At 43.2% G+C, this 71343-nt stretch overlaps 2 protein-coding genes and 1 long non-coding RNA gene across 3 annotated transcripts; 1 reads left to right on the top strand and 2 right to left on the bottom strand.

Annotated features, from left to right (window-relative positions):
* Positions 1-5820: 5820 nt before the first annotated feature.
* On the bottom strand, positions 5821-12331 carry LOC116781183 (heat shock factor protein 5-like). The gene is made up of 5 exons (XM_032676838.1): positions 11778-12331; positions 10473-10775; positions 9409-9596; positions 7113-7233; positions 5821-6046 (listed from the first exon to the last, which is right to left on the bottom strand). Exons 1-5 carry the CDS (start codon positions 12268-12270, stop codon positions 5976-5978), a joined length of 1176 nt encoding a protein of 391 aa, XP_032532729.1. The 5' UTR covers positions 12271-12331; the 3' UTR covers positions 5821-5975.
* Positions 12332-50984: 38653 nt separating this feature from the next.
* Positions 50985-52133, bottom strand: LOC116780138. The gene is made up of 3 exons (XR_004354349.1): positions 52026-52133; positions 51777-51815; positions 50985-51025 (listed from the first exon to the last, which is right to left on the bottom strand). It is a non-coding gene; the product is annotated as an uncharacterized LOC116780138 (long non-coding RNA).
* Positions 52134-56454: 4321 nt separating this feature from the next.
* Positions 56455-62311, top strand: LOC116781210 (maestro heat-like repeat family member 5). The gene is made up of 16 exons (XM_032676888.1): positions 56455-56575; positions 56666-56952; positions 57192-57256; positions 57368-57517; positions 57698-57852; positions 58193-58340; positions 58555-58739; positions 58829-58966; positions 59423-59537; positions 59950-60087; positions 60357-60533; positions 60667-60822; positions 60962-61063; positions 61232-61334; positions 61610-61666; positions 61979-62311. Exons 2-16 carry the CDS (start codon positions 56712-56714, stop codon positions 62125-62127), a joined length of 2079 nt encoding a protein of 692 aa, XP_032532779.1. The 5' UTR covers positions 56455-56575; positions 56666-56711; the 3' UTR covers positions 62128-62311.
* The last annotated feature ends 9032 nt before the right edge of the window (positions 62312-71343 follow it).

Here is a 71343-nt window from a genome sequence, read left to right as displayed (position 1 = left end):
ATGACCTGGAGGTCCCTTCAAGAGGATCAGACGTATCATCATTCCTGTACCGTCTGGAGTCTTGCCCACGAGAGACTGGAGCAACATTTACCCTTGAAGAGTTCCTTGTGGCACTTGTTCCTCTTTTCAGTTCACGTACCCGGGCTGCTAAGGAAGAGGTGGGTTTCCCATCCCACTTCCTCATATCTTCTCCGTGCTCACGGAGGTAAAACCATAGATTCCCACGTGGAGTGTGTTCTCTCTCCTTAGCTGGGGGACGCTGGCTCCTAATAGCAGAGACTCTTGTTTGTCCTGGCGCGATATGGAAGATCCCTTCCTTAATTTCTTCTCTTAGCTTCTGGTGTCCCTCTTCAATCTTCTCTTCCAGGCTTCGGACATGTTCGGCCAGTTTGGTTTCCACACATGAGACATGGGCTCGCAGTGGAGCGGTGACAGTGTCTTCATAAATCCTGAGTTTACTGACCAACGCGCCCACCTTGTCCTCTCCTTCCCTCCATTGCAGCGTTGCTAAGTAGCGGGAATACATTTCTGGCCCGAGTCGTGCAAACTTTAACCACATCTGGGATGTGCACTGTACAGCATCTGGACTTTTAGGGAATCTTTCATCCTCTGAAAAGATTATCTCCAGTACAGCTAATTCTCTTAAACACCGGATACCTTGTTCCATCGTGTTCCACTGTCCTTGCTGTACGTGGAGGTCCTCCTTACAAAGGTATCTCTCCCTCACACTGGACAACAGTCGCCGCCAGAGGCTGAGAGTTTCCTGCCTCCTTCCAATCCCCTGGTCAATGACTACATCTCGAGACAGGGATCCCAGCTGTCTGGCTTCACTCCCATCTAGGATTGTATCGTTAGCTGCGGCATCCCAGATTCGGAGCAGCCAGGTCAGAATGGACTCATTCGCCTGTCGTGTGAACTCTCTCCGGAGCTCACGTAGCTCACCCAGGGATAGGGACCGAGTGATTATTTCTGGCTCTGTCTCCTCCGGTGGATGTGAAGGTCCTGCCTCTTCATCATCATTTGCTATACGAACTGATTTAGTCTTTGATTTCCTTTTCTGGACAGGGGCGACTGCTATTGGTTTGGGTTGTTCTTCTGGCTCCTCGATGGTTTGTGTGGACACGGTGCCGGTTGATTCATTTCTTTCTCCCTCTGACTCAGCTGTGGTTTGGGTGGACGTGGTACCTGTGGATCTGCTTCTTCTCTCCTCCCCCTGACAGCACTGTACCATGTCAAGTAGTGTCCGGTAGGCAGTGGCCAGGGCCCAGCAGGTTGCTGTGAGCTGACCATCTCTGGAGCTACCAGAGCATTTTCCCTTCACCAGTCTTATCATGCTAACAGGATCTTGCAGTTGTTCAGGGGTGAATTTCCAGATCATTGGAGGAGAAAACTTCTCCAAATACTGGCCAATGTCCTCCCACTTCCCGTGCCACTCAGCATTATCTGCTCCCAGGGTAGGTGTCCAAACAACCTCCCTAGAAGGCCCTGTTCTGACCCTAAACATGGTGTAGACAGTACAGAGCAGACAAAACAACACTAACAATAACATTATGCTGTCCTTAACATCAAAAGGGAACTCAATATTTCCAAAAACTGTTGTAGCAGGTCTGAAGGGGAAGAAGGAGGTGAGAGGCTGGAAACAACCATTCCCCCCTGTTTCCCCAAAGGGCTGGGTGCGATTTTTAATGAGGCCCCAGAGGTAGCAACCCAAACCAGGACAGGCAAACAGGACTGAATACACATTTACAATGAAACTCATTGCTTCTGATGTTATGATGACATAAATATAGTAAACTAATAAAGCAATTTGGATCCCTCTCCCTGGTTTTAAAGAGAGCATCAAAACAGGCAAATAGTTCCCCATTTGTGGAAATATGAACATGCTCAGATACAACATCCACGTGAATGCATCAAACAACATGGTAATCAGGGAGTTTCTATATCTAAATAGACAAATGCTTAAAATGAAATTGTGATTCTGACTTCTCTCTCTCTGCCCCACGTTGGGCGCCAAAAATTGTGCTGGTTTGAAAGTTAACCAGCAGAGGAAACCGAGTCAACTCAAAGAGAGATTACAAGTCAGAATAACAATTTAATAAAATAATACAATAAGTACGACCACACAGACAAGCAACAGGCAATAACCCACAAAACCCAAATGTACAACCCAGCACCCCGGGGCACAAACGAAGCGGTGCTACCTGGGCCCCCCCTTGAGTCCAAAACAAAGGGAGAGGGGAAAAACCCTGCTGGTGGGAGAGCTGCTGCAGTCCAACCAAAGTGGTAATTGTAGTCCGGCCAAGGGTGGTGAAGAGCTGCAGGTTGAGAGCGATGAGCTGCGGTCCTCCTCCTCTGGATCCCACGAGTGGTCCCAAAGGTTCCGAAACTCCAGGTTTATATACTCTCCAGTTCAGGTGGGAATGTTCAGTCCTCCCCTCAGAGCGGGGAATTCCATAAAAGGGTATGAGGGTGCTCATTCCATAAAAGGATATGAGGGTGCTCAGGAACATTCCCCCCCCCACCCCCCCTCGCAGGCCTCTACTGACAACAGTTTCTGGGAAATGGCATGGAGGGCTATAGAATACACAGTTTGGGCTATACCCATTCAGTGATGAATCGGTCCCAGCTGTTCTAACCAGGACACACTGTCTATCCAAAATCTATGGTTTCATTTCCCAGCTTTACTGGAACAGGGGGATCTGCTGTGCATGTCTTGATATTTTCCCCCAGTCTGCTCCTCTCATTGCCAAAATCTTCAAAATTCTGCTAATGCTTCAAAAAACATAAATCAACATTTATTTCAGTTTAAAAATTAAATTCATTGCACATTTCTACACCCACACTACTGATACATAAACATACAAAAATAAATTTCAGTTAAAAAAATAAAATTTATTACAAATTGCTACACCTGTGCTGATTTATAAATACACAAATATCGATTTAAGTTTAAAAAATTAAATTTATTCCAAAATACTGCACCCATGCTGCTGATATATAAATATACAAATATAGATTTAAGTTTAAAAAAATTTATTAGATTGCTAAAACTATGTTATGTAAAAATATACAAATATCAACTGCAGTTAAAAAAGTTAATTTATTGCAGAGTACTACAACTGTACAGGCTATAAACTAATACAAAAATATCAATATACCTATCCAAATAACCCTGTACCTATAAGTAAATAAATATAATAATAAAACTATACAACTCTGTACCTACATAAATGTAACTACATACACATAACCATAACAATATAGACATAAATATAATTACATATTAAATATAAATAAATATAAAATTCATATATAAATATATACATAATGAACCTATATATAAATATACAAATATCAATATACCAATCTAAATATCCAAATACCTATAACTACACCAATATAACTATACAGCTATACAACTCTATACATATTTAAATATAATGACAAATATAACAATATGTATACATATACAAATATCAATATACCAATCTAAATATCCAAATACCTATAACTACATCAATATAACTATACAGCTATACAACTCTATACATATTTAAATATAATGACAAATATAACAATATGTATACATAACTAGATACATACATAAATATAACTAGATACACATGTCAATATATGCATCTAAAAATCCATGTACGTGTAACTTGATCAATATAACTATATAGCTATACAACTGCATACATATGTAAATATAACTAAATACAGATAGAAATATAACATACATATATAAATACAACAGATACATATATAACTAGACACATATACAAATATATCTATACAAATATCAATCTACATACGTAAATATCTATACACCTATAACTACCTAGGTATAACTATAACTATACACATCTCTAAATATAAGTATATACAGAGGGATCCCAGCCGCCCCATCTTCACAGGCTCTTCCTCGTTCTCTCCCTCCCATGCAGAGCAGCCCTCCTGGAGAGGTACAGATGGACATCTGGGAAGCAAAGGGGATATTGAGTCAACATTGGTCCTCGTGTACATTTCCCTTGGCAGCAATTGTACTTCTATCAGGGACTACAAAATCTTAGATCCTAACAGGGAGGGTTAGAAAGAAAAAATCCCATGTTCTGAGGATTTTCAACAACAAATACCTCGTTTATTTAGGTACCCTCCTCATTCAATCCTCTTGGAAAACTGTCTAGCTTTGACAGGAGACAACTGACAGAAACCTTCCTGCCAGGTCTTCCTCCCCTCTGCACAAAACTCACAGGATACTCCCGCCAGCTGTCCCTGCACAGGACCGACCCATCGTGTCCCACGGACTCCCAGAGAGCTCCTTAAGCCTCCCCAGAGCTGGGCAGGGAGCAGGGACATCCCTGGGCAGGGCTGGGCCAGCTCGCCAGCGAGGAGCGAGGGTGTTCCCAGCTCAGCCCAGCCGAGACTGTCCTGCTGCAGCCCACGGGTAGAGCGGGACACACGGGAACAGCTCCCGGGCTGTGCCAGCAGATCTGCCTTCCCCAAGGACAATCCTGTCTGGCCCTGGGTGAGCTGAGCCAAGCTGAGCTGCCCCAGCAAGGGCAGGGAGCCCTCCTGACTCGGGGCAGTGCCCATTTCCAACCCCAAACTACCCTCACACCCATCCCATCTCACCGGCCCCAGTGGCCTCACCAAGGGTCTCAGGCAGCAGCAGCAGGTCCCTGTTCAAGATGTGGCTAGTGGTCGTCAGCTTCTCTCTCTTGGCCCTCATCAGTCTCTTGCTGCTCACAAGGAGTTCAGGGCAGTCCTGGCAAAAGTGGAGAGTCTGGAACCGGTGCTGTGGCCCAGCAGGCTTGGACAGATTTGGACCCCACTGTGCTCCCGGTTGGTCCCCCACTATCCCCTCGGCCCCACCATGCCCTCGGCAAACCCAGAGCCCCTCCAGTCTCCTCAGTCCCTTCAGACTCTCATTTCCCTCAGTTTCCCAGCCCACTTAGCCCCAACACCTGCCTCAGCCTGTGCCTCTTGCCAGTTCCTTCAGTCCCACGCTTCCCCACAGCTCCTTCAGGCCCCTCCATTCCTGCCATTCTGCTCAGGTTCCTCAGACCCTTTAGTCCCCACGGTCCCCTACAGCTCCCCCAGCCCCCTCAGCCCACTGTCCCCTCAGTGCCACCATCACCTCAGCATCACCGTCCCTTCAGCATCACCGTCTCCTCCGTCCCTCCAGCCCCCTCAGCCTCACCATTCTCCAGCAGCTCCTTGGGGAGTGGTGCCTGGTGCCACCAGAAGCTCCCCCCAGTCCCATGGGGGCTCCCCCGGCCCGGCCACCAGCCCAGAGGTGGCACAGGGAGCGGAGACAGAGGTGGCACAGCGGGAAGAGTGAGGGATGGAAAAGGCAGCAGAGTGAGACAAGAGGTGAGAAAGCAGCCTATACCTCTACAAATATCAATATACGTACCTAAACATCCATCTACATCTAACTATGTAACTAAATACACCTATAAATATAACTAGATGTAAAATTCTATGTAGACTGTGCATATATATATTAATAAATATAATATATAAAAATATAACTATATAAAGATGCAAAGATACGTATATATAAATATAAATATGTACATCTATAAATAAAATAAATATAAATAATAATATATATATATTTTTAAATAAATTAAAAAATTAAATTATAAACAATATTAAATAATTCTAATAATATAAAATATTGTAATAATATAGTACTAACTATAAAACATATTAATAACAACGATATATAATTATATTATTATATGATAATATAATAAAATTACCTAATTATATCATTATTAATATATTGATATTAGTAATAATTACAATACTAATAATATTAAATGTTATATTAAAATAATAATAGATATTAATATATTATTTCATCTCTATACATCTATAAATATAAATATGCAACTATATCTAGAAATGTAACTCTACCCATCTTTAAATATAACTATATACAGAGGGATTCCAGCTGCCCTGTTTCACAGGCTCTCCCTCAGTCTCTTCCTCCCACGCAAAGCAGCTCTCCTGGCGAGGTACAGCTCATGGACCTCTGGGAAGCAAAGGGAACAGAGTCACTGTGGGGCCTTGTGTACATTTTCCTCAGCAGCACATCGAGCAGTTGAACTCCCTGTACTCAGGGACTGTAAAAGATGGCCTCAAAGGCAGGCTCTCACTTGGGAATTTGAGGCCTGCTGTTTAAAGAATAGGAATTCTTCCAAGTTTTCAATACTTTAAAGTTTTGAAGTACCCAATAAAGTCCCAGCACTCACCCTGCAAATGGCACAAGAGCTTTAAACAGAGACAGTCACATCTCACAAAGACAACTCCAGCCTTGCTCTTTCTCTGTGCCGCCAAAGGCCTCAGTCCTTACTTACATGGCTGAAACTCATGGGCAATGTGAGCTGAGTTATTAACCAGCATCGTTATCCGGGATCTAGAAACTGCCCTCTGAAGTGAGCAACAGTTCCTCCAACTCTCCCATCGGCTCTTGGATGAACAGCTGGGAGGGAAAAGGCCTCCCTACAAGGTCAGCAGCCTGCACCACCTTTGCCCTAGAATAGATCTAAAGTGCTCTCTTTCTCCTCTTGGGTCTTGCTGATTTGGGGACATTCAGGTTTTTCCTTTAGTTACTGGATTTGTGAATTGCTTGGCCTCGGATGTTCTGCCTCTTGTTTTTCTCATGTGTCTCAGCATAGGTATCAGCACAGATTGGTATAAAATGTAGGTAGTGATTTGAGACAAAAAGCCTGGACTTCTACGCTGACATCACCAGTTTGCTGGGTTTTCTCCCTGTTGCTTTAATAGTCACCTCATTACTCAGCACTGCCTCTGTAGCACATCTGGGTTGGTGGCACAACTCCCAGAACGTCAGGTTTTGTTCACTCATCTAATTCACACCCTTTTGCACAGAAGCAGCCCAGGTCTGAGCACATCTAGAGAAGTGTGTTGGTGAGTACTCTGTGAGGTTGTACGAGCACAATATTTTCACTGAAGGCACAAGGAAGCACTAACACTGCAGACAATAACTCAACTGTTCTGATCTCCCCTTCCTGTAACACTCAGCCTTAGAGCAGCTGTCTCGGTCATCTCTAAAAGAACGTAGACTCTCTTCTTACCAGGCTCATTTGGCTCCAGGGAACTGTTCCTGCTGCTCGCATTGCCAGGCAAAGCTTTCTCCGCTGCAGCCTTGTTCCCAGGCTCCTCCCCTGAAGACTCAGAGGGAACACTAATATTCCCCTTAAAAGAAAAACAAATAGAAATAAACCCAAGGATCACTCGATATTTTCTTGGAATCACTTTAGGGACACAGTAAAAACTGTTCTACGCTCCAGAAGGTTGTGTAACACGAAGTGAACACTGCTCAGATGGTTTACAGGACAAGTGCTCTAAACTCAGAATTAAGGTTGCCAAAGTGAAAGCTCTTGTCCTATTAAGCAAAGCATGAAATCAGAAAACCAGAATACACTAAGTGAGGCTGTGTGTCCTCACAGTCAGAACTTTGCCCTCACTTATCACAGGAGCTGCAAGAAACCAGTCAACAGAAATCCAGGTGCCCTCCTTGCTACCCACACGTGTGTCAGGTTGCTCAAACCACTGCACAGGGCTGTGTGGTGCAAAACTACACATGAGCCACACATTTCTGGCTGGGAATCCCCCCTCCCCCGCCCATCCTCCTTCTAAGACAATAAATTACAAGGTGTTGCTTGCTTTTTGGAGCCTTCTGCTGCTGCCCAACACGTACTTTGCAGCCAGCCATTTACTGAACTGGTGTATTTCCACGATCATGTGACAAAAATCTGCAGGGTAAAAAGCCCCCCAAAACCAGACAACCAACTCATGTTTCTGCTCCGCTGAGGAAGTAAAGACCCAAGGTTAAGCACCTGGAAATTACCTTTAGACACAAAGATATTCTCACTATGACCAGTTCTAGGATATTCATCTCTTCTGCCACAGCCTATCCATCAGAATCCTAGAGATGAATGACTGCTCAGAGCCTGCAACATTTCCTTCTATTAAGCAATCAAACGCTTTTGAAAACTGGTATGTGTGATGTTACAGTAGACAAAAGGGCATCACACTTGGAAGAAGATACCGGTAACGCCAAAAAATCACACTCCCCACCTTGACTCTGCCCTTACTCAATGTTAAATATACAAAAGGCAACAGGTCCGTACATTAATAGAAATAGAGACATTCTTTGGCAAAGTTGTGTAACAATAAGCAAAAAGGCCTGTGCCAATACAGGAACTGAACACTCCAGAGAAGTCTGGGAAGAGCAAGAGTTAGAGAAAGGGGATTCCTAATCAAAAGAGGCAACTTGTCCAACAAAAAGTCTAATAGTCCATGAATTGCTCTTCAACACAGAATAAGCCTTTGACCACTTCAATAAGTCCTTGACCATTTCACATCCAGGACCAACACTGTCCTTCACACCAATTACACAAGTCATGGGGCCTCAAAACCCAAACGCCTGCCCCCCATCAACTCCATGGCTCACACACTTAATCCCTCCTTGCTAACAAGGAAGTCTGGGCCCCAAAGGCCTTAAAAATGGAGATTTACTTCACAAACACAGTTCAAAAGCTGTCAAAGCTGACAATGTTTAACGTGCAGGTGACACTCAATACACTGAGAGAGCTCTAAGGAAAGAGTCCTGCCAGCTCCGTGTGTGCTGGTGCAAGGACGTGCTCTTCCCTGCACTGCACTGAGCACAACAGTCCCATCGAGGCTGGAGCTTTGCAGGGACCTTAGATTAGAATACATATCCCTTTCTAGAAAGAGGGATACCCAAGAGGAAGATGACTAAGCTATGGAACATGGAGAGCAGTAGTGGCAAGTTTGCTCCAGTTGAGGATTTCCAAGCCAGAAACTTTACTGGAGACCTCAAACCACAAAGAGGACAATAAACTGCTGCAGCTCCAGCACATGCACACCACAGCACTTGGAGCCACGGGCAGCAGCACCAGGTGCAGTCCAGCTCTTGGCTTTCTTTGGGGTTCAAAAGAAAAAGAGCTAGAGCCCACATCTGGTGCTGCAACAGAGGGACCTCTCACATGCCCCTCACTGCGCGTGAGACTTTGCCTTCAGTGGCAATGCTCAAAATACTCTTCTCTTATTTAGGATCCAAGACATCATGTTATAACCTACAAAGCTTCCACTTCATCACTGTGAATGCAACTGCAGGAGGTATTTTTCCCAAGAAAATGAGTGGCCAACACAAGCTAACCCACCTCATGCTCATGAATGTGGGATACTTTTTCAGTCCCTCTTCTTCTTTCAATCTTACTTTACCAGTGAAACTCTTTGCTGTCCATTAGAAGCTGAATTAAAGAAGCCTTTACTTTCTCAGGCGGGCAACTACATCAAAAACATGTCAGTCCAGCCCCCAGCATTGCTATTGAACGGAGTTACCTGAAGAAAGGGAAACATTTCAGGCAGGTTTGATGCAAGCACCTCCTCGAGCATCTGAAACACAACTTCCAGACCTACTCCTGCCCACTCGTCTGCAGCAGAGGGATTACAGGCCCAGCTGGAGGTCGTTGATGCTGCAGAACCAGCACTGCCAGTCAGAGAACCGAAGGCTGAACTCCCCAGTGTGGCTGCAAGAATCCAAACACGGTCATCAGGCTTCCAGAATTTGGGTTTGGTTTGCAGAGCTCTATTGCTCCCTTTGATCAAACTTTTCAGGAATCACACAGTAAAATCAATTCCAGAAATGTATTTGTGCTCTCCGGGTCATCTGAAGACCAATTACCGATTTATTAATCTTAAAAAAAAGTATTCTAGTTGATGTGTATATTGAAATTATACATAAATTATATATATTATATAAAATCTTAAAATATGGATTGTAAAGTCTATACACACACATAAAAGCTTCATAATTGCAGACTCCTGTATCTTCCCATCAGCTTTTTGATTTGGCTGTTTTAGTTTCTCATCACAACATACCACTGAAAGTGGATTCACCTAAGACGAGATTACATCTTCAGACGCACACACCAAAACTGAACTGTGATTTTATTCTAAAAAGCAGCATTGTGGAACAGTGTTCTCCAGGTACGACTGTTTGGGTGACACACCGAGGTCATCTAAAAGTAATGCCATTATTTGCAGGACAGATAATCTTAAAAATCTGCACTATCCTATCATTGTCCGAGTTTTGCTTAATTAAAAGAAAGATGAAAGTCAACCTAACACCGACTAGTTGTGGGCAAATGCTTTTCTCCTTGCCCTTTCACCTCAACAGAGAGGCTGTGTGCAAAACCCCCAGAGGATGCTCTAAATCTGGAGGAAGGATAGGAAAACCAGACAGTGAATCTTTTTGCTTTCAAGATCTCTCTTCCTTTTAGGCCTTGCGCTTTCTATCTGATTCTCACTTGAGATAAACAGGTGACAGAGCATTGTGGAAAGATACTTAAACCTATCACTTTTTAGTATGTTTTGAAAAGCAAGTGCAGAAGCTGTTTCCATACCTGCAGGATTGTAGGCTGGTGAGTTCTGCTCTGAAGCTGTGCAGCTGCTGTGCTCTGGAAGGGCCACGGCAGCAGTTTGAGGCCCTTGGTGAAGCAGTGGAAGGAAGAACACAGGCTGCACTGTGGATGTGGACGTGACCGGGACCTCCCTTGAAAACCTGAGAAGTCCTGGAGTGACAACCACTTTACTGCGAGGTGCTGGAGAAGCCTCACGGCCTTGAACACCTTGAGTTGTCCTGGAAGGGACTGGAGGCACATCTAAACCTCTGGCTGGTAAAGTAAAGACGTTCTGGCCCAAGCTCACTGAGTAGGAGTAATGGAAGAAGAAAGGAAGAAAGGAGATAGAGAGTCAATATTGGTCCTCCTGTACTCCTCCCTTGGCAGCAATTGTACTTCTACCAGGCAATATAAAATCTCAGATACTCCCAAGCAGGGTTAGAAAGAAAAAATCCCATGTTCTGGGGATTTTCAACAACAAATAACTTGTCTATTTAGCTCTCACCTACTCATCCAATAACACATGGAAGGACAACTCTAAACCCGGGCAGATGGAGCTCATTCAGCCCTGTAAGGCCATCCATCTAAGAGAAGGTCACTCTTAACAAACCTACGTCCTGAGGACCTTGCTGCCACTGTCCAAGCTCGCTCGGCCCCAGCAGATGAACCTTAAGATTAAAGGGTGGGCTCAGTTCAGCACACACCATGTCTCACCTAAAAAATCCACTGCGCAGGCTCGAAGGCCTTACCCGCATTTGCAAAGCCCTGTATCACCAGCGCGCTTGTAACAAATGTGGGTAGAGACCTTTCCCAAATCTTCGTTCGCGAAGACTGGCCACGATGATGACTCATTCAATCCTCGTGGAATACCGTCTAGCTTTGGCAGGAGACTTCCTCCCCTCTGCACAAAACTCACAGGATACTCCCGCCAGCTGTCCCTGCACAGGACCGACCCATCGTGTCCCACGGACTCCCAGAGAGCTCCTTAAGCCTCCCCAGAGCTGGGCAGGGAGCAGGGACATCCCTGGGCAGGGCTGGGCCAGCTCGCCAGCGAGGAGCGAGGGTGTTCCCAGCGCAGCCCAGCCGAGACTGTCCTGCTGCAGCCCACGGGCAGAGCGGGACACACGGGAACAGCTCCCGGGCTGTGCCAGCAGATCTGCCTTCCCCAAGGACAACCCTGTCTGGCCCCGGGTGAGCCGAGCTGAGCTGAGCTGAGCCGCCCCAGCAAGGGCAGGGAGCCCTCCTGACTCGGGGCAGTGCCCATTTCCATTTCCACCCCCTCGCCCCCGCGTGTCCCAGCCGTCTCACCGGCCCCGGGCGGCAGCAGCCGGTCCCTGTGGAGCGGCTGGAAGCGGCTGGGCTGCCGGCTGCGCACCTCCAGCCCGGCCGCCAGCCGCTCCCTGTTGGCCCTGGTCAGGCGCTTGATGTGCACCAGGAGCTCGGGGCGGTCGCGCCGAAAGTAGGGGCTGCAGAAGCGGAGCAGAGGCCCGGCAGAGCCCGGCAGGGCCGCGGCACCGCCCCCCGCCAGCACCGGCGTCTTGTGGAAGCCGTACAGGTTGAGCTGGCGCACGAAGCTGCCGAAGTTGGTGGCTTTGAAGGCGCCCGGGGCCGCCGCCGCCGCATCGCCGCCCGCGCCGCCCGCGCTCAGCAGCTCCCGCTCGAAGAGCGCCTGGTCGACGAGCAGCCCCTGGGCGCGGGGGTCCCAGCGCACGGAGCGGACGCGTGGGCTGTTCACCAGCTGCCACAGCTTGGCGGGGAAGGTGCTGGGGCTGACGCCGGCGGGCAGCGGCAGCTCCTCCATCGCGCCGGTCGCCGACGGACGGACTGTCGCGACACGCGGCGCCGCGAGGACACAACGCCCGGAGCGCAACGGCCGCGGCTGCGACGGCGCCGCGCGGCCCGAGGGGGGCGCTGGAGAGCCCGCGGGGCAGAGCCCGGAGCGCGCCCGGGAGGGGCCGTGAGGGGAGCGGGGACGCGAATGGGGGGGAGCGGGAACCGGAGTGACGGGCAGAGCTCGGCGGCAGCTCGTGAAACTGGAATCAAAGCGAGTTTAGAAGTGGAGTGTCATGATCTCTCCTTGTGCTTCATCCTGTCCCCGGCACCATCAGTGACATAAAGGACATTGCTCTGTCTTGGGTGCCATCAGAGCAGGAAAGCACTGAGATTTCATGGCCTTAGCTGCATCATCTTCTTGTCATTAGATTTACTAGCGAGATGGCACAAACTCAAACCCTTTATTTGACTGAAACCATCCTTTTTGCTTTGGTTTGCGCACATCACCAAACCATCAAAATAAATGCAGTGAGTTTCACAGGGGTCAAAATTGAATAAAATGGTGGGACACTGTTCCTATTTGTAAACTGAAAGCAAAATCACTCTGTCTTCTGCATAGCTGAAGGGAGGAACAGGGCACTAGACTGAGTAGCTTCAGTATTTTGTCTGGGGTTGCTAACGGAGTTCTCCACTTAAAAAACAGACAGATAACACAGGACAAGGAAAAAGACAGAAGACATTATTTTAGCCTCTTTTGCATCAGACTGGCCTAGTTATTTCTTGCAGTCTCTGCCCATCTTTGGCAGATTTTGCACATTTATCGTTTTTCGGAGTCAGCAGCAACAAAAGAAGGAGCAGAATTTTTGTCAGCATTGTCATCAAAGCTGCACCGTAGAAGGATGTTGCTTTACCCAAGCCCTTAATGGCCTACAGTTCTAGTGAACTCATGCTGCTGTCTTCGCAAGAGGCTTTGCATTTTTATTTCCTTAGTAATAATTTATTTTCTTCTTTTTTTCTCCCAGTCTTGAGGGAGTTACAATGCAAAATCCCTTTGCAGCCAACTCCTTTCAATGTAGACTAGCAAAGCAGATCTTGCAGTGTATAGATCTGTGCTTAGTGTCACTTGTTATTTTAATTTTAAATTGTCTCTTGAACTGGGAACACTTTTCCATTAATTGTAGGAAAAAATAGGCCTATTTTCTCCCCTCTCTTCTCATTTATGCCTTTTTTTATTTATTTCCATCATTTGACCTTGATGCCCCATGTGACATGTTTGGTTTTATGATGTGAGCTCATCTGCACACACAGGGAGGAGCTGAGAGAGACAATGTGGAGAGACAGGGGACCCCAAATAACACCCAGTCCCGACTACAGGGACTGAAAGTTGTTGCAACCTTATGTGACATGTCTGATTTCTGCAGTGGGTTTGAGCTTAAAAAAAGAGTCAGTGCATGCAGAACAGGTAATTGAAATATAACTGTAATAACAGGAGTGGTCACATTCACAGCTCAGGAATAGCTTTGTTCTCCATCAGGAACATGCCTGCTCCACATCTGTATTGCAAGTCTTTACCTTCCAGTGACAACAGGAGCCTCCTGTCTGCCACTGACTGGTTCTTTTCTCTGAAGTCTCCTCTTCCTCTCCCTTCCCCCTCCCTCTCCCCTCTTCTTCCCTTCCCTCCCACCCCTTAAGGAAATTGTAAGGTTTAAATAATTAGATTTACATGTAAAAAAAGAGTTATGGTTTATGATTGGACTTGAGCTTAAGAACCTTTTCCAGCCTAAATGGTTCTATTAATCTATATTGCGATATCCTGGGGCAAGGAACATCAAGTTCTTCATTAGTAGTTCTTGCCTTTGTACCCTGTTCCAAAGACTGCACTCAAAAGTCCAGCCTGACTAGTGAATACATCACAATTCTGCACATTATTTTAGCACCTGTTTAACAGCAAACATTTCTGTTGACAGTAAACATTCTGTGATTCTATGATTTGAACACACGCTCCATTGATTTTTCCCCTGTAGGCTGCAGCTTCTTTAGCTCACTTCATAATTAAATGTGTTGGGAGATGGGCATTTGATTTAACGGGCTTTCTTGTGTTTGTACCATGAAGAACATCCACAGCTGGTAGCACTGGGCCAGTATCTGCTGTTTGGACATTCATATGTAAGAAAAATGGGCACACCAGGAGAGCTTGTGTTGCATGTGAAATTGCACATGATTCAGAAATTAGGAGTCATTTACTAATTATCAAAGAGCAAAGTAATACTTCACTAAGCACAGCTAGAACAGCCTCGGAGAAGACAACCAAGGCACATTTATTTATCTGTTTTTTTAATTCTGTAATACTCTGTATAACTTATTATACAAGAGAGAAGGATGGTACCAGCAAGTAAGACTAGTAATACAGAAAAACATTCCTTTTAATTTTTTATTTCAGATGAACTAGTTGTCAGCCATTTTCTCAGGGAACATCCTACAGACATTCTGCAGTGCGTGATGTTGGATTATGGCTTACTTCTAGGGAATAAAGAAATCTGTTCTGGCAATCCTAGATAGAGCTGGGTCAGATCTGTTTGCTTGGTAGGGCTTACAGATATTCCTCCCCTCCAATATTGTTGATATGCTTTCTCTTCCTTACATTGCTAAACAAATAACAAGACGTCATTTAAATTAGGTCTTCTAGCAATTTCTGACAAAATATATATATACTGAGGATTTGAAAGCCCAGGGGGCAGATTACATGTATTCTGCTAGTTTGCTGGGGCGAGAGCCTTCTGGTATCTTAGTCTGTTTGTGTTAACCACTTCCAACATGTTGATTGCCAACAGCAGCAAGTCCATTTGTGTCAAGGAACAGATACTAAAAGGCTCAAAGGGGAACTGCCAATAATTTGTTACCATGACCAGAGATTCTGCCATCCTTTACAATCACTGAAGGTTGGCCTCTTCTCCCAGGGAGTAGTGACAGGAGAAGAGGAAATGGTCTCAAGCTGCACCAGGGGATGTTCAGGTTGGACATCAGGAAGAATTTCTTCACTGAAAGCATGGTCAGGCATTGGAAGGGGCTGTCCAGGGAGGTGGTGGAGTTACCATCTCTGGAAGTGTTCAAGAAACAACTGGATGTGGCACTTTGTACTACTATAGTTTAGTTGACAAGATGGTGTTTGGTGAAAGGTTGAGCTCAGTGATCTTGAAGGTCTTTTCCACCCTTAATCATTCTCTGATTCTATTACCCGATCACTAAAAAAGGTCTGCCTGTGTTTGTACAAGAAGCATCTCATTCATAGAATCACTTGCAGTTACAGCATTATCACTTGCTTGGACAAGTTCCCTGTGCTTGTGGGGGTATGTGCACAAAAACTCCAAGAAAACATTCGCCTCTCACTTGCTTTGAGCAAGGTATTTGTTTCCATTCCTTATATGTTCCCACAAAGCCATGAAATTCAAACCATGTTTGAGCCCTTTTTGATTCCAACAATCCATTTTATACTCTGAACTTGCTAAATCATTGTTTCAGTACACCTTCTCTGTCACATGCTATTGGCTTTACTGCTCCCAGTGCTGCTCTCTCAAGTGACAAATCTTTTTTCACAGACCAGGAAGTCAAAAATCAATTCCAGAGCCCCAAATAAGGAATTAATTTGTCATGACTTCAGTAAGCACTCTTAGTTGTATGTGGCATTAGTTCTCTTCACTGGATCAAAGCAGTGAGCAGTGGTGCCTTAGGATGCCCTTATGAAGTACAAAGGAGAAGTCACAAGGAATATTTCCTTTGTAATACACTGCAGCTGTATCTTTACATATTTATGTTTGCTTGTATTCATGGGCAATGCTGGCAAAACAAATCTTTGGGAATTTGTTCACACTGGTTCTACTTTCAACTATCTGCTTGTCTTGGCCTGTCAGACTTGAAACTTACAGACATAATGTCATGTCTTAATTTAAATGCTAAGTTGAAGTATTTTACTTTTTCTTTTTATTTTAGTTCACCTTTTCAGTAGAATTAAAATATTACTGATTAACCAATACAGTTCGAGGAGCACAAAAAGATCTGCAAAAGGAATCTGAGATCAGTTAAAGAAAACATATTAGAAAACTAGCTGACTCAATAAACAAAATTAAATCAGAAACAATTTTGAGTTTTGTCTTGAGTTGGTTCTAAGTGGCAGGTTCAGAGAGCAGTTGAATTTCCTGCAGAGTTCAGTTGAACTCCATTGCTTCAGTGATTTCAGGATGATGAATTTTGGAGAGGGTATGGACAAGAACATATGAGCTGGGAAAACAAAGTAGATAAAATATTTAAATACTGTGGACCTCTACCATCTGTAAATTTTTCCTGCAGTGCATCTACATATGAACACAAATGCTTATTTGCCCAAGTTTAATGCCTACTTTACTACTTTCCTGTAATAATTCTTATTTCCTGAAATACTTTTGCTTCCTGTTAGTGTGCAACTGAGATGTTACTGTACGACTTTTATGTCTTAATCCTTTTAGATCTAGGCATTGGATCTCTGTCTTGATTATATATACAACTACCATATGTATTTCTTTTATTTCATTTTCCATTGGACAAGAGCTAGTATAAAAATGTATTAAATTTGTGTGTAACATTTTTTTAAAGATAAGGAACAGCAGCTTTTATGTTTGCATGTCTATCCATTTATTGACACAACTATCCATGTTTTTGAGAACAGATTTTGCAGTAAATTTTTCCTTTTGTGCTGCTTCAGATATGAAACCAAGCAAGCATTTACTGAAAAACACCTGTCTGGCACCAATTTTTACTGCCCACCTGACCTGGTTGAATTGATAGCTGAAGCAACTCCTGCAGGCTGAAAAGGGAGAAGATTGAAACAGAGCAGGAGACTTGTTTTCTTGTGGTGTTTGGTTTATCAAAAAAGGTAAGTTTTATATTTGATTTTTTTTTTAAATCTCTATTTTGAAAGAAAGTGGGAGAAAAGGAAGTGGAAGAACAAAATCCACAGTCTCATCCTTCTAATGTGAGAATGACTGTAGAAGGGTTTGGCGAAAGCCTCTGTGGATAGAACCAGGATGTGGATCTGACTCTCTTAAACTCCAGCTGAACATCTGTTCCTCCAGGTTGTTATTTTCTTGGTGTTTGCCCTGGTCTTCCCTCTCCAAAGAATTCCATTGCTCCCAGATTGTACATTGTTTCACAACTTTTCCTAGGAATCCTAAATTTGGTCAAGAGTCTTTCAAATTCTTTCCACAGTGGATCCTAATGAACTCAGTGAAAGCTCAGCCGTTTGGCAGCTGCTTTAGGAACCAAAGGCATTTTCTTCTGAAATCCAGGTGACTTGTCATTTCATTTTAGTCTGGCTTATGACTCTTCAGTCTGAGCCCTGAGCCCTCAAGACCTGCTAAGCTTTTGATTGATCAAACCGCTGTAATCACTTTGTTGAGGATTTTATTTTACAAGACTCAGGAAGTAAAGAAGGAACACTGTGGAGCTGAAAAAGGGCAGCTGGGCTAGAGACAAATAACATGGATGTGCTTCAGCAGATGACCTGTAGTGATTCCTGAGCATTTTATGGTAGAAAGGTAAAAGAGAAAAGTACTAATGCCCTGAACAGGCTAAAAAGCAACAGGGAGAGCAGTGTGTCTGGGCTGAAACTCTGCAGAAGCAGAGAGGTCATTGGAAGAAATGTCAAATACCATTTCCTTCTGTGTCTTTCCAGATCACCATAGAAAGTCAGTTGAAGCAATTGCTGTATTTATTAACTACAGGCTAAAACAGAGAGAGGAGCTTCAAAGCTGTACTATCAAAATATGCTGACTGTTCTCTAAAATCGAAGTGTGGAGTGTGTGATGGAGAGGCTACAAAAATAAGGGTGAAAATATAAAGTGGTTTGTAATTGATTTCTTCTTGAAGAGCTGATTTTACAATTTTGCAAAGATGATAAGAGACCATCTGTCATTTGAACCTGAGGCAGTAAAGGTGAAGTGAAAGGGGAAGAACTGATCTTTGACAAGGCATCTGAAATTTGGTAAAAAGGAGTCAGTTATCAGGAGCATTGTATTGCGACAGTGTAGTTCTGACTGAGAAATCTGAAAATTAAAAGTAAAAAAAATGAATAGGCAGAAGTCAGAATCAACCCAATCAAGCATAATATAAAGAAACACATTCATAACAACAAAAAACTGATAGTAAGCACAAGGCCCTGCATTCAGGATGAGATTGTGTAGTATTTATGAGGACTGGGAATTAATGGAGGAAAGGGATTTAATCAGAAAGAGCTGATGGGGTCTTTAACAGAAATCATTCTTTCAGAAAGCTGATCTTTATGACAAACTTGTCCACACTTTATCTTTTATTTCTGCAGTTAATTAGATATTGTAGCACGTTGGGATGTGGTGGACACTGACTGGGTAGAAGGCACTGAGAAAAAATTCAAAATGCATTAGCATGTGAAAGATTTTTTTAAAAGAAGGCTTTTTTTTTTTTTTTCTAATGAAGTTACATCAGCTTTTTAGCATTTTACAGTAACGGAGTTATGTTCTGGTCCATCAACATTTAGCTCACATTTACTCACTTCACTGAATCTTGGGGGTTATAGTTACCAGCTGGTCATAGATACTGCACTGAGAATTAGATTTGGGTTCTTTCTCTCAGTTTCTGAATACCTGTAATAACAATAAGAATGTTCTCCAGCTGCTGTGAGTTTGGTTTTTTTCTTTTTCCATGCAGCCTTTCTATCACTGAATTCAACATAAAACATAAATAATTCAACAGGAAGCAGGAAGGCCTTCATTGTAGTGAATGTGGATGCAGATTTCAAATACTTGATCACTTTATGAAGTGAATGTGACATTGATTGATTTGGGTTAGGGGAGTAGATAAATACAACAGGGAGGACAGTCTTTAGAAACCGAAATACAATGCATGAGAAATTATGAAAGAGATCACTATTGATGAAGTTCATGGACTAAAAAAAATGTGACCTAGTGCTATTGACCCCTCTGACATGATGAGTGTAAAACTATAATGAGATTCCAGTAGGAAGACTGCATGAAATCTCATCTTTGCTTGAATGTCCTTCAAGCAAAGGCAAAGAAAACAAGAGAGAAAGGGAAAAAGAAGCAAAAGAATAAGGTTAGTAATCCTTTTACTAGGGCCTGTAATGACACCACATTTAGAATAAAAAGTTCTAAACCAAAAGTGGGTAGATTTAGATGGGATGCAGGGAAGAAAATTTTTACGATGAGGCTGGTGAGGCCCTGGCACAGGCTGCCTGGAGGAGCTGTGGCTGCTCCATCCCTGGGATTGTCCAAGGCCAGGTTGGACAAGGCTTGGAGCAGCGTGGGATAGTGGAAGGTGTCCCTGCCCGTGACAGGGGGTTAGAACTGATCTTTGAGGTCCCTGCCAACTCAAACCGTTCTGAGATTCTGTGTTTCTGAACAGACAGTGTGATCTGGAGAGTCGTATCCTGAAAAAGGAAGTCAATAAAATTGCCAGAGAAGGATAAAAGTGTTTGCTCTGGCTCTTCTTTGTTTGGAAGGCAACACACTGACCAAAATTCAGTGATTTGTATTTGCTACTCTGAATTTCTTCTCTAGATGGACCAGATGCCATCATACTCAATCTGTTGCTCTCAGGACAAGTTATTTGGAATTGGTATTCTCATACTCATATATCTCTTATATTCAAAATAGCTTACATTTTAAATTGAGTTGTTTACAAATGAGCACTGTGATGCACTTAAAAAAAAATTACTTTGTGCTCAAAATCCAATATTACATGCTAATTGTGCCAATGTGCTGCTAATTAACCTTTGTTCTGCTACTCTCTAAGAGATGATGGGTCTATCCGTGGACTGATGGAATGACTGAAACTTGCAGCAGTCTTGCAGAGAGTTTTTAAGTGATGCACATTGCATCCTTTTTCTTCTTTTTCCTGAGGAATGACAAAGGCTGGTAACAGGAAGAGAGACAACGACTGGAAAATGGAAGTGAACGAGATATTCCTATGGGTATGAGTTTAGAAAATCCGACTTTCAGAAGAAATAATTTATTATTGTTTTCTTAATGACTGCACTGCAGAGTCTGAAGTCTAATAGACAAGTCTCTAAAGCTACAAGTGTCTTAAACATCCAGTGGGGTGGTTGAAGTCCAGAAAAAACATTTCATCTTGGATGTTTCCTTTTCTTTCATTTTCTAGAAATACAGCAAATAAGAAGATTATGAAAATAAGGCATCTGAACTCATACTGTAACCAAATTATAGTTTTATTCTGAGCTTACTTTCAAAATCTTTTTATTAACATCATGAATTTAGTTTACATGGCACAGTTTTTGGGGTGGGAGGGGCTGCAAGGGTGGCTTCTGCGAGAAGTCATCAGGAGCTTCCCCTGTATTGGGCAGAGCCAAAGCCACCAGCTCCAGGACAGATCTGTCACTGGCCAAGGCTCAGCCCAGCAATGATGGTGGTAATGCCTCTGGGATAACGGATTTAAGGAAGAAAATCACTGTGCAGCAGCTGGGAGAGAGGAGTGAGAATATGTGAGAGGAACAAGCACCACGGTCAAAGAAGAGCAAAGTCTCTGTTCTAGGTGCTGGAGCAGATCCCCCTGCAGCCTGTGATGAAGACCACAGCTGTCCTCTGCAGCCTGTGGAGGTCTGTGATAGAGCGGTGGAGAAGTGCCCTTAGGGAATCTGCAGCCCATGGACAGCCTGTGCTTTAGCGGGATCCTGGCAGGAGATGAGGTCCATGGAAAGGAGCCCATGTGGGAGCAGATTTTCTGGCAGGACTTGTGACCCCATGGAAAGGATCAACGCTGGAGCAGCTAGTGGAGAACGGCAGCCTGTGGGAAGGACCCACACTGGAGAGGTCATGAAGGACTGTGTTCCATGTTTGGGACCCCACAATGGAGGAGGGAAGAGTGTGAGGAAGAAGGACCAGCAGAGACAGACATGTGGTCAGTGATGAACTGACCACACCTCCCATTCACTATCCCCCTGTGCTGCTTGCAGAGAGGAGGAGGGAAAGCTGGGAGCAAAGTTGAGCCTGTGAAGAAAGAAGGGAAGAGAAGGTTAACTCAAAAGCAGCTCCCTCGTCCCCAGAGAAAGCACCATCTTAGTCTAATGCAAGAAATTGTAATGTGTTTTCTATATTGTCTATAGCAATGTGTTCTTCTGATCATAGTTTCTGCTCATTCTGAAAATTGTTTCTGGAGCATAGAAGTGACAGGCAGTCATGTGCCCATGACTTCATGAAGTGACATAGTAAAGAGTGGCAAAAGGATATGAAGTACTTTCTCTTGAATAAGTGAGTATTTGGTCTTATGAGAAAAAATCATCTGCATTAATATTAAAATAAGGTAAATAAGACCACTGTGAAGTCATCATGGCTAGGCTTCACGAACGAAGATTTGGGAAGGCACTATCCACATTTGCTGCAGGCACGCTGGTGGCTTATGAGGCCAATACGTGACAGACATGTCCGATTGCAAAAGGCGCAGCAGAAAGACTCCTTAGATGGTGTAATCTGCAAGATACGGTTCTTTCTGCGTTGCCTTTTTTCCTCGAGAGGGATCCTGCGTGAGTTCTCAAAGGAGACAGCTGCGTTATAGATGGCGTGTCTCCAGGCCTCCCGATTTGAGGCCAGAGTAGACCAGTTACGGTGATCAATATGGCCAAGGCTGAGATGTTGTTTCAGGGAGTCCTTGAATCTTTTCTTCGGGGCTCCTCTCATGCGGCAGCCAGTGGCAAGTTCACCATAGAGCAGGATCTTAGGGAGGCGGTGGTCCTTCATCCTTGAGACGTGCCCTGCCCATTGCAGCTGCATTCTCAGTAACATGGCCTCAATACTAGTGACAGCTGCTTGCTCTAGTACAGATGTATTGGTCACAAAATCTGACCAGTGGATGTTAAGGATTGTACGGAGGCAGCGCTGATGGAAGCGTTCTAGGAGACGCAGGTGGTGGCGGTAGATGACCCATGATTCGGAGCCGTATAGGAGAGTAGACAAGACTATGGCTTTGTAAACACTGATCTTGGTGCTTTTCTTTAAGTGTTTATTACGCCATACTCTCTTGTGGAGTTTTCCAAAAGCATTATATGCCTTAGCTAACCTGTTGTCTATCTCTCCGTCGATCTTACCATCTGAGGAGATGAGGCTACCAAGGTAATTAAACTGTTGGACTGATTTGAGCTCTGATTGGCCAATGGTGATGTGGGGATGATGGAAGACTTCCTGAGGTGCAGGTTGATGGAGGACCTCTGTCTTCTTTAAGCTGACTTCCAGCCCAAAGAGCTCAGCAGCATCTGCAAAGCAGGATGTTAAACGCTGCAGAGCTGCTTCTGTGTGGGCAACAAGGGCAGCATCATCAGCATAAAGCAGCTCCCGGACAAGATGGTTTAAGGTCTTGGTGTGGGCCTTCAGTCGCCTTAGATTGAATAGACTTCCATCACTGTGAAGTACTGTGGGATAAAAAGCACAGCATTCCTGAGCTGCAGGAGAGATATGCAGAGACCACCAAAGGTTGATATTAAAGGCCTTTTAAGTTGGGATTCTTCATGGACACAGGGATCTGCCGACTATTTTCCCAGTTGTTCTGCATCCCTGTTGAGTTCAGTGTTCACAAGACAAAATAAAGTGACATCTGGTTTCTGATGAAGTAGGCCACTGTGTAACTTCCAGGATAAGCAAATTACTACAGGCTTAGTGCCTTCAGCCACAGCATTGGAGTCTGAATTCTGACCCTGGGCATCTCCCTTCAGAGCTTACTCCTTCTCTGCCTGTAGGTAATTCTGTGGGTGGAGAGACAGAAATTTCTGCTTTACATTCTCTGATCCAGACTATCTTCAATATGACTAGATTTCTCCAAACTTTAGAGCAGTATCTCAGGAATGGTGACAAAAACAAGTGTAGGGGAAGGAGAGAGTGGCACTTGGTTATTTCTGAGCAAAAGGAAGATTTAGAGGTGCTTAAACAGAGATCCTGTTATATCTTTTTTCTAGTCTCATTTCATTGTAATAGCGAGGTCCAATTATTTGGTCTGGCATAAACAGAAGGTCAGCTCAGAAGAAAAAAACCTACAATGCTTGATCCTGATTTCAGAGTAGGAAGGCCAAGTGATGCCATTTTTAATTTTTAGACCAAAATCAGTTTGAGGCTTGGTTCCAGCAGAGCTCAGCATTGCACTCACATATATCTCCAGATATTACAGCAAGAACTGCTCCAGGAAACACATCTGGAGAGCCCAGCACCAAATGATACCCTAATTCTTCTGTCAGGTTTGTTCTAGTTTGTACGATTACAGTGGGGCTAAAACAGGTAGCACCGGGACTAAATCCTGTTTTGTAAGGAACAAGATGTTGGTAAAGCTGGACTCTCTGTTGTTGCTGCTTATTAGCAGAACTAAAAGCACTTTCTTTTGGCTTACAAGCTACCACTGACTAAAACTGTAAATCTGAATTATTCTCAGTGTTTAATAATGAGACAGCTATTGCTTAGCAACCAGAACTTTTCCTTTAGACGGTGAGAAAATAGTTAGTCAAATACATAACTCACATCCAGGTCAATTCAGCAAAGAAAGGGAAAAGTTGCTCCTGGAGCAGGAAAATGGAGATACCTTTGATGGGGAAGAAATGTGGTTAGTTAAAAGGGTGTGTGCACACTAGTAAAGGCTGAAAAGCAGAGTAAAGAGGCAAACCAACCTTAGAAGGAGTTTGTGAGGACACTGGCAGCGATGTGCATGGATTGTGGTGGACTTCAGTAAATTACATGTGAGTGAAACAGCACTGGAGACAGGAAGAGCTGAAGCAAAAAGCCATCACTGGAGCACATGCTGGGGGCCATCTCGCTGAGACAGCCAAACACAGACTGAGGCCAGCAGGCAGCAAAGGGGTGTGTGCTGAATGAGGATGAGTGTGCCAGAAAACAGATTATCCACAACAGCCAGTCCAGCAGCAACAAACACGCACTGCTGATGGAAGATAATGTAGGCAGAGCGTGATACTGGTGGGTCTAAGAGAAAAAATCAAGAGAAGAAAGGAAAAAATGGTGGTAAACAGAGAGGGAACTGCAGTCAAACAGAATGCTTTTCTTTGCAAGTGAGTGTTGGCAGGCAGTCCTTGGAAAATGAGCTGAACCAAGGCCAGTGGGGAGAAAATGTAAGTTGGTATAAGTAGTGCCTGGATGTTAATGTGTAGCTAATTGACACTTTCCAGTTAGGCATATTCACACTTTGTGAAATAGAGATGGATCACATACATGTTCTTTGACCTGGACAGGTCCCTCTTAGTTAGATCTAATGTTGGCATGGATTCCCTCCGTGTGTTTTGCTGTGTGCAAAATGCTGAGCAAGATGACTTTTCCAGCATAAATCAAGAAAAAACCAGTTGAAATAGAACTCTGTTACAGATTCCAAGGAAAACACTTTGTCTCTGCATCAGGGAACGTATTAGCCCCCACAAAAATGGTAGGTGAATCAAACAGTCAGAACCTGTGTCTTTGTCTTTTGGCCTGACCTAACTTTAGCCTTTGAATCCAGCTGATGAGCTCTTAGTGACTCTTTTTATCCTCCCTTTGTGACTGAAACAGAAGGAAACAGAATGGCTTCTTGAAAGAGGTTCCTTGCAATTGGTAGTGTCATGTAACCCTCATGATCACTTGCGATGGGAACTTCTATTTCTTTTGCCTTTCTTGCTGCTGCTGTTGCCTATGGAAAGGAGATTTCAGAAGCAGAGTTGTCAACTGAGACCCATTGATTTCTTTCTGTGTCATGACATGGATCAATCAGCTCCTAGGTAGGACAGAGGAAACATTCCCTTTGCACTATAGTCACTGTCAGAGACAAGCATAGGAATGTACTGCATTACGGAATATAAAAGCCTCACCAGATCTCAGGTCTTTAATTTCTGGCTGTACCTTTCTATCCTATTAAAGACACCTCTTTTTTGTTGCTTTCTCCCTATTTTTTCTCTCAATATTTGACACAAAGTTTTCCCTATTCCTTCCTACCATATGCTTTGCTTACTCCATTTCCTGTCTCCTTCACTACACTTGCCTCATCTTTCCAGAATTCCATGGACATTGCACTTCTTGTGTTGCCAATTGGGAAGCGTTCAGACATATTTTGGCTTCCCTTCTGTGGGGCTGGTTTGAGCTCTGCATCCCACCCAGGCTGAGCTCTGGCAGCTCTGCAGCAGAAGCAGAGCGTCTGTGCAGCTCAGCACTCAATCCAAGACCCGTGGCCTGCTGTTGCTGAGGTCTGAGCTAAACAACTCACTACAGATTTGGAGGCAGTGGTGAGCCTACTTGCCAGACATGTCTGGCTAAGCTACATGTGCTATTGGAGTGGTCTTTCACCCTTCCAGATCGTGGCTTTATCCTTTATGCTGCATTTTATCTTGTGGAAAAAATTACTTTTTCACTCTAAAAGTTTTTTTTTTTTTCCTGTAATGAAGGAACGTTCTCCCAGGAAGGCCATTGGGCAGTTCCTCAGGGTCGGCTGGCTCAGGAATGTCTTTAATGAACCATGTGTCTCCGTGTAAAGGTACCTCTTCAAGGAACATCAAGCACACTGTTTTGTTTTTCCTTTGTGAATCTGCACTGAGAGAGTGTTGTGACCAGCCATGGAGCTCTGATTATACAGGAAAAGTGGTATTTGGATACAGAGAAGCTGTGCTGCAAAGAAAAGCAAATCAGGAAGGTTCACTCGGGAGAGAGGACTGAGGGATTTTGGAAGAGCACTGCTTTTGTCAGTGATGCCCATAATGCAGAACTGCTAAAAGGTTTGCAGAGCTACTTTTAGCTGAGACCATTTACAACCACCTTCAGACCTTTATACTCTCAAGGGTCATGCTAAGACTTGTGCTGCTGCCTTATTCATATTACCGAAGGTACAGAGAAATAAGTTTTCTGCAGAATGAGTTTAGGAATTTAGGAGCAGACGCCAAGTCTCTTTGTACTGCAAACCCTGTAACAAAGACTACATTTGCTTCCATTGCTTTCCCTGCTTGAGGAAGAAAGCGTCTTTAGCAGATTTCTTCCTGCATTTGTGAAATTTAAAACAGCTACTGTGGAAATTGGACATCCTTCTTTCTTTCTTATTTTCTCTGACTGACATTGTGGTTTTTTATGGTGAAGTTCAAGGGGATTAATAGTCATGGCTATAGCAGTGGTGTGGAGGCCTTCAGAAATAGCCATGAATAGAGAGACATCTCTCTTCCAGGGGAAACAGAAATAAAATGAGACGCTTTGTGTATTGTCCTGGTGGAAAAGCAGATTTCTGTAATTTCTGCTCTGAAGTGGTGACACCACATTGTGTTGGTGTTGCACAAGCTTTGTGTGCAGTGGCTCTGACAACCTGCTGGGCAGCTCTGCCTCAGCAGCAGTATTTCATTAACCTTCCTGGTGTTGTTCTGTCTGATTCCTTATTACAGAGATCACTGTGCAGATTGTTAACATTCTGCCTTTGCAAGTAGAAAACATTATGCAAAATCCCTTGACTTGGTAATGGTAACAGCATGCTAATGTTATAGTAAAGGCATTTGTGAAGCTTTTAATGAAAACCTTCTCTGAATGTGCTGGCTTCCCAGTCAATACTGAATTACAGATCTTTGCTAGTATTAAGACAAATCTGTTTTTAGTATGGCATCTTCACTCAACACTAAAGGATGACATTCAGTTGTTCCTAGCTAAAATGTGTGGTCAATTTCTCATATAATTTATTCAATAAATTTTACAATATTTTCATTTATATTAACTGAATAATTGCCTTTGTTTTTTCAGCCAGCTTAATTTGCACAGAATAAGCAACTGCTAGGGAAAGGGAGGTTTGACAGTCTACCTTTGAAAGCAGAAGATTAGTGCTTTAAATCATACTAATTTAAGAAAGAGGTTAAATTTCTTTTGTAAGAGGACTGCAGCTACAGTCTATGTACTTAATTTGGCTTAACTGTGCTTCAAAGAAGAGCACCTGATCCCTGGCTCCCTCATATCCTAGGAAAAACGGTGGCAAGTGTAAGTTATTTCGTTAGAACAGATGACATTAATTTCCATATCTGTCAGCAAGATTAAAAGTAAAATATTTTCTTGCAAGATGTTGAAGGATTTTTTATGATGGGAAACTGACCTCAGTAATTTCTGCAGAATAAAGTATCTTCCTTCCTTCCTTCCCTCCTTCCTTCCTTCCTTCCCTCCTTCCTTCCCTCCTTCCTTCCTCCCTCCCTCCCTTCCTTCCTTTCCTCCCTCTCATTCTCTCTTCCCCCCCCCCCCCCCCCCGAGAAAATTGATAGGGAATTGCAGATCATTGCAATGGTTTGGAAGACTGAAAAATCAAACTGTCTTTAAGCTTTAAACCAAAATGTTACCAGGCTCATGTCTCACTAACACCTTACTTTGTGGAAATGTTTGAAAAGTCCACAGTTCAATGGTTTCAACTACTTTTTACTTAAAAACTAACAATTTACTAGGTAGTTATCTCCTAAATAAGCTGTGAGTGTGCAATAAGAGACTGATGCCACACTATTTGTGAATCAGGCTTTGTGGCTGAGTAGGAGGTTAAGGTGATCATGCTTGAAGTCTCCCTGGCAAGATCTTAAAAATATAGCCTTGATACTACTTGTCCCCATCCCAAAAGGGAATCGTCTGCTCCTGATGGTGCCTATCTGGCCATCACTTTACCAGCCACCCTGCATGTAAGACAATATCCTTCATTTTAGGCAGCATGTCCTGCCTGTTTTCAGTCCTTTACAACAGGTTTTCTATTCTCATCTTACAATTTCTGTGACTGAGTTCCTGTTTACCTATTTTCTCATACCAGCTCAGTGTTGGCTTAAGTACTAATAAAACCTTTAAAAAACACTCACTCTTGTTTTCTATTTTGATGGCCACTTTGCTCTCTTATATACAATGCTTATAGGGCATCATGATGTTACAAAGGTCCATATATTGAGGTTGCTTGCACTGCTTTAGTGTTCTGTGGGGGTGGTTTTTGTTTGGTTTGGTTTTGTTGTTGTTGTTTTGTTTTATGACGAGGTAATATAGGTATAAGTATAGATATAGGCCTGGATTAATGCCCTCACAATTTATTGAGTGACATAGGCCTCACATTTCAGTAGACTGTCCTGCATAAATAAGAAGAACTGCTCTGAAATAATTTGCAAAGAAATGCAAATTATGAAAAATCAGCAAAGGAGAAAGAAGGAGTGAGCAGATCCTGACATTTTTCTTTCCAAGCCTTTCATTTTACTGTAATATCAGTTCAAAATAGTCATTGTTCACTAATCTACAAAAGAATGAGATAAGGTGGAAAAAAATATTTGAAAGCTTAGGGGGGCGGATGTTTGTTATCTCTTACTCTGCCTTCCATGCTGTTTGAATTTATAACAGGCTTTCCTCTGCATATCCCAACACTGAACTTGCTCATTTATGAAAATGAAAGCAGAGATTCTGCTGATACTCATATCACATCTGATAGCCAGGATATGAGGGAAACACCAATACATTGTGTATGGTCAGCCTTATTATTGCTCATTCAGTGGCATCAAATTTCAAAGGAGGATCTAACTGCAGTGAAATATAAATCTGATATTTCACTTAACCATAGATCAGGGAAACTTTCCTGTTTTAATAAGATAATAATAATATTCATGAGCATTTTAACATCACTAGTTCAAGCATGTTATTTTCTGGCAGTAAGCTGATTCTGTGTAACCTGGTACCCTGCAGTGTTCCACAGAGAGCGTTGACCACCTTGAAACCACCTTTACTTACAACCACCCAGTTCTCAGTTTCCCTCGTGAGAAACAGCGTGAACCAAAAACCAGTCAGGGAATCAGATACACTCATTATATACACATATATACACATTGTGCATGTATATACACCATATATAATATACACACTAAGTGCTGTGCAGCTGTACAGTAGCGGGCAGCAGCCCTTGCTGTCTTCGTTTGCTTTCAGTTCTGCTCCTAACTCCATGAGCTTTCTTTGCTCATGATCCTAACATTCTTTACTAACTAACGATGGAATTTTTGCTCCCTAACAATGTATCTGTTTCTCTTTGCAGCTGTGGAAAGCTTGAATTTTGTTTCTATTTGTTAGCCTCCTACTGCCCAGGGATGCTTTCTCCAGTGTCTTTGTTTACTGATGAATTGTGCTGCTGCTGGGCCTGTTGACACACTGATTATTTTCATCACACTGTTCTAAAGCCTTCACTTGGACCTGTCATTTTCTTTGCTGAGAGATTAAGCCCAACACTGTATAGCTGCTTCTGTCCCCCATTATATTGTTCCCCCCAAGTTATGTCTTTCATTTTCTGGTGAATTCATGTCACATGTGGAGATTCCTCCCCAGATTAATCTGATTCTGGCTCTTTTGCTCATGCTCCTTCTCTGTCCTGCAGGGAGGTATGACCATCCTGTAAGCACAGTCTGTGGGCTCCCATCAGAGCTCCTACTACAGAAATAAATACACTCAACAGTGGATGCATTTGTATTCAAAATTATTGTTTTATAAAACTTAATAATCTCTTCTCTACATGGTTCTTCAGACCTCCCTTAATGGTTCTATTTTCATCCCTTTCCCTTGATAAATTCATATTACCATCCAAACCAATATTCCTTCATTAGTTATGACTCCATAACTTCCATAACTCACCTGACTGTCCTTTTCTTAGGTCTTGAAAGGATATTGAATTGCTAATTACCTTCTATTTTAGTATTGGAAAATATTTTCTCACAAACATAAATCTTTTCATGGGAAGGGAGGAAGGTCATGATACAATTATAATCTCACCTAATTTTTTGATACCAAATCAGAATGATCCCTATTTACTACTTTAAGGCATCCCATTTGCTCTGAGGAAACTCCATCATATTATTTTATTGAACCACTTCTGTGCTTACCAAACCTGTGGCCCCTGAATCATTCAGCATTTGTGTTTCCAGGTGCTATCACAAATGACAGGGAATTTCTTCTAACAATGCTGGGGTAGAAAGTTAACTTCCACAGTTCAGCTGAGAGGGTTTGTTTCTTCTTTTGCTTCCTTTCTTTCTCTTCATCTTCCAGTTGGAAAAATTTACAGTATTTTTATTTTTTCCCCCTACCCAGGGTGTAACACTGTGTGAGGCTCAGCGGTAAACATGTACTTCACAGGAAACTTGTTTGCTCCCCCTTCATTGCACGTCCCAAAACACTTAGCACAAGCTGATGGAGTTTGTACCCTGTTTGATATGAATCAAATGTAGAATGGAGCTGGTTGTTTCCACCATGAGCAGAAAGAGCTCCTGTGCTCACTGGTCTCCTAGCATGAGTCAGGTCTCCAGGGCATTTCCCTGTGGAAATGCCAGAGGGCAGCTGCCCAAGGGCTGAGCAACCCTGGCATGGCCACCAGGAATCTGTGTCTTTTGCAATGGAATGTGGGATGTGAGCTTTTTCCTAACCTTTCTGTGCTGGTTTAAAGGTAAACCAGGGGGAGAAATGAACCCAACTCAAAAGAGATTATAAGTCAGTTACAATTTAATAAAAATAACACAATAAATACAATTATACGGACAAACAATTCGTTTTAACCCACAAACCCAAAATGTATAACCCAGCATCCTGGGCCACGAACAAAATGATGTTCATTGGCCCCCATGCTGAGCCCCACGTGGTCCCCCTGAGTCCAAAGTAAAAGGAAAGGAAAACCTGTTGGTAAGAGTGCTGGCCACAGTCTGGTCAAGGTTCTGGTCCTCCTCTGCATCCGATGAGTGGGCCAAGAAGTCCCAAGACCCCAGGATTATATATACTCAGATTTGAGTGAGAATGCCCAGCACCTCCCTCAGGGTGGGGAGTTCCACAGTGAGTGATTGTGAGTCGTGAGATATTTTGGAATCCTTGGTCGCCTATTAGCAGACATAACCCCTCAGGCTGGGCGTGGAGGTGCTAATGATTTCCCGGAAGGGAGTCATCACACCTGAGTTATTGATGTGAGGATAGGAACATCGTCCTATCTCACAGGCTTCTTAACACCCAGTTTATAGCCTGAGGGGTCAGGTGCGCTCTGGGCAGCTGCTGTAAGTGGTCTATTGTTAACAGTTCCTGGGAAATAGCATAGAGGGTGCAGAATACACAGTTTAACACCCACACAGTGATGAACTGGTCCCGGTTGCTCTAACTAGAACACTTTCCTAAACAGCAGAGACTCTTTTCCTATCAGTTTTGATTTGAACCTGTCAATCACCGTTTGCCTGGCAAACAAAGTGGGGATTAAACATAATAGTGCACACTGTAAAACACCAACTGGCATGGTCGTGTTGTCTTGTTTAATTTGAGACTTTTAATTGAGGCCTATCCCTAAAGCTGACACCATATTCAGACAAGCGTGAAGGCCATCAAACAGACTGTGTGAAGAGTGACTGTAACTTCAGCCCTGAACTTGTGAAACACCGTAAACATACTCTGCAGAAGCTCAACAGTGACAAAAGCTCTAAAACAGAAGTGGATTAGAAACAGAGAACAACATGAAGTTCCTGTGGTTTAACGTGCAGTTAACCCAAACTTACTTTCTTTTCTATAGCTCTATGAAAAACACAGAGAACATTGCACATGGGCAATATATATTCAAAAGAGCAAACAACTGAAATGCTATTGACTTTGTCTTAATGTATGAACTAAAAAGGTGTCACATTCTTTTATGATATTTGTGCATTATATTTCTGTTCTGCCTTCACTGTTGCTTTGATCAGAAAGAAAAATCTTTTAGATCTTGATGTGGGCAGACCTTGGAAGAGTTCAGTGCATTGGGACTTTGAAAGTCCCAGCTGATGAGTGTGTTTGTAATTCACTCTGGCAGTATATCTCACTTACAGGAGCAGGTTTGCCCATGAGCACCTGTGGTTCCATCTGTCATAAACTGACCTGTGTGGTTGCACTAAGAAGTGAGAGTTCTTTTTCTCCCTGCTATGACTTTAAGCACCTTTTGAAAATGTAGGAGTGTGGTTTAGTTGCAGATGTGCTGATAAGGTTTCTTTTGAATAGTGTGATGCCCTTGTTGTATGGATCTTTGCATCTTCCAACACAAAGATGAAGATCTCGTAAAAAAAAATCATTGATTAGAACCCTATAGTGATGTACTTCATTTTCTTTGAACCATTAACAAGTATTTTTGTTGTGCAGTTACCAGATACAGAACTTCAGTTTTCCTTCTGGACCTAATATATATTACTGCTCATGTTCAAAATTATTGATGCTTTCTTTTAATATAAATTGTTTTTAAAATCTGGCAAAATGATCAGTGCTAAAATGGATGTTTCTCTTCCAAGTTTCCTTCTGTTTCACTTTGTTTTGAGCTTCTGTGAAGTTCTTGCTCAAAAACCTTTATAATGGGATTTGGGATTAATTTCGACAATTTCGGTAATTTTATGTGTGATTTACACAAATCTCCTGTTAATTATGGCACCATTTAGGAACCTGTAAAAAGAAAAATGATGGTTTTGTATGTTCAGTAGTGGAATATTCATGTCTGGACAGTGTGATTAACTGAGTTTTAAATGTACTCATACCCTGAGAGTGCAACAGATATCTCAGGGAAAAACTAAAGCCAGATCTCTTCTTCTGTTAGACCCTATTCAAATGTAAAGTAACTTTAACAGGAAGGGAATTCTAGTGTTCACTTTCTAAAGCCTTGTTAAGGTGTTCTTAGAGTAATGGTGTTAAAATTTGGATTCACATTTTTAATTTCCATACTTTTGAGTTTGAAGATGGCACAGATGTGAACATCAGACATTATCAACCCATTTAGGGTTGTTGCCGTGGGATTTATGGTGCTGAAAAAGTCTCCCGGAGCAGTTAATTAGGGGCGAGATAAGAAAGGGTTTATTTTGCCCAGGCAGAAGATGTTACATGGCGTGCGCCCCTGTGCCCGAGATGTTACATTTTATAATACCATCCATCCAATCCCAGATGTGTCCACCCTGTGGCCTTTACTCTGGACCGCCCCAGGTCCACCCCCTGAAAATGGGTCTGGGGTGCATTTCGGGACCACCTTCTTCATCACCTTCACCGTCATCAGAGCACAAAGGGTACATAGTTACCTAATTCTTGACTTCATTTTGTTGTTCAGGCCCAGATATGCTGTTCTGCCAACAATCTAGGCCTTGCCTTGACAAAAGACTAAACATTTCTACTGGATTCAGGAGTAGGGGTGATATAGGGAACATAGAATGGGGTAAGAGGGTTAAGGTATGTGTAAACTAAGAGTGCTATAGGGAAAGGGATGCAAGGGAGTGAGGGCTGTTGCTTTTAAAATCTATCTATAAAACTTACAAGGCTTACAAATATTAGAAAAATAAAAAACCATTAGGGGCTTAAGGCATCAGGGTTTTCAGCCCAGATTCTCTGAGGCTTTAGCTTTTTAAATCTCCAGATGGTGCTCCAAGGTGTCTAAATGATTTTCAGAATTTAAACCTTTCTCCTTTTCTTCTTGATGTTGGTACTGGTGTGCGCCAGAGACCTTCAGTGAATGTGAATTCCACTATAGTGCAACTCTAGGCTGAATCTCTAACTGTGTTTACAGTGATCTGTGTGTCTTCTGCACAGTGCAATTTAAAAATCTTTATTCCTTATTATCTGCCCTTCTTCTTCTGTTTTAGCTTACAAACACATGCACATATATCAGAAATGTCTTTTTTTTTTTTGATATATCGCCTTCTGTAATTTCTTTTTATCACATGGGGTTTTCTGTTTCACTTCTGTTGTTTGCTACTTCCATGTGTTTTATTCTAAGTGCCACCACTCATGTTTCCTTAAGGACTTGTCTAAAATGCTTAAGTTTTATAATGCAATGCTCTCTTTCGCTTTTTTTCATGAAACTCTTCATTAACATTAACACAAGCAACTATGTGGTCCCTTTCTGCTTTGTAGAAGATTTGGGAAACTTAAGTCCCGTTCACTGCTAAGCTACATATATTGTTTATGGTGCTTGATAATTCTCTTAAGATCCTGAGCTTAAGTTAATGGTTAAGCAACTATAGCTGCTTATTGATCTCACAGAAGTTTACAGAAGAAAAAATACACTGCAAATATTGAGGAATGCAGTCCAAGGACAATGGGCATCCCTCAGTTATCCAGAGAGATGGGTATCCCTGGCAAAGTTCTTCTTTTCTGAAAAGGTTTTTATTTGCTTTGGCTGTATTTTGCATGGCAGCAGGTCACATTTTCCTTGATTTAAGGTATTATCTTCCAACTCTTTTTGAAGAAGTTGCCTTTGGGGATGGAAAAAGGGTTTTACTGTCCCTGGAAACTGTATCAGCTGCTCCTCCAGGTTTTTGTGCTCAGATGTACTGACAAGAGGCTGTAATGTCCTCATGGAGTAAAAGGCACAGCATAAACACAGATACTGTGCTTCCACATGAACAGTAATTTTGGCAGGACATACTGCAGAAGTGAAGGAAAAAACCCACCTTTTGAAAAATAAGGAGAAGGGCTAATGCAAAAGTCTCTCAGGTCTGCACAGTTCCTGTCTTCATGTCTATAAAACAGAGATAATTGTTGTTAAAAAAGGATGAATTACTCAATTTTATTTTTCCTGAATGAGAGGCACTTGCACAAAAGTAAGTTCATTGTCATTTCATGGCTCATCAAAAAGTAAAGAAATATTTACACTTGTGTAGTGGGTTGACCCTGGCCGGATACCAGGTACCCACTAAAGCCACTCTCTCACTCTCCTTCTGCAACTGGACAGAGGAGAGAGAAAAAAACCAGCTAAGGATTCATGAGTAGTGATAAGAGCTGGGAGAGGTCAGTGACTGATTACATTCACAGGTAAAACAGACTCAAAGTGGGGATAGTACTTAAATTTATTACTAACAGGATAAGAGCCAAAGAGGGAGAAATAAAACAATATTAAAATCACCTTCCCCCCACCCCTCCTTCCTTCCATGTTCTCCTCCCTCCTCCCCCCAGTGGTGCAGGGGGACGAGGAATGGGGGTTACGGCCAGTTGTTGTTTCTGCCGCTGTTCAGAGAGAGGAGTCCTTCCCCTGCTCCTGCGGGGTCCCTCCAATGGTAGACAGTCCTTGATGGACTTCTCCAACATGAGTCCATCCCTGGGGCAACAGTTCTTCCCAAAGTGCTGTCCCGTGGGTCACTCCTCCATGGAGTGCGGTCCTTCACCAATGAGCTGTACCAACGTGTGTCCCCCACAGGGGCCACAAGTCCTATCCAGGATAAACCTATTCCACTGTAGGCTTCCCTTTCCATGGGCTTCAGGTCCCCAGCAGGACCCTGCTCCATCCTGGGCCTCCCACAGGGTCACAGCCTCCTTCATTCATCCACCTGCTCCAGCATGGGCTCCTCCATGGGCTGCAGGTGGGTCTCTGCACCCTGAGGGTCCTCCAGGGGCTGCAGGGGCCTCAGCTCCAGCACCTGGAGCACCTCCTGCCCCTCCTTCTGCACTGACCTTGGTGTCTACTTTGTTGTTCCCATGTTCTCATTCTGCTCTTCCCTGGCTGGAATTTCTCCTGCACAACGGTCTTCTGTTCTTAAATATGTGATCACAGAGGCGTTACTATCACTCCTGATTGGCTTGGCCTTGGCCAGTGGCAGGAATTCCGTCTTGGAGCCAGCTGGCATTGGCTCTGCTGGACAGGGGAAGCTTCTAGCAGCTGCTAACAGAAGCCACCCCTGTAGGCCCTCCCTCCGCCAAAACCCAGCCACAGAAACCCACTACAACTTGAGATTCAAAGCAGAAGGTTACAAAGTGCCACTCTAGCCTTAACATGTCTGTTAAAAGTTTTTATTGAATCAGACAAAGTTTTTGCCTGGTTTTAGAGTTATGACTAGTTTAACAGCTACAACATTTTACTGCAAATTTTAATTGTATAAACTTTCACTGCTGGGTAATTTTTCATAAACTACCACATAGACCATTTCAGAGGGAACACAGAGGTCAGTGTAATAATACTTGGCTGAACAGGCTCCTCATATGAAAACTCAGAGAGGCTAAGGTTGTCATAAGAAAAATAGGACCTGAGATCATGTTTGATTGTCTAATTAGGAATTACTCCATTCTGCAATTCTGATTATGTGTACTGTTGTAAAAGATTTTTATGTTATTATCCCTCTCTCTGTGTTTTCACACTTATTTAACAAGGTCTTTATTCCAAGAATATTAACCACTATCTTCCAAAGGAAAAGCAAATTGTTGTTTTTTTTGTTCCCTAATAATTAAAAACAAAAGAGAATAAATATATCTGTAGAAATGCCAGATGCAAAAGGCAAATAAAAATAAATGTGAGTTCTGTCAAATATCCCAGGAAACAAAATCACATTGTCTATAAAAAACCCCATAATTATCCTACAGAAAAAAACCAGACAGGTTTCAGGAGAGGATATTATTGCAACAGTGGTGCACAGAATTATAAGCTTTCAAGCTTCCTACACTTCATGGGCAATACCATTTTTGAACTGTAATGTTGGTTCACAGATATTTAAAAAAAAAAAAAAAATAAAAGAAAGAAGCCCCCCAAACACTTCTAGTTCAACATTTACTAAAAACCTGAAAAGAACAGGTGTGTAGCTTCATCACAGAGGGTCTGAGAGAGAGGCTCTATTCAGAACTGGGAAAGATGAACTTTAAAATGTGTTTCTAATGAGAGGAGTGATACTCTACAGATTTAAGCTGCTAAGCTCAGTTGTAGTACATGTGTAACCTATAAATACTGAGATTTTTTAGTTGGAAGGGAAGCTGCTCAAAGTTAATAAGACTGTCTCCAGGAATGGAAATTAATTTTATAGCACACAGAAAAGCAAAAGTGACATCCCACAAGACCTTGGTAACTGAGACTTTAGTCCATTAAGAACTCTATATAAACCCTTTGCAAAACTTTATGGAGTAATTCAATAGGAAGTGTTGGTTTTCTTCAAAACTAAAGCTTCTTTGTTTAGGTATAAGACTATTTAAAAAACATATTCTTAGGAGAGAGGTTTTTTGTAAACATGGCTCATACATATTCAGAAAATAATTGACCTGTAACCCATAGCTTCTGAGTCTGAGAATATTAATTTAAAAGTTGTAGGTTCATATCAAGAAGCTTGATTCTGTTCCATTAGTGTCAACTCTATTGTAGCCAGTATATTTTCTTTTTCCTGGTGATAGGTTTTTATGTTGTGCAGGCAGCAGTCTCCAAGCACAGAGCTGCTGTCCTGCTCCTTCCACAGTAAAATTTTTATCACCATCTCTTTTCCTGTTGATTTTCTGTGTATGACCAAAATAAAATATAGATTAAATTATGAAGAGGTCAGAGCTAGCAAAGGTCTGTCTTTTAGTTTCAACTTCTGTGGTTATAAATTAGTAGACCAAGACAGGAAAACAAGTGGTGCAATAAATAGAGATTTCTCATCTGATCTCCAGTTTCATAGTTTTGTCAAAGTAGAATAATTATGTCCTATGAACTTAGTATTTAACTGAACTTGGTCTATGCATGGTTACTGAAAAAAAGGACTTAGGAATTTCAGGTATGTAAAGGTCTCCTCATAACCTTCACCCTGCAACACAGAAAGATTTGCAGGCAGCTGCTGCTGAATAGAATATATCCCAGTTAGTAAAATGAAAATATATAGATGAATTAAAAAAATACAATATGGTGAATAAAATATTTTATTACCAAATAAAATATGGTGAATAAAATAAGAGTTCAACACCACCTGAGTTCAACGTCACCTCTCTTTTTACTGGAACAAAAATTACAATTTTTTAAACTCATTTGTTATACCCTATATTGCATTTTGTATTCAGAATATTTTTTTGAAGGTCATGACAATGGTTTTGGTCTGATCCTGATTTTGTTTTCAGGTTTTTTTGCTACCTGCAAAGTGGTATGTTGTACTCACACACCTGTGAGTACTCATGGGAGAATTTCAGTACACCCATCATTTTGAGCAGAAGCAATCTCAACTCTTCCAGCCTGAAAAGTCTCTGCACTCTGGCAGCTCTCCTCAGCCACAAAGCCTCAGTGATGCTCTCTATTATCCAAGACTAAACAACTCCAGTTACTGAGTTCTGCCCCATAAAACAAGTTGAACACAACATCTTCCATTGCACACAATGCAGAATAATATTAAACCTACATTTAATTAGCATAGCAAATGAATTAAACAGGACAACTTCTAGACAGAGACACTGTGCAGAGTCATGGCCTGTTTAATGAGAATCATTACTATGCAATTAGTATTTTCAAACGGCTGTTGTCCTGGCAAGGTAAATCAGTTTGACACTGCCATATTCCCTGACCTAGGATATCGGTAAATACATTATTTTCTTTTCCCTGTCAGGGAATTACCAGAAAAGAAACTGGAGATTCAGAGTGTGTAGTTGTAGAGTAACTATTTCCTGCATTACTTGGCTAGGAAACAACAGGCATGAGGTGACTATAATTATGTTATTCTATCAAGGAATAACAGAATAAAATTCCCATGGATTTTTTAATTATTTTTCCATGACTATCTTGGTAGGTGAACTAAAAGTATACCTTTTATTCAAACAAACCACTTCTTCCATCTGGGAAAAAAAATAAAAAATATCACAGACTGAAACTTAGAAATAGAGTTTAATTCTTCCTTGAGTTTATTAATTGGAAACTTGTTTTCAGTCTTGAATTTCTTTTTGCAAATGTATTATTTGCTGGAATACATTTCTAGCAGAGGGCAGAGGGCAGATTTAGATTACATATAAGGAAGAAATTCTTCCCTGTGAGGGTGGCGAGGCCCTGGCACAGGTTGCCCAGAGAAGCTGTGGCTGCCCCATCCCTGGAAGTGTTCAAGGCCAGGTTGGACAGGGCTTGAAGCAACCTGATCTATCAAAAGGTGTCTCTACCCATCACAGAGGGATGGATCTAGATTGTGTTTAAGGCCCCTTCCAACCCAAACCATTCTATTATTCTATGGTTCTTTGATGAGGAAGGCATAACCACAGCAGTGGAGGATGTTACCAGGGTCGTCCCAGTCCCTGCAGCTTTCCAGGTGAAGCAGCAGCCCAGGAGAAGTGACGTGCAATAAGAACTGACATGTGTATCTGACTCCTGGCAGAGCTGGCACACGAGGTGACTCAGTCTATTCCCAGAGTGATGCCTTTAAAAAAAGCTGCTGCTGGGTCCCCCATTTTACTCTGGCTGTAAGCTGCTGGTGGCTTCCAGCCTGGTCAACTGTGTGTTCGTGCAGTGAACTTAAAGCATGGCCATCTCATGGTAAGTATTCAAGGTGGAATACTTTCTTCTAAGTGCAGTTAAAAATTCTAGGGTATTCTAATAAATTAAAGTATATTTTTCAAAGTTTGTGAGAGGAATGGGAAAGAAATACAGAAACATTAACTTATATTTACTCAATCTGACATATCACATTTCTCTGAGTAAAAAGAGCTGCATTTCATAAAAACCTTACAAAGGGATTGAAATGCAATGTGACTCCATGTTAGAGATGCATATCTCTTATCTAAATGTGGGACATGATCGTAGAATAAATGGATTCACCTCACTGTTTGTATAAACCTAACTGAATGTTAGGTATATTTTACTGTCACAATTTTTGTTCCCAGATAACCATGTATATTTTTACGAAAAAACAGCTCTATAAGGTTCTTTCACTAAAATGTTCTGATTTTATTGGTAGCAATGAAAGAAAAGTTCTGGACTCACTGATTATGGGAAACCAAGACCTGAGATGTGCATGGTTCTTTAACTTGGACAACTCTTCAGTTGCCATTATTTCTCTACCTTTTCTTCATTATCATTTTGGCCAAGAAATGTGTTTCTAAATGCATCAATGAAAGGGGAGGATGTTGCCAAATACATGCCCCTGTGGCTTATCTTTTCTTTCCTTTCCTCTCCTTTCTTCTTCCTAAACAGGAACATTGTTGCTGATGATGTTGTTGCTGTTACTTAGTTTGCCAGTGTCATAACATACTGAACATTGAACCCCTGCAAGTTTCCCATAAGATACCATTTAATCTTAAAGATTCGTGCTGCTTAGAAATTTACTTTCCTGAATTCTCTTTTAACTTCCTTTGTAAGATCTTTGGAGGCTAAATCTCTGTCTCTGCTGGAAGGATAATACAGCAGGGCTCAAGCAAAAACATTGACATTTGAAGTCTAGATTGTCTATTTAATAGACAACAAATCTCAATAGCTACAGTGTGGTTAAAAGCTCCTATGAGGGAAATTCTCTTAGAATCTGTAGGATTCTGATCTGCATCTTTTCTATAACCCTTTGCTTTGCTTCAAACATTTCCTAGGATACAGATGCAATGGGTGCAATGTGAAGTGGGTCTTGTGGTAAGCTGTCAACATCCCAGGTTCCTCAGTGTGATTTAGTGATGGAGACTTCTTTCTTCTCAGCCTTGGGTCCACTAGGGCTTATTTTTGTGCTTATCAGTTTCTTAGCAAAATCTGCTTGGACTTTTTTGGTTGGTAACTTTTTCTATTCGTTCCCAGTAGTTCAATCTTCCTGATTCTGTTTGTCATTGCCAAAACTGGCTTTACCTAAAACACATGAGACTGTGTCCCTCTGGTGACCATTATGATCTATGTGTAAAGGCCTTTGGTCCCATCTCTGCACTCTGACACACAGCATCTTAATGTACAGGCACAGACAGTTCAATCCACACAGAACAACTACTTGTTATCATTATAAACCAAGGAATACCTAAACGAAATAGAGTTCACAGTTACCTTGAAAAACATGAAACAGCTTAAAAAAGCTTAAAAAAATTCCAATAGCTTAAAAAGCTGAAACAGCTCAGGCCACAAAAAGGCCAGGGTGTCCTGAGACCCTGCTCTGCGAAAAGTTGTGTTTATTGGGCTGCAGTTTCATATCCAATTTTACATGCACAACCAAGTGGAGAATGGAAATAACTCAATCTAAGCAGGAGGGCATGTCCTTTATAAGTCCTGGATCAGAATAACAGAGAATTGAATCATGTGAGAAATACCTTTCATCATTTTACTTGGACCTGCTGGGGTTTTTTGTGTTAGTTTGTGGGTTTTTGTTATTCTTTTTTTTTTTTTTTTTTTTTTAAAGAGGAGAAAAATAGCATTCCCCGCACTGAAAATAAATGTCATACATTAATTATTAATGTACCTACCTATTGTGAAGTTTAGTGAAGTCATAGGGAAATACTGCACAATAACACTTGTTTATTTCTAAATATGGTGGCAGCTCTGTAGACTGAAGGAAAATTATTGAATGAGAAACTTCTTTCAAACTGTGGCAAATATCTGCTCCTGCAAATTTAACCTCCACAGCCTCTCAGCCTTTTTCATTGCTAATTATCCAAATTCATTTAAGCTGCTCCTTTCCCATAAGTTGTCTTGGTCTTACAAGAGGCAAGCTTATTATTACAGTCATTTCAGTGGCATCAGACAAGAGTAAGTTGTTATTGTGTTCACTGTAGTCATGGAAGCTTATGTTGACACCTCCATTCTTAGGATTTGCCAGGAGTCTGTGGTTTTATCTGAACACTGCTGAGAAATGGAATAGCAGGCACTTGATTGGCAGAGTTCTTAGACAGGATAAACATTTAGCAGTTGGATTCCTCTTTTTTGGAGAAAAATTGCCAAAGTAACTGGTTTGTTCAGCCTTTTCTGTGTTGTGTCGATGATCTGTTCATTCTGCACAGTTGTAGCATCACAGTGTAAACTCAGGTCCGAATGGTCTTTCAACCACCTCCTCAAAGCAGAGTTAGATGCTGGTGCTGATCAAAACAGGCTGCTCCAGGTTTTGTCTCATCACCCCTTGAAGAACTCCCAGGCCTCAGTACTGCCTGGCAGTCCTCAGGGCAGGAAAGTTTCTCTTTACATTCAACTTGTCTCCAGTTCCAACTGCCTTATCTTGCCAGATACTGTTGTGAGAAGCTGTCATAGTTTGAGATGGCCCCCCCTGAGAGTCGGGGGCTCAGAGGTATTTGGGTGCCAGGGCAGTGTTCCCTGGAGAGCCAGTCACCACTCGTCTTGTTTGCTTCTGCTCAAAATCATATATACACAGCCACTGGAAGCTGTTGGAAGTTTCTGTTGGTGTCTGCTGCATGTAGGTGTAGAAGGCCAGGGGGTGGCTGGGCTTCTTCTTCCCTCTCCGGGGGGGAGGGGAGCCCTGCAGTCCCCAACTCTGCCTAGGCCAGAGTTAGAGGCAGCATTTGGAGTGAGTGTTTGTGAGGGACACGACTCACAGCACCTGAGGCAAGAGGAGAGAGACAGGCCTTGCAGCCAAGCCCTCTTCCCCCTCTTTCTGCAGTTAAGCTGTGGAGGGAGGGGGCTTTTCTTTCCGTCCACTCTAAAGTGGAGGAGAGGCTCAGCATTTGAAGCAGAGCCAAGTGGATGGGCTGATAATGAAGCAGCTCGGCACTAGTGAGAAGAATCCCAGGTGAAATTGGAGACAGGCCAGAGAGAGAGAGACTCGGGAGTTGCCCTACTGAAGCTGACCGGGGGCAGCCGAAAACTGACTTGGAGGAATGAAGATTCCAAACACCTACTGTGATAAGCTACACTACAGCAACAGCTAACCAAGGTATGAGACTGAGAGAGAGAGATCATACAGCAGAGACTGGCATGAGACCAAGGAGAAAGGACTCAGAGCTGCCTTCTTGGACTTTGTGAGGAAGGAAGGACTTCCACAAACAGCTGAAGGTTGGTGAGTGAGTGTTCAGGGGGCCCCGAACACTCCCATGAGAGAGGGATTGCCTTGCATATCAACCTTGAAAGGCTTCTCCTGGACTAAAGTTAAAGGGAGGAGCTTAAAAGACTGATAGAAGTGTAATATATATATATTTAGCTGCTTTTAGTTTGTACAGTGTATTTATTTGTGTAAATAAATGTATATACTTCCCCTTCCCCCTATAGAAGCCTCTGACCTGAAAGTGTTGGGATAAATTCTGGGAAAGGGGGAGGGAAGCCTGGAAATTGGATTTTGGATTTTCTAATGTGACTCAAATTACCACAGAAGCCCACCCCTGCTCCCTCAGTCCCTGCCCCATGGATGACATGCTGACACAATGATTGATTTCATAAGATTCTGGAAGAGTCTTTTGGACTGAGTGGTTTAAAGATGCCTTGTGATCTGTTCCTCTGTGTACCGGTTTTCTTAGAAGAATCAAAATGCACTACCTGGAAAATCTCTTCCAAATTCATGTGCCAATTATGAATGATCCACCTCAGCATGATGGGACTTGTCTTTCTTTAAACACAGTGTGACGTCTCTCCCAAAGAATCATCCTAGCAACTAAGAACAAATTTTCTAATGAATAGATTAAAAAAAAAAGGAGAAACCAGGAGTCCAGGAAATAAGTGACATTTTCCTTCATGCTTCATGGCCCTTGTTTCCCACTCGTCTATATGTTTCTTCATCTAGAAGAGCTGATTTCTGAAGACCTCCTCTCTAAGCTCTGTGAGTTATGAGCTTTCTTTCAGAGCAATGCATGAACTCTTGAGCTGCGCCCTACAAGAGATGTGGAAGCAGGAGGTTGAAAAGTGGATTATGCATTCAACAATAATTGGGATGCCGAATCACATCTCTAATATTATGGTTATTGTTGCATCAACTTTTTCATCCTACTCTTTGTCTAAGAATGAGAAGTTACCATTAGATGTGTTTTAAGGATACTGAAATTTTAGAAGTACATTTATCTTGTATATGTCGACATGACCATTTTCTAATTTTCTATGATACTGGTAGAATTTAATTTCAGTTCTAAATACCATAAGGCAAATAATGAATTTTACAGCTCAGTGTTTGAGCCAAAAACAGGTTTAAAGGTTTATAAATGGATGGAAATAAAAACTCTTTAAGCTGTGGTATGTGATTTCAGACTACAATTTTTTTCTAGAAATTACCTCTTTACCCTTTAAAAATCATGTATGAAGAATATAATTCAATTTATAGGCCTGATAACTTTAACTTTTAAATATTACTGATATTTCATATCTTTCTTTTTTTCCCCCCTTACACTGTTCTGTACATTTTGAATTGCAATTTTTACCACTTGAAACTATAGTTCTAGTGTTTTTCCTATTGGTGAATATTTACCGGTTCCAAAATAAAGAACAGAAATTTGGAAAGTGAAATATATTTCTTTTAAATATATTCTTTTTCACTAGTCTCTTGGTATTACCTGCAACAGGGGGAACTTTAGAACAGTCCATACTGATTTATTTTTGAGAAGCTGTTATAAATTATTAATATTTTCACTATATCTGTAATATGTTTAGTGCTGTTTGCTAAAAGAGAAGAATTTTTGTGCATTTCTTTAGCTAGGGGAAATGAGAATCTTGTAATTCTAGGAGTTGTTACAGTTAAATATACAGTGTTTAAAAAATAAAGAAATGTTGAGGGCAACATCTAGTAATTAGGGCATGATGGTTTTTCTCAGTGCACCTACAAGCTATGAAATAGGCTTTGGAATACTGAAACATCTTTTACTTTTTACTATTGACAATAACTCTTTTGAGTTTGGTTTTGTGCTTGTTTTTGTTGTTTGTTTGTTTGTTTTCTCCCCTTAAACACTTTGTCAACTGCTGAATTAAACAACATTTCTTATCCTCCTGTCCTTTCACTCATTTTTTTCCTCTATTCTAAACTAATTCCATACTTCCTCCTTGAGCAGTCCAGGAGATGCTGTTCCCTCAAACACCCTTTAAATCAAGTATGTACGATAAAAAGTAAGATAATTAGTGGAAGCTGGAACAGATGAAACAAATCCACAGCTGAGCACCCTATTATGTCCCTTGTACTGTGGCATTGCCAGTTCATTTTCTTGACTCAGCAAAACAGTTTCAGAATCTCAAATTGTGGACCAGAACACGATTATGAAATCACAATGAAAGATGCAACCTAGCTATTTTTCCAAGAATGCTGTTGCTGTTTTGAGCTGACAGGACTTTCTTCATTCCTCTAACTACAAATACTCAAGTTGGTTTTTAAAGCCACTACAGTCACCACATGGACTTGGTACTGAACTCTGATTCCAGACAGTTTTCTGACTAATACAGTCCAAGAGTTATATTTGGGATTGGCTCAAACTTTGCTTTAAATCTTCCTTATGAAGAAACTCCACTAAGTTATAATTTTGGATTTATGGTGCGTTTGAGATTAGTGGTCATGAGCAATACAACATTTCTTTATCACAGTGAGAACAACCACAAGGTAACAGTCTGTATTTTTTTGCTGCACAGGAGCTACATGAGCCAGGAAACACTGGCAATTGTGACTGAGAGGGCACAAGATATTTGTAATGGCTTTAATGAGGGCTACAAGGGATAAGCTTCATTAAGCACTTGTCACAGCACTTGCTGTCTGAACCAATACTGCTGTTTGATACCTCCATTAACATGTTCTGGTATTTTAATGCTAGCGTGTATATCCATCTTCATACATATTTTTTCCTCTTTCCTTGTGTCAAAATAGCAATTAATTTCCAGCCTACCATTGACAACAAGACAAAGTTCAAACAGTGTTTCATAAACGCCCAGAAATGCTGAGTAGTTAAGTTGAAGTGTTAGTGCTTGACATTGATTTATATCTGCTTCATGCAAAACCTGCCATTTTCTCATTAAAAATTGAGCTTTACTGGTTGCATGCTATTTTCTCTCTGAGTATTGCTTTGTTACTTTGCATGAATTGGTTTGCCATGAATATGTCACACTGGGATTTCAGATACTGAGTTCTTTCAGTATGAGTTGAGAAGAGCAGAAGGGGGAGGCTTTATAAAGGAAAAAGAAAATACAAATACTGTTGCCAGGTCACTGATAAAGGAAATTTTCTGTGTATTAAGCAACTTAATTTTCCAGATTCTTATGTACCTTTGATATGCTTCCATATCTGATGTGCATTAGGTGATACAATTAACATCATTCTTCTTCCATACATTCCTCATAAGAGGATAAAATTTGTCTTGATGAAGAGTATCTTCTGCCTCTGGCTCTTGGCCTTGAAGAAGACACATGTAAGTTGCTTTATTAGAAGTCTTGGTATCTTCCAACCTTAAAAAAATATCCCTGTTTCTTTTCTTCCTCTCTGATCTTCTTACTAGCTCTTTACCTCTAGTTATGAAAGTTCAACCAACTCTATAAGCTGAACAACCAGTACTACTTGAATTCAGTCTCTCTGCTGCCATTGAGCTGAACATCCGTTGACTAATTTCTTTAGATATCCCTTTCTAAGGAAATAAAGCAAGTATTCTCCTTGCATTTCAATAACTTTAAAATCTCAGCTGCTAAAGCGCTGTGCTAGAGCTCAGTTCCTTTGCCATGGGGAGTTTAGTTATTGCTTTGAATGGAAGAAGAATAAGAACATGTCTGGAGGCAGGACAAACATTATTAGGAAGGTATCTAGCATAGAAGAAGTATGCAAAACCATTTGGATATCTCCATTTATTTAATGAAAAGAAAATCAGTTTCTGAGGATTGGAAAGCATGTGATCTTATCCCTCAACAATGATTCCATAACAGTTGTGTGTGGATCTGCTTTCTCAGCTATAATTATTGCTTCACCCTATTTTAGGTGGTATGTTGAGAAATCAATTCAAAACTTACCTGGAGTTTTGTTTAGGGATTGAAGGGTAAAGCCAGGTCTAGCAGTAAAGGATGGAAGTTTGTTACTGAAAAACCAGGATTTATGTTTGTGCAGAATTGTTTTTGTCACTTGAGGATTTATCAGTTAATAAAACAAAATTAATGAGACAAATCACCATACTTACTCATAGCTGAAACATTGAAACATCAAAGCTGAATGGTCCTGTTTGTCTGGGAAGCACAAGGTACAACAGAGGAAAAACAAAGCAAGTGCATATGGTTCTTGGAATTGAGGAATGTGTCTCATCTGATTTCTACACTAGCCTACCAATAGCTCCTCCACAAATGCTATTCAATGGCTTGTTATTTAATTCCTTTACTCTATATTATACAGACAGGATTTAATGGGAAATAATACATCATGGTGCTTGGAGTTACTAGCAATGGTGTTATTTTGTGGCAGTTTGGTCAGTGCACTCAGCAGGAGCTATAGAGACATTTTCTCTGAAAGAGTTTTCAACACCAAAAACACCTTGTGTAATCTGTGCTGGATTACAGTTAAGTTCGATGGAATTCCACCTGAAGTCTGGAAACATGGGGGCCTTGCCCTCCACACCAAATTTCACGAGTTTGTGGTGCGCTGCTGGGAGCTTGGTGAACTACCATCAGACCTTCGTGATGCTGTCATCATCACTTTGTACAAGAAGAAAGATATTAAATCTGACTGCTCAAACTACCGTGGTATTACTCTGCTCTCCATTGCTGGCAAAATCCTGGCAAGAATACTCTTGAACAGACTAATACCCACTATAGCAGAAGGGATCCTACCTGAAAGTCAGTGTGGTTTCAGAGCCAACAGAAGCACCACAGACATGGTATTTGTTCTCAGACAACTGCAAGAGAAATGTAGGGAACAGAACAAAGGTCTTTATGTAACCTTTGTTGACCTCACCAAGGCTTTTGATACTGTGAGTAGAAAAGGTCTGTGGCAGATTTTGGAACGTTTAGGTTGTCCCCCCAAGTTCCTTAAAATGATCATCTCACTTCATGAGGATCAGCACGGCCAAGTCAGGTATGGCAACACACTTTCTGAGCCCTTTTTAATTAAGAATGGTGTGAAACAAGGCTGCGTTCTCGCTCCTACCCTATTCACAATCTTTTTTAGCATGATGTTCCAAAGGGCCACAGCAGACCTCGATGATCAGGACGGTATCTACATTCGATATCGTACTGATGGAAGCCTGTTCAATCTAAGGCGTCTGAAGGCCCACACCAAGACCCTAAACCATCTTGTCCGGGAGCTGCTCTATGCTGATGACGCCGCCCTTGTTGCCCACACAGAAGCAGCTCTGCAACGTTTAACATCCTGCTTTGCAGATGCTGCTGAGCTCTTTGGGCTGGAAGTCAGCCTAAAGAAGACAGAAGTTCTCCATCAACCTGCACCTCAGGAAGTCTTCCATCATCCCCATATCACCATTGGCGAATCAGAGCTCAAATCAGTCCAGCAGTTTAATTACCTAGGTAGCCTCATCTCCTCGGATGGTAAGATTGACGGGGAGATAGACGACAGGTTGGCAAAGGCATACAGTGCTTTCGGAAAACTCCACAAAAGAGTATGGCGTAATAAACACTTGAAGAAAAGCACAAAGATCAGTGTTTACAAAGCCATAGTGTTGTCTACTCTCTTGTATGGTTCCGAATCATGGGTCATCTACCGCCACCACCTGCGTCTCCTAGAACGCTTCCATCAACGCTGCCTCCGAACAATCTTAAACATCCACTGGTCAGATTTTGTGACCAATACATCTGTTCTTGAGCAAGCAGCAGTCACAAGTGTAGAGGCCATGCTGATGAGAACACAGCTGCGATGGGCAGGGCACGTCTCCAGGATGAAGGACCACCGCCTCCCTAAGATCTTGCTCTATGGTGAACTTGCCACTGGCTGCCGCAAGAGAGGAGCCCCGAAGAAAAGATTCAAGGACTCCCTGAAACAACATCTCAGCCTTGGCCTTATTGATCACCATAATTGGTCCACTCTGGCCTCAAATCGGGAGGCCTGGAGACACAGCATCCATAACGCTGCGGAAGCCTTTGAGAACACACGCAGGATCACTCTCGAGGAGAAAAGGCAACGCAGGAAGAACCGTGTCTTGCGGAATACACCATCTAAGGAGTCTTTCTGTTGTGCCTTTTGCAACCGGATATGTCTGTCACGTATTGGCCTCATAAGTCACCAACGTGCCTGTAACAAATGTGGATAAAGCCTTCCCAAATCTTCGTTCGCGAAGCTCAGCCATGACAGTTAAGTTCGTGCTGTCAAGAAAAAATCAGCCTTCATCCTGTGTGAAATCATTTTACTTTTATAATATAATTGCCTCTGAAGCTGATACAGATACTCACTTGCTCCACAAGTCAAGACTTTTTCTGTTTTAATATCTTTATTGATGATCTGGATGAGGGGATTGAGTGTACCATTAGTAAATTTGCAGATGACACCAAGCTGGGGGAAAGTGTCGATCAGCTGGAAGGCAGGAGGGCTCTTCAGAGGACCTGGACAAGCTGGAGAGTTGGCTGGTTCCAGTGGGATGAGGTTCAACAAGGCCAAGTGCTGGGTCCTGCACTTTGGTCACAACAACCCCATGCAGTGCTATAGGCTGGGGACAGAGTGGCTGGAGAGCAGCCAGGCAGAAAGGGACCTGGGAGTGCTGATTGACAGGAAGCTGAACATGAGTCAGCAGTGTGCCCAGGTGGCCAAGAAGGCCAATGGCATCCTGGCCTGGATCAGGAACAGTGTGGCCAACAGGACCAGGGAAGTGATTCTTCCCCTATACTCAGTGCTGGTGAGGCCTCACCTGGAGTGCTGTGTCCAGGTCTGGGCCACTCAGTTCAGGAAGGATATTGAGGTGCTGGAGCAGGTCCAGAGAAGGGGAACGAGGCTGGTGAAGGGACTGGAGCACAAGTCCTGTGAGGAGAGGCTGAGGGAGCTGGGATTGTTTAGCCTGGAGAAGAAAAGGCTCAGGGGAGACCTCCTCACTCTCTACAACTCCCTGAAAGGAGGTTGTAGCCAGGTGGGGGTTGATCTCTTCTCCCAGGCAACTAGCAGTAGGACAAGAGGGCCTGGTCTTAAGCTGTGCCAGGGGAGGTTTAGGTTGAATATTAGGAAAAAAGTTTTTACAGAGAGAGTAATCAAGCATTGGAATGGGCTGCCCAGAGAAGTGGTGGATTCTCCATCCCTGGAGGTTTTTAAGATGAGAGTGGATGTGGTACTTAGTGCCATGGTCTAGTAACCACAGCAGTGTTGGATCAAGGGTTGGACTTGATGATCTCGGAAGTCTTTTCCAACCTGGTTGATTCTATGATTCTATGATGTTCCATTTAGATGGTGTCAGAGTTGGTGGATGACACTTGACCAGTGTCAAGCTTTGATGGACACAGTATTGGGTCAGTTATTCCAACAGTCTCCAGGCAGTTTTGAGTCTATGTGATAGGTTAACAAGATTAGCACCCAGGTCTCTTCCAGAATGCTCCCCTTCCAAATTGATGTAGATGTGGAAACAAAGTGCAGGGAATATGCATGTATATTATGAATTAAATTAAATAACTGTGAAAAAGAAGGTGCAGAATTTATTTCTTAAACATTTTCTACATAGGAAGCAGAAGTCAGAAAACATCTATATTGGAAAAACCTTAGTCAGGAGGAATCTTAGTCAGGTTTGTGCTTCACAATGATCTTGAAGTTCTAGGGAAAAGAATTATGTATCAGTGCAGGATAGGGAAGTGGATCCTGCCAGCCACATGCAGTTATTTGCTTATGTACCTCAAATACTTAGAGAAGCAGGATACGTCTGACACCAACCACTCCAACACAAGGTAGCATTTTAGCACAGACATTCCTGAGAGTGTGGCTGGGGGATCATTCTTTCCAGTGCTATACCCCTCTGTAACTTTCACCAACTCACAAGTCTCTGTGTGACTGTGCCGTATGGCTAATGCTGTCTTAAATGCAGATCCTGACATTTAATAAAATTAAGTGAGAGTGTCAGTACACAAACAATTTGCAACAAGATTATCCCTAGGGCTCAAAACCTTTAAGTAATTGAATGAAATAGCAAACTGCAAACAATAATAAATGTGCGTAGAAGTTTGACAAGGAGACAGCAGATGCAAATAAAATTGAGCGCAGAAGCCCATTGCTGATGAAACACTGCCAGCTGGAGTGAAGCTGCCTGCCTCCAGGGAGCTGTTGGAATGTTGATGTATAAATTAATGTGCTGCAGAGAAACAAAAAGAATAGGAACAACAATTAATGAGATACAACAGATACTTGGCATCTGAGTTTTGATCAACTTGAAAGGCAGTTACTTGTTCTTGAGTATGTGAAATTGCCTACAGCATGATTTGGGAATGTTCCCTGAGGTTCACTGCTCCTCTGGATAAAGCTGTCCAGGAAGGACGGTTTCATTGGTACAATTTCTTTCATGAAAATATATGATATTTGGTCCCATTTGCACAAGCTTCTCAGCTTCAGAGTGGACTTTCTGGTTGTTCACACTAGCCTGCTGTATCTAGGGTACCTCTTGGGTAAGTGTTCAAACTGAAAGTTCCCTACAACCTGCTTTCTGCTCTGGGGCTTTTACTTGGTTGCAAAATCTACCACTTTTTTTTTTATAATTATTTTTCTGTGTGTGGGTGACTTTCAGCTGAAACTCTCTCATGTGTCCCACTACTGGCAGGTAAGGTCTCCTTGCAGTGTAGGAAAACAGACTTTTAACTCTCTTTGATTTGCACACAGCTGTGTCACTGCCTTCACTTTTTCATCTCACATGCTTAGACATTTTTCCTCCAACCCCTGTGATAACCAATATATCCTCAGGTGATGCTGGTATGATGGGCATGCAGCACCCAAACTGTTCTTGGTTTTAGATAACTTGTTCTAACCACAGCACCATGAATAGTAGAAGGTGAAGAAATAAATGTACATTTTTCTGAACAACTTATCTAGACTTGGTGTTTGGAACTTACCTTGCTGATATAAGTGAGAAATCCCTGGAAAACTGATTCCTGTCAAACAAGTAAAAAGGAGTTAAATTTTGCATATATTTCTCAGATTCCTTGGCTACAGAATGGGAAAGAGAATCTTAAACATATTCTCCCTTCTTACAGATGTGGTATAACCTAGTACGGGAACATCTAGACTCCAAGCTTTACTCTCAAGTAACTAAAAACAGTTGCTTAGGAGGTACAGTCCCATCAAAAAAAAGGGAATCTTACTTGCAACAACAGGTATGGAGTATCCATGCTTTTGAGTTCAGTGGATTCAAAACAGAAATCTCACCAACACTTAGCTGGCCACCTTGGTCTCTGGATTTAGGAGTGTGGGAGGAGAGAACATAAAGTCCCTTACATTTTGCCTTGCACAAAGCAACAAAGCAAAAAGTCACTGCCCTGAAAATGCACATCAGTTTTGGGATGAAAAAATTAATTCACCTGGTGTGAACTTCACATGCAACTTCTGCCTCTTCCTCTTCTTGCTCATTTGAGTTTGTTTTGTCTGTGAACACTGTTTCGGGTTCTAGACCTGCCACTGCCTGACTCTAAAATCTCTCTGTACATACCCCAGCCTTTGTCGAATGTGTCTATGAACTGGTCCATGTGATGTCTGCACAAGTCTTGTAAAACTGAAGCTGTGATATCCTTGTTTGAGTCACCCTGTCTCTTCACTTGCTGCTCAGGTCTGCCAGGATTTCTGTCTTCCCTCAAGTGAGCTGAGCTGGTGGAAACATGCCAAGGCCAGGTACTTCAAGCAGAAGAAATTCTCATCATGTATGACCATTTAGACCTTACTGTGTCTCTTCCAAGGGGAAACAACATTTGTTTCCTGAGTAGCTCCAGGAGGACTAAATGTCATGGTGAAATATTCTAGTGAGGACTGTGGCAAAAGAACAAAAATGGGATTAAGGGGAGCTTTCAGTAATTATTACATCTCATTCTGGTTGCTTCAGTGGTATTTCAGTCAACTGCCTAAGGTATCTCAGAAATGACTTTGAAATGCTATTCTAAATGGTGTGGACTATTCCTCATCCAGATGACTGTCTGTGAGCCTGTATGTTTATGAGGCATAGGAGCATGAGAGAGAGATAAACAAATTCTGCAGGGCTGCTGGGGTTCTGGTGTTCCCTTCTGCATCCCTCATCTTGCTAGAAAAACTTCTTGCCTATCATTGGAAGATAAATCTCCCTTTTCTTATCCAGGAATACCAGCTTGGCCATCTGGATCTTGCAGCTCATGTCAAAGAAAGTACAGGGGACCTGGACATTTCATAGATGCAAAACTTCACTTCATATGTTTTCTATGTCCTTCAGTAAGGAATGTCTTCTTATCAGGGGAACCTGAAAACATTCTAGACCTAAGCCAAAGTAAAAGAAAACAAAAAAATGAAGGTGTCTGTTATCAGTATTCAGGACAGAGAAACTGCGAATACTTGCAAAAGGCTCAGGTGAAGAAAGGAAAAGGCAAGCAGGGTTTACTCTGTCAAATCTAGGGAAAAAAAATGTGCTTCCTTATGCATTCAACTCCTTGCCAGGCATCCACCTGCCAGGGGTTTTACCTTTGTGCATACTTTAGGCCATGAGAAAGGAAAGCAAACCAACCAATCCGACAAACAAACACCAAATCAAACCAAACGTAGGTGGAGAATCTTGCTTCCATAATCTTTCTCGCCTTTGACAGTTTAAATCTCTTTTTGAATGTAAAAGAATACTGAAAGTAGCAAGATTCAATTCTCACCTGAATAAAAAAGAAAGGAGGACATTTTAGTGTGGGGAGAATTTGGCCTTGACTTTTTGGCAAAAAAGAACTGGTATTTTACTTTCCTGGAAATATCACTTCTAGATGTCTTGTCACACTTGGTGCTGGATCAGTCAAATAACATCTCCTTGTTTGCTGATGAACACAATCACCCTTTATGAGAAGCATATCTTTATTTCACTCCCGTATTGGAACTCAGGAGGAGTTAATTCATTTGTCAGTCAACACAGATATTAAATTATGGATTCAGGCACTGAGAAGCAAAGGCAACAATTTCAACACTCCTCCCCCTTTCCCAGGCTCAGTTTCAGCCCAGACACCCTCATCCCCCATGCCTGGGCCCCACTCCCATCATTTTCCCTGCATGTTAACACTTAAGACTTTTAGCTTAAATTGAAGGAAAGAGGGGTATAATTCTCAGGGTATTTCAGTGTGTGGAGAGAAATAAGTGAAAAAGAGCACAAGCCATTTTCTCTGAACTTCTGCTGTTTATGGGAACAGATATTTCACAAATTCAGAGGTCTGAAACACACTCAGCACTCCCGGGCGTTAGCTGAGAGTGTGTGCTTCTGTAAGGCCAACACACAAAATTACCATTGTTAAGATCAGAGCAAGGAAATTGTTTAAGAATTAGGCAAATCTGTTGGACAAAATTGTTTTGAAAATAGAAGGTAAACAAAAAAAAATTAGCAGACAGCACAGTAAATGATGGAAATTGCAATCAAATATATTACTTTAGGCAAGCTAGAATGCAAGATTGATGTTTTATTCTGAGATTTAGATCTTAATTGTATTTGTACAGAACAAAAAATTGCATATTCCATTACAAGGAGAAAGAGGTGGGAATGCTTTGAGAAAGGAGGAGCATAGGCCATTTGCCATGACAAAGCAGTGTCTGTGGTTGCTGGGCTCTCACATATGTCCAGCTTTCTGCCACACTGACAGTCTGATTCTAGGTATGAACCCAGTGGAGAGCAATAACCACCCTCAGATAAATGGTGGAAAAAGGAAAATACTTTCTTAGATGACCTGATGTTTTTGTAGTAACTGTTTGCCTGACCATGAAAGAATAAGGAAAAAGATAAAAATTTTATAAAACCATTTGAAGGAGCTGGTTAAAAAAAGGGATGAACAGTGGAGCTGTTATCTTCCTCTGGTCTGAAATCAACACTACAGGTTTAAAAGTTCAAATTGAAATCACTGGCATTCTGGATAGTTTAATTCTTTTTAATCTGTTTAATTTATTAACATCAATATTTCACTTGAAGCCCAGCATAGGCAAGCATGTGTTCACCTGGGTAGGTCTCATCACAGAACCACAGGAAACAAGGGTGTTCAAAACCCGCCTTGTGGAGCATTTGGTTTCAAACCTGTCTTCTTCCACACTGCCTGGAAACTGTTTGGTTTGCACGGACAGTATGGCTCTAATACTCATATCTCATCCATAAGCTAAACATAAAAATATATTGTATGCACAGTCTTATGAATCTGTTTACAAGGAAACAACACTTTCCTTTAGAACTAAAATCACCACTAAATGCTTCAGAAAATGCTATTACTCATTTGATGTCTCTTCAGGGAACACATAAAATACCTCCATTACTAAATATATTAGTTCCACTGTACTTATCTGAAAATTATTGCTGTGTTTTGCAATAATTATAACAGCAGAAGATTGACTTAGTGATCAATTTCCCATTTACTTGATGTTTACAGTGTTTGAAATGGTTGTTTCACGTGACATGTGTTCTTGATTTTCTAAGGCTTACTTCTTTTTTTCTTTCTGTTTCAATCTTTTTATCTTTTTTGTTGTTCTTTTCATTGCCGTCAAAAATGTTGGGCCTTTTGTCCTTTGAACTTGCTAAGAGAGATGGGCATGTTTTTGTTTTAGGTTGTTAAAATGTTATAATTTTTAATGTTTCCCAGAAAGCACTTTCCTATACATGTTTCCTACCCAAGTCTAACTACTAGGCTTAAAACAAAAACTTTTGTCACCAAAAGGCTGTACAGAAAGGAAAAAAAAAAAAAAAGGCAGGAGTATAGTCAGCCCCTGGTTAGTAATGTGGAAATTTTTGCCTATATGTCACAGAAAATAATATATTCATTTCATTGTCTTGATAAAGGGTGAAAAATTGTTCAAGCTTTTGGGTTTGTCCTTTTTCATCCGCACAGATCCTTCAGCTGACAGTCTGGCATTGAGCTGAAGTGAAAGTGAAAGTGAAAGTTTTACAGCATTGGGAAAATGAATGATCAAAGTAACCATTTTACACTTTAAGGAACTTGTCTCCCATTGGTTTCCAAAATTAACAACAACAAACAGGTAGCTTGAAGGAAAGTGAATAAAAGCAAAGACATTTTGGATGTTGTTCAGGGCTATGCCCTCAAGCTGTCAAAGGGACTGTCGAGGATCTGAACCAGGTGAGAGAAGAGCAAGCAGGAGCAGTGGAGGCTGAATACAGTGAACCACCAAGGAGCTCAGCACGTGCTCCTTCAAAACTGCCATCTCTGGGGGGTGGCCCCCTCCCCACCTGAGAGAACAATTAGTTACAGATGCAATATTAAGAAATATTTCATAGTGAGAGTGCATCTGTACTGAGGCAGCCTCAGAGATCCCGCTTGCCCAAGGCTTGGTGGCACTGTAACGGAATGCTGCTGATGGGTGGCCCTCAAAACTGTACTGCTGGGAGTCCCCGAGGGGATGAGATGGTGAGAAGCCCTGAGAGATGAGCTGATGGGAGTCCCTGAGGATGCACTGGCCAACAACACTGAGGGGATGGGGCACTTGAAGGCACCAGGGCACATGTGATTACAGGGGCCCTTGTGATATACTGTGACATGGGCACTGCTGATGGCATGGGGCATGGCAGCGTGTCACAGTGCCCTTTGTGACCCAATGTGACATGTGTGCTGGCAGCGACACCCACGGTTCCTGAAGGACGTGATAGAACATCATGGAACATGACAGAACATCATGGGATATGATGGAACAGCCTGGGATATGACGAAACAACATGGTATATGATAGAAAAACATGAGACAGAGTGGTGATGTGAGGATCCCTCACACATCTGCCTTGTTCCTTGCTGACCCTCTGTTTTTCCTAGTTACCTCCAGTCCCTGTGTCAGGAACCCTTAAGGCTAGAGAGTGGGATGGCAGCAAGACCTCAGAGTGTGCCCGGACAGGCCGGGGTAAAGAAGGAGGAGGAAGGCCCTGGTGTTGCGCCTTCTCTCCCATCCCTGGGTCAGGAGCCCTCAAATTCAGACAGCAGGATGGAAGATGGACAATCCAGTGTGACTGGACCAGCCAGGGTGAACGAAGAGGAGGAAGGTCCTGGATCTGCCCCAGAATGGCCACCTCAAAAGATGGAGGAGTTCCAGCCACTGCGGGCAGGTGAGTAGTAGAGCTGGGACACAGGGCTAGTGGCTGCAGCTAGCCTGGCCCCGTCCCATCCCCTGTGGACATCCCCAGGAAAAAGGGGAACGAGGGGATAGGACTGATGCACATGGCAGTCGTGATCCATTCATTGATCATCTGGAGGCTGGCCTTGATTGGGGAGCACAGCTTTGGGGAGGCTTGGCTATGTTTTCCAACCTTTCCCACAGCCCTCAGCTCTGCTTGCTCTTTGTCAGATCCGGTTGCAGTCCTGACAGAAGAGCAGGAGCTCATCCGTAAGCGTTTCAGCAGTAGAATACAGGTACCTGCCACCATCCCTGCCTGGGCTGGGTATGCTCTTGCTGCTTAGCTGAGCATTGCCATTGAAGGTCTTGATGGGACAACCCTCTCTGCCTGGCCCTTCCTTTTACAGACCTTTTGGAAATTTGTCAAGACCACTGAACGTGAAGAGATGGCCATCACAGCCATCGAGGGCATGGCGAACTCTGACTCCTATAACCCAGAGGCTTGTGCTGCCATGCTGAATTCGCTTGTGCAGAGTGACATCCCCAATTTGAAGCGCGTAAGTAGCCTGTAGCTGAGGCTCAGGCCCCCTGCAGATTGTGTGCCCCCTCAAGTTGGGTCCTCTGGGCACCCACTCAGAATCCTTCCGGGCCATCACGGTGGAGTGGGAATGGAAGCAATTGTCTGCAGAAGCTGGGGATATGGCTCATTTGGCAACTCTCCCCCACATCTCCTCCAGGTGCCAACGATTGTGGCATATATCTACCGGTGGCTCAAGACCAACACAGATCTGTCTGCTGAGCACAGGCTTGACAAGAGCCTTCTGAAGCTGGCACAAGCACACCCCAATGATGTGGTAGTGACCCTGTTGTGCTGTGCCCCTTCATGTGACAGGTATGAGGCCCACCTGCCTTGGGGGCTCAAAGCTCACCAGCCTTTAGAGCCCATCACCCTGTAGAGGCCATCCCATGTGGGCTGCCAGACTGATGGATAGTTCTAGGACCCTTTGCCTGCTCTGTTTCCCAGCTTTGGCATGTCAGCCCCAGAGCCTGCTGCCATGCTTCCTCCCTGCCCCTAAAGGCACTGTCCCTGCCCACAAGGGTGGTCTCACTGCTTGATGCTGGTGAGGGGCTGTGGGCAGAGGCAGGGCTGGCAGCCAGCTTGGACTCTTGTGGCTGCCCAGGCCATGGTGCTGTGGCTGAGACCCCATTGATGGAGACCTCTGGACCTGCAGAGCTGCTGTGTCCATGTGGAAGGTGATGGTGTCCTCGAGCAGGACTGCAGAGGTGGTGCTGTCGGAGCTGCCCTGTGTGCTGGAGGACTGGCCGCTGCACAGCGCATGCACCTCCGAGGGGGAGAGCAAGGAAGTCTTTGCCCTGGCTGTGAGTTTATCACCAGGCCTTTTCTTGCCCCTCTCTGCCCCTCTCTCTTGGGTCTCCAGCCTCCCCCACCTCTCTATTTCTCTGCCTCAGGCACTGGGCTGGAAGGCTGGCTTAGGGGCAGCTTCAGGGGCACTCAGACTGGGTGCTGACCTGGTGCCTCACCTGACCCAGAGTAATGCCTGAGCATGGTCTCTGGGTGTTTTGTTTTTTGCAGGCAACCAGGGCACTGTGGGAAATCATCCGGGTGCCCCTGTCCCCACAGGCATCGTTTGTGGTCCCCTGCCTCTTTGTGGCTCTGCTCGTCCAAGTCTTCTGCAGCACAGAGCAGATGCCAAGTAAGATCAATTTCTTCTGGAGGAGATGCCGGCAGAGGCACCACCATCCTGCCAACCCCAACAGGTGCTCCATTCCAGTCCTTCTGTCCCTCCCATGCCTCTGGGGCTGAGGCCAGGGCTCCCTCCATTATCTGAGCTGTGCTTTACACACAGGTTTGCAGTGCTGACAGTGAAAGCACTGCTGTGTCGCCTGCAGCTTGAGGATGTGGTGCTGGCAGTTGAACGTAAGAAAGGCTGGGACACCCTGCTCAGCACTGACACCCACCCCTATGCAGTGGGCCTTTTGGCCAGGTGAGATTCTCCTTCTCCTGCCTACCCTCATCATTTCTTCCCTGCAGACAGGGAGCCCCACACAGTCCCTGTCATCATGGGTGAGAGGGACTTGTCACCAGGGGATGGCCCAGCAGACAAAAAGGAAGAGGCAGGTGCATAGGAGCAGCCACCTCCCAAAGCATCATCATTCCATCCTGTGGGGCCTAGACTGATGGCACAGAGCAGGGGGTCTGTGCAGGCAGCCCCACTGAGGGCAGCCTGCTGGGGCAGGGCAGGTTGCGCTGAGGGCCAGCAACAGAGCCTGGGGAACTTTCCTAAGTGTTTTTCTGGTGTCTTTCCCAAAAGCAGCCTTCTGGTGTTGGGCACTGCCTTTCTCTTGGCGAGGGATCATGGGGAAAGACCAGAACTCTGGGAGTCATCTTGGGAGAGATTTGCCCACCCTGCTCAGGGTTGACAGTGTCTTCTTCCTGCCAGAGAGATGCATCGTGTCTCCAGGCCCATGCGTGAAGGGATCGCACGCTACCTGCTCACACTGTTCACCAGGGAGGAGTTGCACTGGAGGGTCCCTGCCATGGCATTCCTTGTTGAGGTGAACCTGGTGGCAAGTGCTGCCTCGCTGAGCTGCCTCCTGCCACTCTGCCCTCTTGTAGCCACTGCTGTGGGGAGAGCCCAGTCAGTGGAGCTGGGGCAAAGGAGGGGTTCTGCTGTATGACCTTGATCCCTTGTTGCTGGGGTGACACTTGTCTCCTCCACCTGTGTTTCCTGCCAGCCTGGTACCAGCCCTCATTTGAGGTATGGCTCCTCAAGGTAGAGGAATCTGAGGCTGCTGAGGGCGGAAGAACACAGCAGAGTTGGCAAGAGATCTGCACAGGGCAGAGAGCCCAGGAGCTCTGCACAGCCTTTGGGCTGGGCTACCTGGGGTGCTGCCCATGGCCCAGGCCCTATACAATGCTGGGGTCCTGGGTACTCCATTGTTGTGTGAAGCAACCTGTGTCTTTCAGATCCTGAACTGCCTTGAAACAGAGAAACTGGTTGACACCATCCTGCAGCTCATGACAACTCACCTTCAGAGTGACTGCAAAGAAATGCGTCACCTGGTGCTCAGAGGCCTCCTCATGCTCTGCAAGAATCCCTTGAAGGTGACAAGGGGGCAGCTGCCTGAAGTTGTGTTGGCAGTGTGGGGCTGGGTGAGGAGTGCTGGGTAATGAAGTATCTTGGACTTGGCTGGGCTTTGGGAGCTGTGGCAGCTGCTCCCAGCAATCTTGCCTCCCCATTCAGCTGCTTGATTCCTTTGAGGCAGGCCTTTGGACTCTGAGGCCCGAGGAAGCAGCGTTGGGCTGCACCACCAGAGTAGGTTTGCTGGAGCAGCTTTCTGTTGTGTCACAGCACATCATTGTGTTCCACACAGGCCAAAAGGTTACAAGGCCTTACTAAAAGCCTCATGGAACTACTGAAGGATGTAGATGGGGAGCTAGTTGAGTTGACCCTCCCTGTGCTCAGCAAGGTGCTCCTGGACAGAGACGTTCCGATTGCCACCCCCATCGCTCTGCAGCTGGGTGAGGCACTGCTGCCACTATTTGACAATGTAAGACTCTGCACCCCCTACCATGACTGCTGTGTGCTGCCAGGAAATTTTGTGCTATGTGGATTTTCAGGCCCAAGACCAGGTGGATCTGGAGCAGCCAGTGCTAAGGTCTTGCCCTCCTTCTTTCCACAAGGATGCCAGCCGAGTACGACTGCTCTCCATTCTCCTCTTTGGAGACATGATAGTCTATGTAGAGAAAGAGGGAAAAAGGCACCTGAAGACGTGTGTGCACCAAAGTCTGCTCCCACTCTTCTACCACCTCCATGATGAGAACCAATGTGTGGCAGAGGTGAGGACTCTGAGCTGCTGATGCCCCCATGGGAGGTGGCTCAGCTGCCTCCAACCGTGGTGACTCATGGACTGCAGCTCTCCAGCCTCCTCCTGGCTCTATGCTGAGGTACCATCTCTCAGTCTCTGCTGTTCTTCAGGCCTCTCTGGAAACCCTGCTACAAGCAACCAAGTTCCTGAAGAAGAGGAGGTTCATGCAACTGCTGGAGAGGGAGCAGCCATGGAGATTCAGCGAGTGTCTAGTAAGGACAGTTCCAAAGCCCCAAACCCAACCTGAACAAGCCCTCTACCCCTAATACCCAGTGTGTGGGGTTGGCAGCTGTGCTCCTGCCCACTGCTGCACCCATTGCTAGCTGATCAAAAGAAGAGCTGTGCCAACCCTTCCCTGTTTTCCCTTGTGATCTCTCCAGCTGTCAGAGGGCAGGAGGACAACAGATGAGTACCGACGCCAGTCCCTGACATACTTGGAGAGCTCACAGGAGTCCATGAGAGAGACAGCTATCAGGTTCATCGGTGAGCCACAGCCCCGGGGTCTCTCTCTGCCCCACTGAAGCTCAGCCTCAACCCTGTCTGCTACACTGGCAGCAGGATTCAGCCCAGTGACTCTGGACCCCCAACTCCAAGTGCAGGTTCATGGTCCCTACCACCCTCTCACACCCCTGGGTGTCATGATCTGGACTGGTCCTGGGCTCAGCCAGGCCAGAGGAGGAAGGTGTGTGGCCAGGCTGGCAGCACTCATGTCAGGGAGCTGTGCCACTGGGGACATGACAGGCTGTGTGTGTTCCTAGGGCTTGCTGGACAGCATATAAGGGGACAGCAGGAAGAGTTCCAGAACATCTGTGATGGTGAGTGAGGGCAGTAGGGTGTCAACTGGGGCTAATCAGGAAGGGGTAAAGAGCCTGGGCAGGGAGCTGCAATCCCTGCCCCAGCTGGGAAGAGCTCTGCTCCCTGTGCAGTTAAGGGATTGAGCAGGGCAGAGCAGAGAGAGATTTCAAGGGCATGTGAGGTATTTGTGGCCAGCATCTTCCAGCTGATCCTATTGGGCCCTACTCCCTCCTGACCATAGGAAGAGCTGAGTGGGATGGCCCTGCCAGAAGAGCTCCAGGAGATCTCACAAAACTGGGGGCTGATCTTGCTGCCATTCTTCTGTGTTCCAGCCCTTGTAGGGATGACAAATGACATCAGCCCCTCAATCTCAACCCTGGCCGATCAAACACTGCACATCCTAAGAACTGCACCAAGACATCGGTTGCCCTTCAGATTCCAGCTGCTACAAGATAAGCTCCGCAGGATATGGAGGAGATAGCCTTCTGCCTGGATCATCAACTTCCTGTGCTTCCCAAGCTCTGATCAGAGCTGATCCTGGGAACTTCATCTGCTGGGGCCATCTAAGCCTTCTGGGAAGGCCAAGAGGCTCCTGGCCTCTCCTGAACCACAGGACAGCTTTCTTCCACCCTGGCACAGGAATATAAAAAACATGTTATCATATACAGAGGGCCAGGAGCTTTTTATTTTGGTCCCTGGTATCTGCAGGGCAGTAGAGAAGAGGAGAAAAAGGGTCCTTGTGCAGCAATGCATGCAACATGGTAGGAAAAGTGGCCAGAAGGCCCTTTACCCTTTGCTGGTCCAGCTGAAGCTTTAGTGTTTCTAAGAGAGCTGATGGACAGATCCCAGAGATGTGGGGAATCCCTGAGAAACTTGTCCTTGGAGATGTCCATGAATACTCTCCCAGCCATGAACCACCATCTGTGTCCTACCTGGGTATTGCTGGCTGGACTGTTGAGGGGTCTGAGGGGCCATTTCATCTGGCTCCTGTGGAGCTCCTTCAGGGCTGCACTGCTGCAGGGTGCGTAGACCAGGCATGGGTGGTGGAGGGTGGTATCACTAAGTGGTGGATTGTGGCATCGCGGGGAAATAGATTGCAGTGCAACGTCCCTTCCTGCTTATACTTGGGAGCCAGCAGAGTCTGGGCCAGTTCAACTCAAGCCAGGACTCCTTTCAGGCAGGACTGCTAATGGAAGCAGCTCCTGGTCCTCAGCTCTCCCCAGCCTGCTGCGACAAGCAGGTATGGCCCTGGGACAGACTGCACCTGCCCTATTTGCCAGGACACTTGAAAGGACATGGCTTCTGCTCTGCCCTGTTGACATCAGTTCTGCCTGGGCTGTATCCTGCGGTGGACCAAGGAGAAATCCATTGTACCCATTCTGTAGAAGAACAATGGAGGCTGTCAGGTTTTCTGAGCAGGATAAACAGGACTATCTACAGTTTGCCATCATCCAAAGAGTCACAAGATAGCAGTACCCTGGCAGGGATTGCTTCCAGCCACCTGGCTGAAAACAGCCCCCATCACTCTGTGGTGCCCCCTCTGTCTTCTCCACAGGGGACACTGTCCCCAGCTGAGCAGGGGGCTGCAGAGCCATAGCCTGTGGGTGGCCTCCTTCCTGAGATCTGGGCAGAATTTTACAAAGGACAGTGTCATCTCCAGGACCCCATGTGGCCTTGGCTGTGCCAGAGGCTGGAGGGAATACACCATGAGCAATGGTGGCTGGTAAAGAGTTCACAGAGCAGCATCCTGCGCAACCTCTGTGCCTATGACCCAGATGCCAAAATCTTAGTTCCAATACTACAGCCACTCCACAGTGTATATACTGAACCTCTGGTACATGGCCTTGTCAATGTCATTGTTGGTCAATAACCACTGGGGAGATCATGCCAGAGAAGTCATGAGTGAAAGGTTCACCAGACCTTCATCGGCCTCATAGCTAATCATATGTCAGAAGTTTTTACTGTTTAAATAATAGACTGCAATAAAACAACAATTTTTAAAAAAAGGATATGGAAAGAAATTAAAGCCTTCATAGCTGCTGGCTTTCTTCATGATCCATGGTCTATGCATACACTAATTACATTCTGACACAGTCTTAATTGCACTGCCTTGTTGGAGGCTGACCGCAAAGCCTCATATCTTAAATGAGCACCGACTAAAATCAGCTCCACAGAAGCAACTTATGCTGCCCAAGTGTAGAAGAAATACATATTCGCTGCTCGGTGACTGTGTGGCAACAGCTGCTAGTGTCAACTTGTCAGCACTGCTCAATGGATTATTTCTGGCAAGGAACTGTGTGCAACAAGCATAGTATGGTTGCTTCTACCTCCTATAATTACTCCAATCAAAGGATGGTCAGAGCTTTTAGGCAAAAAAGCACCATGACAGAATATTTGCCAATATTCTCTGAACTACTCCTATAGTTTTGATTTTCTAACTGAATAGGTTCAGTGTCTGGCCTTAAGAAATCAGCCTAAAAAAACTGTCAAACCTCACCTTCCAAGTTAGAGTGCCTGATCTTTCTGCTGCCTTTTATGCAGGATGTGCAAACAACTTTTCAATGCATCTGCTAAAAAATCTATTTGTTCTTTCTATACCTGCCCCAAACCTGACTCTCCACTCCCTTTATTTTGATTTGAGATCAAAGCACCTTTATTTTCTCAACAGAAAAGCAAGAACCAGCTGCAAATACAGTCTATAGGAAGGACCTTTACTGTAGGCAATAAGCTGTAGTTTGAAATTAAAGGCAAGAACTGGTGCCCTGGGAAATTGTGAATGTTTAGTGCTGACACGGGAGACTTCTGCAATGCCCCACCAGACCATGGTTCACATTGCTAAAAACTCTTTATCTGGTGTTAAAAAGAGTGTAGAAGAGGGGTCTATTAGAAAAAAAAATAGCCAAAATGTTCATTTTCTTAGTATGGTGAACAATGAATTTCTAATATTACAGACCTCATAGAAGGGAGTATTCACTTTTCCACTTAATACATGGTGGTTTTACTTTAAAATCAACAAGTCTGTATGAATCAACTTATCAGTACTAATGAATTCGTTCTATAACCTAATTAAAAAGACCTCATTCTCTGATAAAGGCAGGAGAAGTTTGCAAGGACAGCAGTCCCTTGATTCCCTTTTCATTTTTCCTTTAGTGGCTATTTTACAGGAAAAGTTTTACAGGTCAATTTGGATGTGGTGAAAATGACAGCACGTTTCATGTACCCGTTTCAATAGCAGAGCAAAGCCATAAGACTGTACAGAATTTTAAAATATATTTTTATATATTTTTAAGTCAAGGGTCTGATTTCCAGATGTGCTAAAAATTGGCAGAAAGTGAAACTTCCCCGTTGGAGCAGATGGAAGCTTAACACTTTTGGAAAGCAACTCCTAAGGATTTAGATGTTGGATTCATGTGCTCCTGAGCAGCTAATAACTACTGGATAGCTCTGTGAGCACATAAAAGACTACACATCTTAAAGAGGTGTTTGCAGGTGGAAATAACCAGGAACTAATGACATGGATTGGAGTTCTCAAGGGCAGAGGTCCAAGGTGTGTAACTTTATTACCTTATAATTTTCCTTTTCTCTTTTTTCTTCTTCGTTTTTGTCCTTTTTTTTTTGTTGTTTGGTTTGGTTTGGTTTTTTGGGGGGTTGTTTAAGAAAGCCAGTAGTTATTTGGTTACACACATAAAATTCATCAGAGAGTGGTTTCTGTCAACTTACTGCTTTCTTTTTTCTCCTTTACTCCTTTGCAAACATTACTGCTGACAGCTTTAAATGCTTGGTTTTTTTGTAACCATTAAAAATGTGAACTACCTTAAACTATGACACCTCCAAGGCCTCAGCAGAAAGTCATAATCTCCAAGGCAATTGTTTGTTTACAATTATGTTTTGTTGCTTCCTTTTTAGAGGTTACTTTAAAATCTATTTTGAAAAAACCCTGAACATATATGATGGGTTTCTAGATTGTGGCATTTTTGTCATGGATTTTGCTTTTATTTCAAAACCAACGTAGGAAAAATATATATCAGCATCTTCCACTGTAATTTTCCCTCTGCAGAGCATCTTGAAGTCTTTAAAGACAATAGCTTTCTTTTTTTTTAATCTCATGGAGAGATTTGTTGGTTCAATTCCTTTCCTCAGTCTGAGCTTATGTTGTCGGTATCACCTTGCAGCCATGATGAAAAACATGTGCACAACATTATTATTTGTGTTTTGTCAGTGAGCTGATTATCTAGCGATATCTTTAGATGCCTTTTTTTAGGGATAAATCTAGCTGAATCACACTTCATTCTTGTGATAATGACAGGAATATTGCACAAAACCCTCACATTTTTCTACTGCTTTTACTGGTGGTTGTACAGAAGATTTTTAGCTCAGCATTATTAAGTCCATTTCTAATATATTCCAGCTTTGTATCCACTGGCAGCTCTCTCCCATTTGAGAAATACTGAGACAAATATATTTTTTCTATGTAAAGGTAATATCGATTGGCTGGTCTCAGGAATATTACAAACACTAGTTCTGAAATACGCATAAAAGGCACAAGTTATTTTCTCACAGCTTCCTTTGCCTTTGCTTCTGTAGAAATTGCTGTGATTATTTTATATGAATTTTGATTCCTTATTTTAAGCAGGGTTTATGTTTATACATCTGCTGATCCACACTAATTTGATGTCTGGCTGCCCTACTAGGCAGTTCAGCACTCTTAGGAGGCCACAGCTTTTTTTGGCATGAAGTTCTGGAGGAAGCATGCTTGTAGGAAAAATGGATGTGAGAAGATACAGGTAAGTATATGACATTCTCCCTCACCATCAACAGACTTGAAAAAAAACAACTCGGAAAGAGTTCCACCTCAACCTTTTAAGTTTTCATACTTTTGATTGCATAGTTGTCAGTGAATTGTATTTTTAATTGTATTGTTTTTCCTTGTCAGTTCTCAACAGACTCCTTGTACTTAAAGGAGGCTTTTATACTGTCCATGAAGGTGCGTGGATCTAGCCATAGATACCAAGATTTTCCATTGCTTCAGCTTATTAAAAGCATTAGGAGTCTTTGTTGTGTTAATTAAATGTAAACTGAGATGTGGAACAAGTAATAGGAAAACCAAAGCTATATATCCTAGTATTTCTTTATCTGCCTGGCATAGAAATTCTTAAGTGTTACTGTGTGAGATTATTTTCCTTTGGGAAGAGGAGCTGTCAGATTTATGACACTTGTAGCTCTAGGTGGTGGTTGGATAAATAAACCAGAAAAAACACGAACATGATCAAAATTTAAAGTATATTCTAATGTTTTCAATTTTTACTGCAAAAGTACAGGGTTTCTGTCTGCTACTGGTGGTCAGCTACCAGTGCAAGTGGACCCTGGGTTTTCAGGTTGCCTATGAGTTTTAGTCCTGTTAGCCAAGGGACTGATGCCTGACCACAGCACATGTGTATTTTGGAAAAGACCCAGAACTGATGGGAATGAATAGGTTCTCAAAGGATTTCATGTCTGACATGAGATCAAGGAAACTTGATCTCTAACCTGAAGTATTTGATGCTAAGCTAGTTCAGAGATCTTGTATGAGAAGCAAGGGTTTGGTGAGTTTTCCTTCCTCATGTGGGAATTCAGAGCCAAAAGTATTTTTTCTAGTGTTTTTTTTTTTTTTCTCATTTTCAAGTAAAAAAAAAATTGACTAGGAATCTAAACATATTCAGATTTTGTTTTACAAAATCACAGAGAACTGCAGGTCTCCAAGTCAGAAGCATAGACCTAGAACCAGGAAGGCTGTAGATGCAGTTTTAATTGAGGGTGAAACTCCTCCAGCCCCACGGACTTGTATGGGGCTGAGTTGCATAGCAGTTAATTGACCATTCCCTCATGGATTATGAGGGCATCATTCCGCTCCCTGTCTCTGTCTTCCAGCTAATGGGAGCTGGGTACCTTAACAACAACTGGTAGTCTTTAAAAAACTGGTCTTGTTATTAAAGACTGAGACAAAGAAGGCAATTCCTCATCCTTCCCCCGACATCCAACAAAGGATAGAGATTCTCCTTGGCCTTCCTTTTGTTTGTAGAAACACTTTTTTGTTGTCCTTTACAGCAGTGGTCAGATTAAGTTCTAGCTGGGCTTTGACATTTCTAACTTCTCAAGTTTAAGTCCTCCATGAGAACAAGGGCCAGCAATCACGAGACTTCTTCCAGCTGCTTATAGAATATTTCACCTGCACCTTCATTCTGGTTGGGTGGTCTATAACAAACTCCCACTGGAATATCTGCCTAGTAAATCCTTCTCCAAGCAACCCTAAAGGAGTTTCCATTGATCAATTTATTTACTGTCTTATGCTTATGTAAATATAGAGTTAGTTGCATATTCCTGGGAACTTGGAAGGTTGCTAAACAATTATGATATTGAATTAGATCCATTACTCTGACAGTAATATATGGCTGTAACACCAGATTCTTGAGATCAATTAAATGTTTTGCACCTGTTGCATTTTGGAATTCTGAGCTCTAGTGTTGTGACCATCCACTGTCCTCCTTGCAATGTGTCCTGAGATGGTTTTAACCCAACTGCTTGTTGCCTGAACATCAAGATCTGTGCCATTAGCAACCAATATAGTTATCCAGTGTCTCCATTTAAATGTGCAGTAGTATTTGTTTTGTATTAATCTCTAAAGGACAAGTCTAATTGAAATGCCCAAATGCATTAGTGTGACGTGGCCAGAGGTCTATGAAGTTATTGAACCAGGTCAACAGCAGGAACAGCTGCTCATTACTGCTATGGCAGTGCCATGACTCCAGACATGGTTTACAGCAACCATTGGCCACTGTTATGAGGCAGAAACTGGAAGTCACACGTGGTCGTTTCATCACCGTCTGTTCTTTTTCTTCCTCAAACACCTTAGCAAATATTGTTGAACTTGAATAATCCTTTTGAATGTTCAAGAGTTAAAACCAAATTGAGTTAGATTTTGGAAATAAATATTTCTTTGTCTTCCCCCCCCAGAAAAGGAGCATGTCTATGGTTAATTGCTATGCTTATATATTGCTGCGTTTCTGAATAAGGCATGCCTACAGCATTCTATAGAATGCAAAAATGCTTTATTTTTTTCCAGTTAGTGTATATGGATGAGGAGATTGCCTTATATAAAGCCTAACATTTGAAATGTGCATACCTTTCCTTAAAATAGTAATGAGAAACAATATGAAGTGGGAGGGGTAGGAATTGTTGAGGAGATGGCAAGGAGGTGGCTGCAGATTTCTCAAATATTTATTAATGGGCTCTTTTTGTGGCATCCATTACCATAGTAACAGAATAACTCATGCAACCATGCCCTCATTCTTCATTTTCTGAAGATAAACAGATGGGAACGGAGATGCACAGATGAGAAAACTAAAAACCCAATGTCAGAACTGTATTTCTTCACCAGAGATGGTACTAAAATTTATGGACTCCTATCCATTGTTTTAAGCCAAATTAAGTTATCTTTTTACAGTAGGACAAAGTAATTAAATAATTATTCACCAAATAAACCAATGTTTTTATTTTTTTTTTTTAGTGTTTTCCTAATTGTCTTGACTGATTTACCTAAATCAGGTAAAATAAAGATGCTTCTTCTGTAATTTGAAATATTGAGAGAGAATCTTTAAAAAAGATTGTCTTAGAGGCCCAGATGAGGAATTCTGCCTCAATGGGAGGTTGTAGGACATAAATTGGATAAATCTAAAAAGAAATTGTCACGAAAAATTGTATCTCTGCATATATCCAATATATCCAATTCAGCTGAAGACTGGAATGTCACAAAATGACCTACAGTCACAGAAGAATAGATGTAGTGTCAATGAGCTCACAGATCACATATTTTTTTTCTCACAATTAGATTTCCTTAGGATGAAACCCTCCTGGAAAAGCTGAGCATTGTGTAGTGTTGATGAGTGTGAGAGGTTTCAGCAGCTGCTACCTTCATTTGTGCAGTGTTTGACGTGGGTCAGAGGATGACTTCCAGCACAGGCAGAGTAAGGTTAATTCAGGGCACACCAACTAGATGTGCTCCAGCACCGACTACGGAAGCTCCAAATCACCATAAGCCCCAAATCACCACCCCAGAGGGTTTTTCCCCTCTAAGTGGCTTGCTCGCAATCCCAGTTCAAGGATCTAAGCCTCAGCCAAGACTTTTCTTCCAGATGAAGCATATTTCTGAGGGAACTATGTTTTCTGGCATGAAGAACACTGGCAAAAAACACTTGATCTGTTCTATCATATCTTTGTCCCTCTAAAGTGTGAATTCAGGTAATGGAAGTTGGGGTTTCATGAGTCTTTGCCCTCACAGATGCGATTTCTCACAAGGGCCAGCATCAGAGAGCAGCAGGCAGGTCGATATCACTGCAGAGCTGGGCTTTGTAGTGTGTGGCTCTTTCAGCTCTTGTCCTGCCCTTTGCTTTTCCTGAGGGGACAGTGAGGGGTACTTTCCAAGCCGCTCCCTGGCTCCTGTCCTGCATCTTTTCTGGCTGAGGCTATTGGCCAGCTGAGCTCTCCTCCCTCCTCCTGGGAGCAATTCTTGCCATCCAGGCTCTTGTGGACTGACCTGTGACTGCAGGTGGCTCAGAAGCATGTCTCAAGGTGATCACTGAGCTTATTGTTTGGAGGAACATCAGAAAAAAGAAAGGTGATTTACTAAACATTATTACTTTTTTCCTCCTCTTTGCCTGCCTTTACTAATTTTTCCTTCTCTTCAACAGAAGGATAACCCTTTAATCACACCTGCAAGATTGATATGTATTATTGGTGTCCATACGAACAGTGTTTCTGATATTACCTCTTCTTCCTCTCCCAAATTTAATGCACTTTTCCTTTTTTCCTCATCTTCCTTTTACATCACTCTTTTCTATATGAATGCATTGGTCTTTTTACCCTCATTGGTTGAGTGAACTCCAATTGGTTGTACCTTCAGGTTGTGCCTTTCCTCTGATTGTACATCAGCAACCTGTATATTTTTCACTCATGCAGAAATTATGTCAGGCACTACTGGAGTTTTCCATATTTCCTGTGATGAGGGTCAGGTCAATCTTTCACTTGCAACTTTTCTGGAAGCACCATCATGAAACTTTTTCAGAAAATCTTCCACTCTAAAGGCTGCAGCAGCATTTCCCGCAGCCCTGGGACTCTTAGGGGCTGTTAGCCAAGAATGGGGTGTGAAATCAGGGAAAGACATCAGGAGAAGGGGGAGAAAGCCATGTCCAGAGGCAGTGTCAGGGAAAGAGCCATTTATTTCTTTTTTTGAGAAGTTTTGCTCCAGACCTGTTTGTGCTGCTGGTGGCAAGGCTTCTTACTGGGCTGGGAGGTGTCTGGGTGCCTGGAGTCCCTCCTCTTTCGGGGGTGGCTGGGCCTCCCAGGCAGGTGGCTCCTGCCCTGGCTGGGAGTGAAGGGGCCGCAGCTCCTGTCTGGGGCAGAGGGACCTGTGGCGACTTCCTGCCCTGGCTCTTCCTGGGGCTGGACCTGCTCTGCAGGGATGGGCGCAGATTAGAGGTGGCTGGGACCCCATCTACAGCTGGAGCTGACGAAGCTGGAGAAGGAGGTGGCTTCGGAGTTGTCATCCTCATCCCTGGCAGTGTGGGAGTGCAGCAGCCGCACGGCCCTCTCACTGCACCAGCTCTCTATGATGCTGATGACACTGTGGACCAGTGGTCCTGTGTGCTCATGGAGGAAATGCTGC

Source organism: Chiroxiphia lanceolata, chromosome Z, assembly GCF_009829145.1.
Source record: "Chiroxiphia lanceolata isolate bChiLan1 chromosome Z, bChiLan1.pri, whole genome shotgun sequence".
Taxonomy (NCBI): domain Eukaryota; kingdom Metazoa; phylum Chordata; class Aves; order Passeriformes; family Pipridae; genus Chiroxiphia; species Chiroxiphia lanceolata.
This window is presented reverse-complemented; position numbering and strand designations above follow the sequence as displayed.

Coding starts and splice junctions, on each gene's coding strand:
- LOC116781183 (XM_032676838.1), bottom strand. CDS start 12,270: ATGGAGGAGCTGCCGCTGCCCGCCGGCGTCAGCCCCAGCACCTTCCCC. Junction 9,597..10,472: donor ACCAGCCTACAATCCTGCAG/GTATGGAAACAG, acceptor GGATTCTTGCAG/CCACACTGGGGAGTTCAGCC. Junction 7,234..9,408: donor AAATGTTTCCCTTTCTTCAG/GTAACTCCGTTC, acceptor TTTTCTTTTAAG/GGGAATATTAGTGTTCCCTC.
- LOC116781210 (XM_032676888.1), top strand. CDS start 56,712: ATGGCAGCAAGACCTCAGAGTGTGCCCGGACAGGCCGGGGTAAAGAAG. Junction 56,953..57,191: donor GTTCCAGCCACTGCGGGCAG/GTGAGTAGTAGA, acceptor GCTCTTTGTCAG/ATCCGGTTGCAGTCCTGACA. Junction 57,853..58,192: donor TGTGCCCCTTCATGTGACAG/GTATGAGGCCCA, acceptor CTGGACCTGCAG/AGCTGCTGTGTCCATGTGGA.